Source organism: Parasteatoda tepidariorum, chromosome 3 (assembly GCF_982258835.1).
Source record: "Parasteatoda tepidariorum strain Cologne lab strain chromosome 3, Ptep-v5.0, whole genome shotgun sequence".
NCBI classification, from domain to species: domain Eukaryota; kingdom Metazoa; phylum Arthropoda; class Arachnida; order Araneae; family Theridiidae; genus Parasteatoda; species Parasteatoda tepidariorum.
The window spans coordinates 71,533,562-71,599,324 of NC_141757.1; the positions used below are offsets into that span (position 1 = coordinate 71,533,562).

General features: G+C 27.1%; 3 protein-coding genes across 6 annotated transcripts; 2 read left to right on the forward strand and 1 right to left on the reverse strand.

Moving 5' to 3' along the window:
- The first annotated feature begins 1,188 nt into the window (after positions 1-1,188).
- LOC107441853 (uncharacterized) lies at positions 1,189-11,649 on the forward strand. The gene is made up of 5 exons (XM_087159520.1): positions 1,189-1,947; positions 6,680-6,875; positions 8,425-8,553; positions 10,210-10,275; positions 11,472-11,649. Exons 1-4 carry the CDS (start codon positions 1,340-1,342, stop codon positions 10,234-10,236), a joined length of 960 nt encoding a protein of 319 aa, XP_087015646.1. The 5' UTR covers positions 1,189-1,339; the 3' UTR covers positions 10,237-10,275; positions 11,472-11,649.
- A 3,850-nt stretch (positions 11,650-15,499) lies between these two features.
- LOC107451534 (N-acetylgalactosamine-6-sulfatase) lies at positions 15,500-33,561 on the forward strand. Its single transcript, XM_087159521.1, has 14 exons — positions 15,500-15,871; positions 17,712-17,835; positions 17,912-17,986; positions 20,008-20,107; positions 22,086-22,226; positions 22,687-22,753; positions 23,640-23,767; positions 24,477-24,613; positions 25,822-25,925; positions 27,484-27,620; positions 29,036-29,138; positions 31,411-31,532; positions 32,520-32,637; positions 33,402-33,561. Exons 1-14 carry the CDS (start codon positions 15,773-15,775, stop codon positions 33,486-33,488), a joined length of 1,542 nt encoding a protein of 513 aa, XP_087015647.1. The 5' UTR covers positions 15,500-15,772; the 3' UTR covers positions 33,489-33,561.
- Positions 33,562-40,282: 6,721 nt separating this feature from the next.
- Positions 40,283-53,463, reverse strand: LOC107445020 (uncharacterized). Of its 4 annotated transcripts, none has more exons than XM_016059332.5 (6): positions 53,314-53,463; positions 51,585-51,808; positions 47,888-48,032; positions 47,130-47,249; positions 46,370-46,567; positions 40,283-41,297 (listed from the first exon to the last, which is right to left on the reverse strand). In XM_016059332.5, the coding sequence occupies exons 1-6, from the start codon at positions 53,417-53,419 to the stop codon at positions 41,167-41,169; spliced, it is 924 nt and encodes a 307-aa protein (XP_015914818.1). In that variant the 5' UTR covers positions 53,420-53,463; the 3' UTR covers positions 40,283-41,166. The 4 variants fall into 4 exon arrangements, with proteins under 4 accessions (XP_015914818.1, XP_015914817.1, XP_015914816.1 ...); XM_016059331.5 differs by having other exon boundaries at positions 40,283-41,300; XM_016059330.5 differs by having other exon boundaries at positions 46,362-46,567.
- Between the last annotated feature and the right edge of the window lie 12,300 nt (positions 53,464-65,763).

Sequence of the window (65,763 nt, forward strand, 5' to 3'; positions counted from 1 at the left end):
ATTAAATCTCTCATTGAAGTCTTTGTTGTTCACCAGTTTTGCCGCAATTAATGCTTTTAGCGTGCCTTCATCAACTTAAACTGGCTTGGTGCATTTTCAAGCCTTAACACGTTGAGCGCCACGCTAATTTTGCATGTCTTGCCTTCCCACGGTTTACGCTACGTGGACGCTACAGTGCTGACGTTTATAACTCAGCAAAGATACCAAATGTATAAAAATCTCAATTTTGAATTTTTTGTCTCTTACGTTGATATTTCGTTACTTAGAGAAGTCGTATACTTAAAATTCGATTTATTAGAACTAATGAACAAATAATTAGGAAAAATGAACGAAGGTAATTATACTTCCACTGACACCTGTTTCATAAAACTACCTTCAGCGTGTCGTCGGCTGAATCACCAAATTAAGTTATTGGGCTCAAACTTTTAAAAAAGCAGTGCATATTTAAGGATTGACCTAATGTTTTACGATAATGAAAGATAAATACATAAAAAGGAAAATAATTTTTAAATAAATTTAGTTTTGTATTTTAATGATGTAAACAAAGTTGCATATATATATCCTGATACCTATTGAAATATTTCAGTAATTTATAGTAATTATTTCCAAAATTTAAATTTTTTCTTATCTTAAAATTGTCTTCAAGCATTTTGATTGTTTTAAATGAATAAATAGTATCCTTTCCTATGGGTAGATACTTTTTCTTTCTTATTCACCTTTCGCAAAATAGAAAAAAATACTATTTTTATGCAACATTAATTTATTTACTTAATCATTTGCAATGGATTATATTTTTATAAAAATTTAAAAATGAGGTTTTTAATTAAAGCAAGAACAACCTAGTCTCATTTCAAATATTCAGTATTAAATTTTATATCTTTTATAAAAATATTGCAGTTAGTATTTTCGCGTTAGTGAACTAACAATGGTTTTATGAAGCTATTTTCTATACTTATTTTTAAAGTCACAATTCAGTTTCTCTCGCCAATAACAGCCAAGACATATTTTAATCACTTAGCATTTTTTAAAACATAGATATAAATTGTTCTTAAATTTGTTGTCCCAAAATGTATTATTTTAAAACACTTCCAATAAGATAAGCCAAGAAAGCGATAAATATTTGGTGTAGAGGAGATGAAGATACGACAAAGAAACAAGGGAATATTTTTTAAGGAACGAAAAAAAAAAGAACATAGTTGAAAGAGGAGGCGGAAAATTCTTGGTGTTCCTTTGAAGTAGATTATCGAGCCAAGACCTTCCTCTCGACAGACACGAAAATCTTTCCTCTTCGGTTCTATTCTCATTCGCGACAACCAAAAAGAAAACACATCGATTCGAAATGGCTCCTCGAGGTTCCAGCAATTGGCGAAGACCTTACACCTCCATCTACAATGACAATTATCGATATGGCACAGGATTGTACTCGGATACCCTAACCGATATTGAAAAACGATATTCCGATTCCCTTTCAAAAACCCAGCTACGATCGGACAGGAGGGACTTGAATTTTTCAACGTTTGCCGACTCAACTTTGACCGGGTCTCCATCTCCCGGAGCTGCTATCCGAGAAGCTTCTCTAGAAAGGCCTTCAATGTCGCGGCAAAAGTCCGTTCCGTCGCCCTCCTTGAATGAACTTACAAGAAGTTCTACATTTGAATCAAGATTAAATGCGACATTAAGTTCCTCGTACGAACTAGACGATGAAGTTCAAGAAGCCATTAACAGCCGAAGAGAAAAACGCCTGCAGAAAATGATGTCCAAGAATTCTGCAGAAGATTCACCACTTCCTCCCAGACCAAAGAGTTTGTATGATGATGCAGCCTTCTGGACCTTGCCGAAAGCGACTGAAGATCTTAGCATGGATTTGGATACGAAAAACAAGAGGAAACTTGGTGGTGGATCAACTACTACAAATGGACCCCGAGCATCACAATGGCGGGAAAAGAGGTGAGGTACTGTTAATTCTTTCATATCTTTATTATTTGGTGGAAAAGAACAAAAAAAAGCATATAAAACTCTATGACTTTATAAAATAAATAAATAAAATAAAAAAGATTTTAAAAAAATTATAGCCATTGAAAATAATGCACTCTCGATGTTATCTACTATTTTTCCTCCATTGACCAAATTAAGTCTTTTATGAATGGTATAAATATAAAAATACATGTTATAATGATTGTTGCATAATGATACATTTTGTTTATAAAGTAACTTTTAAGAAAAACAGGCTTTGTGAAAGCATACCATGAAAGAGTATAAACAGTAAAAAGAATGATAAATCATAACTAATTCTCAACTATTTACTTTCATATTCTCTGTAGTCAATAATTCCGTTTTTACATGTTTTTTTAATTACAAACAATTACTTACTTATACTTATTCATTTTTGAATTGTTCGTGAAATTAAAGCTGCTACACAGCTCCCGTCTTTTCAAATATTACAGTACAAAAAATACATTGTTGATTAGTACAAATAATCCATGTTGTTAAAAAATCATTTCATGCATATCACAAATTAATGAGTAGAATATAAATATGATTAAAGTTAAGTATATATTTTTTCTTCACAATACCGCAGTATACGAAGTAATAAACTCTCACTTAAAATTGTCGAACAAATCATAAAGTTATTTTTACTCCCGATGTTGGATGCAAAATTAATGGAAACGTCTTTACAAACAGCATCTACTTAAATATTATGTTGACATGCATATTTTGCATGCTTTTGATAGAAAATGGAATAAATGAAGAAGCGAAAGTGTATTGAAATAAATGCAACCTTAAAAATAAATAAATAAATAATAATGTTTGGGAATTCAAATGAATTAATCAGTATGTAAGTTCAAGTGAATAAATTTAAAAAATAGTGAAATGAAAATTAGAATTGCTTTTGTTTCAGTATTATATTCCATAACAAATATTTCAAAATTTAGAAGAAATAAAAAATCATTTTAGATTTATTGCATTGAACCTTACTAAAATTGATAGATTAATTTGTAGGATTTAAAAAAAAATCCTCGATATTAATCTTTTAATAATTACAATTGTTCAGACTTTCCATTAAGTTCCTTTTCCTATTTTAAAAGTTATACATTTATTTTGTCAAAAATAAAACAAATTTAAAACTTTAACTTACCTTTAAAAAAGTAAGATTTCTAGTATTATTTTCTATTGAGATAAACTTTCATTTTGCGTTGATTAAATAAAATATCAAGCATTTTAATAAAGCTTCATTTATTCATTCATTTATTTATTTATTTATTTATTTATTTATTTATGTTTATCTTATTTATTTAGAACCACAACTTTTTTTAAAAAAAATTTTTTTTACTTGTTTTGTCGCTTTATTCGGTAGGACATAAAAGTAATAAGCCGCTTGCTTTCACCCTTTTTTATTAATTAAAATAGGTATGGCCCTCTTTTTTCGATCTTTTCGGTCTCATTTAGGGTTACGCTCTAAATTTTGAGTTTCTGTTGTGATAACCTAGGTTCGAATATAACGTTAGCTGAATGATTCGTGTATTACTGCCAACTTGCATCGATTATAAAGCTGATGCAAAACATCCTTACTAATCGATGGATCATGGGTAAGAGTTCTATTACCATCAATCTAACCAGGGAGAGTTTTCGAGGTTTTCCTTTCCATATGAAGCAAATGTTTAGTTTTATTGAAGAAGTTTTCTGTAGAGACACAGGTGTTCCTTAGTCTTCGGCATCGATTTCCAAGTTATAAAGTTTTAAGTTGAATACTAAGATTCCTTCATCCGCTAAATAAAATGTGTTGTTCAACGCTCATTAAGAAATAATTTGCCATTTTTTTTAAATATGATGTGAATACAACAAATTATTATTATTTATTTAGTTTATTGATAAATATACAATATTTGCTTTTATTAAATTACATAACGTACACTTCATAAAACTTTATTTATTTATATACCTTTTTTAAACTATTTAATAATATTTTAGGTGTGCCCTTTATAAAAATCTGATACACAGGTTTTTTTTAAAAAAAAAAAAGAAGATATGAATACACAAGTGCTAAAAAAATATGCTGTAGTATTTATTTACGTCTCACTAAAGCTAAACAATGGGCTATATGTTCGACGGTCTGGGAAATTAAAATAACCCTGAGGTTGATCCGAAAACATGCCATCACAATTTTGATCCTCTGCAGAGGGAAGGTACCCCCGCTTTGAAATATGTACAAATAACTAATTAATAATGAAAGTGATATCTTATTATTAATTTATTTTCGTTGTCCCAAAAAGTAAACTATTATCTTTAATTTATTCGTAAATAGACCAAAAACTAATTTTAAAAAAATCCAGGCGGAATAATGATTTACTTTATTTTACGATTCTTCTATTTGTTACAATTTAAAAAGCAAAAATATTTCTCTATTTTTTTTTTAAATAACTAAGAGCTCTGTTTGCTTTTCATATGAGTTTACGGTTTTATTAATGTAACTGTTACAATTAGAAAAAAGAACTCAAATTTTATATTATCATGTTTCTTTTTTTTTCAGATTTCTGTTATTTTTACACCAAAAAAAAAATAACTATTCGAAGTATTTTGTAATTGACAGTTTTTTTTCCCTGCATTTCAAAAAATAATGTTATCTCTGGTATCTACATTTGGCTTCTGTTCAAAATTTCTGAAAATATGTCATCATAAAAACTTAGCTCATCTGTTATTTATTTGTGCCGGCTGCTGTGACCTTCTGGCGGTAGCTTAAATTTAAATACACGCTGCTAAAAATAACATTTATTATTCAAATCTAGGATTAAACATTTGAACAGGACAATAAAATACTTTCGATATTTGCACTATATATACAGCTTATAGTCTTAAGACAAATAATCAATAGTCTTAAGAAAAGTCTTATAGTCTTAAGAAAAATTTTTAAAGCATTTTTCTCAAATTAGTTTTAAAAAATTAATGTCGTTAAGCGGAAAATTAGCCAAATTAATCTCAAATAAGTATATTTGAGATCACAAATCGTGATGGCAAAGTCCTTGAAGCACTGAGTTGTAACTGTATAGAACTGGACCTCAATTTCTGATAGTGACTTGAAGCCTACCCAGCTTTAGATTGTTTGTTTGGGAAGAAAAGTATACATGAAAAGTATGTAAAACTAATAAAAACAATATTAAGTAAAAAATATTTGAAATTTAATATGATTGCTTACAATTAATAAAGATTTAATATGGTTTAGTTTTTCTGTTGCGAAAATGCATAAAAAATACTATTTGTTCCTACTAGTTGATACATTGAAAAAGTAAATCAGATGATCGCCTAAGGCAGCTAGTTAAGAATAAATAAACTGTATTTTTCCGAATAATATCACACTTACTCTGGTCGGGGACGTTCTATTTCTGCGCCAGTTCAAATTTTATTAAATATACAATTTTCTCCAGAAAAAAAGAATCAAAATTCATAAAATCTAAAAATCAAGATAACTAGCTATAAATCTATCAAGATAAAAAAATTAAGATATCAAGCTCTTTGTTTAAAAATGCATTCCCTTAAATAATATTAATTATATTACCAATTACAGTATGATCTTTTGCATTAATTAATTATAGTTAAATTCAGTATTTTTTTTGGTAAGCTTAGCTCATAAAATAAATTGACACTATATTTTAATTTTAAATTTCTTTAAAATTAAATATAATTATAATTACACAGAAAAAATTCTGAAAATTATGTTCTATTTGCAAAATTTTCTTTTATTAAAAATAATTCTCTACTTTTTTTTCGCTGGTTAGAAAATTTAATTCCTTAAAATCCACTAATTTCTGACTTTACATAAAGCTTTTTAATTTTGAACAAAGGTAGCTATTCTTAAATATCATTAAATATCCACTGAGCAATCACTTTATTACTACCATCTCCGTAATATGTCGTTTTCTACCTTTTAACTTTAATCCAGCCGACGTCTACTCATATGTTATTCATATACCACAAGCGACCATGATAGGTCGTTTGTGGTATATGAATAGGACTTTCCAGTGTTAAAAGACAAAATGATTATGAATGAAGCTGCCGGATAGTTCCTTTAACTTCAACTACGTAACCAAATGAATTGAGGTCTAGGAATTGTGAGGGCCAACGCAATGAAGAGGAATTTTCCTCGTGTTCCTCAAACCATATAATCCTTCACAATATTAACAGCATATCAGAATTTTAGCTCTTGTATCACCCCACGCCTAAGTTCATCTAATCATAAAACTCCAACTTCAACTTCTCAAGGAATTCACTTACACTGCCACTGTCTTAAGAGCTCAGCTTTCTTTTTTACACTACGCGAGGCCACTAAAACCAATACTGTGACCCAATAGATCATTTGCATGAAACTGTCAGGTGGTCATAAAATGACTACTCAGTGCACAAGTTTCAGATATAGTTTTAAACAATAATTTATTTATTTTTTAATAATTTGTCAGCATTCACCATTTTAAATCTAAGAACTTGAAGATAAATAGTACAGAAATAAACTTGCAGCTAACTAAAACTTACGATTAAATAAGTGAAATTTTTCCCGAATAATGAATAATTTTGTTAGAAGATATAAAATTTCTCTCTTTCACTAATACTATTTTTTATTTCTTTTTAATTGTTTTAATAGTAATTATTCTTCCGAATTTATAAGCAAACATGTGATTCTGTTTTACAGCCGTGTACTACAAGATCAGGTTGAGAGCCTTGACAGGAAACTATCAGATTGCAGTGGTAAACTGACATCCGAATTATCTTCTTTAAAGTCAAAGTACAGCAATGAAATAACCGGACTTCACAAATCAATTGACGTGACTTCAGACCAAACAAGCGACTTGCAAAAGCTTTGCAAGAGACAAGCACTTCAGTTGCTGGTAAGTGGTAACATCCAATACCATCCAATTGTACCACAGACTGTTTCAAACTGTATAAAAATAGCATCGTATTTTATTAAGTGTTTATACAATAAAATGCAGTTTTTTTTTTCATAGCACTCACGCATTCACTTTATATTCCTTCTAATTGATATTGTTACAAACATATACTTCCAAAGAAACAGGGTTTGAGAAAAGCTATTTTTTTATGAGTTTTACTTTTAAAAAAACTCGGGTTTTATCAGGCTTTAATGAAAAAACCTGGCTTTTCCAGGTTTTTGCAGAAATGTTTTAATTTTTTTCCCTGCAACCTTAATGAGATTATAGGATTTGCTTCAAACATATAATATTCATTAAGATTAACTGAACTACATGAAGTTGTCATGTAGCTGTACTTGACAGTTTCTTACCCAGGTTCTACGTGACAACTACAATGAGCAGTCATGTATACTGTTCTGCTATACTGTTCTATAATGCTATACTGTTCTACATGACAGTTTCTTACCCAGGTTCTTCGTTCTTCATGACTACTACATGTAACTGTACTGTACTACGTGAAAATTTCTTACTCAGGTTTACATGACTACTACATGTCATAGTCCTGTAGCATACTGTGCAACATGATAATTTCTTACCCAAGAAATAGTAAATAGTTTATAATTAAGAATAGTAAAAGTTTCATAATGTTACTTGTATTTTACTTTTTAAAAATCACTGCTGAAGGAAATTTTATAAATAAATCTACGTAAAAACTCTTAATTAATTGTGATAGTCACACATTTTTACTCTCTCTAAAAACAAGCAGGAAATTAAATATTTTACTATCAGCTTCTTTTCTTTTTATTCTTACTTTCAACCATGCTACTTACATCTATTATTAAGAGTCAAAAATAGTATTACCTTAGTTTAATTTTTTTATCGTAAATTTTATTTTAGTTTAGCACAAAATGCTAAGTTTTATTATTGAAAAGAGAAATTCAAATCGAAAAAATTACATAATAAGTTGCTGCAATTTCAGAAACTAGTGGCACTGTTAATTTATTCCCTAAAAAATTAATCTAATGTTTTCAATAGAACGTTTAATTAAAACTTTTAATTATCATAAAGTTTATTAATAAATATTCAAAATATTTTTCTTCCCAGTTTGAATGCCCTATAGAATTTATTTTCTTCTCTTTATTCTCAAATTTAATATACATTCTTGAAATATAAATAAGTAGTTATGATTCATTACGGTAAATTAATAAATAACTGTGAAAGTCTACGGTACTGAGTACATTTTTTTTCCATACCAAGGACAGAGAGTAATACTATTATCGATATGGGATTCCATCCCAGGCATTTTAAGTTGCAATTTTAATATCACTTCCAAAAATTAAACACTAGTACAAATAAAATGTAAATGTTATATAATATATTTTATGAAAGTAATAAAATATAAGTATTTTCAAATTTATAAATTAGTCGTTTAACTATAAAAGAAATAATATTTTTTAAAGTCATATCCAATATGTTTAAAACTTAATAAGTTGTTTGTATCACATTCTAGGAATTGCAATCAGCTTATGATGACTCCCAAAGAAACATTCAAGATGCTTTAGAGGAAATGAATCTTTGGAGAAACAGAAGTAAATCTTTGAAAAAAGACATGGACAAATTACGTGAAGAAGTAGAACTGGTAATTATTATTTTTTTACAATGTTTTGGTTTTATTAAAAATGTTTATTTTCAATTCCAGTACTTCTATTTCAAACTTAAATTAACCATATAAATGCCAGTTCTTTAAATTTTTCGTTAAAAATTTTTGAATGTAATCAAAACTCCAATTTGTGAAGAAAGTGACAAAGATAAGTTACAATATTAAAAACATCATGATAATGATAACAATTATTTTTCTTTAAATTTTTATTTTTATTTATAATTAAAATTCGTGTTTATTTTCTCCTGTTTGCAAATACTACAATTTGATTATAAAATTTTAATCATACTTTCACAATTATAATCATAATCATAAGCTCTTGCAATGCACAAAAACTAATTTAAAATTAATAAATTTGTAACTACTTTTTACAGAACTATAAAAACAAATGTTTATTTTTTGGGGGGGGAGGACTTATTATTGCTTTAAACCCTTCAATGCTTGTCAACTCTTAGCAGTGATTCGTTTGTAATATTCTCTACCATTTTCAAACAATGTTTTCAGTTTATCACTGATTGCGTAAATTGAAATGATGCAACCACTACTGAGGAAGGCTGATTAGAAAGCATCAAAACATTCATTTTCGAAAGAAAAAAAACAGAGATTAATTTTTGGAAATACCTCCAAGTTTCAATGGGGATTCAATTTGGCTCTGATGTTTTTCATCCCGTTTTCCTCACTAGTGATTCGACAGATTTTGATATCATTTTTGTCATTTGCAATTCCTAATGCTTTTAGTTTTCAATCCCTGATGTGCATACGATGTTTAGGTTATTTTTGATTCCAAAAATATACATTAAGGGTATCCATTTCTATACTATCTGTAAGCCTAAAATGTACTGAATGCAAAATTTTGATTCACTACTAAGTGGAGAAAAAGAAATCGAATTATAGTTTGTTTTTTCTTACATTACCTTCGTCCTTAATTTTTCTTGATGAGAATGATTGCATGGGCACCAAAAGAAAAACATAACTGGAAGAGGGGAAAAAATGTTTTTTTTTTCCTTCCTTTAACTACTCATACTCATGTAAACCACAGTGATCCGACTATTTTTGAAACTTACAAGTTATGCAACTGAATTTGAAGTGTCATTCCCGAAATCACAATGAATTTCGGCAGATATTAAATAATGTTTAGAATTTAAAAAAAGTATGAAAGAAATTTAGTACTATTTTACTTTAATTATGGAAATATATGTTGTTGTTTTTTTGCTTTTTTTCAAAAATAGATATTTGAATACTAACTATATCCCTTAAATTTTGAAAATTTAAAGTTAAATTATTCTCACGGAGCTCAGATTTAGTGTGAATACTAAATGTTTTGAAGTAAGATTTATGTATTATTATCGAATGAATTTGAATCGAAAAAATCACGCTGTCCCGTGGATCATAAAAACAGGAACATTTTATAAATAATTTACTATGTGCACTTTTTATGACAAACATCTCCAAAATTATGCCGGGGTAAAGAAAAAATTTTTTAACATTATTATTTTATACAGAAAAATCTGAATATTATTTTTTTAAAAATAGTGTATTTAGAGGGTGATACTTGAAATACTTAAAAATTAAGGTAATACTTATCATATATTAATTATGAATCATATCTTTTTAATATATGTTATATCTTTTCAGGCTGTACACAGAACCAGTAAAGAATGAAAAAAATATTTTTTTGCTAAATACCTATTAAGATATTTGGTAAGAAATCTAAAATTTTACTATATTCTTTGGTACAAAAATATATCTATATATTATTTGTATTTAATGTATTTTTTTTAACACAAAATGTTTTTAAAGAGATTGTTATAATGAAACAAACTTAAATACTATGGTTAAACGTATAAGTTTCGAGATGTAAAATTGTCGTTTTAACTTTGATATTCAGTAATTCGTGTAATGAATTTAATTATAATTTTAATCTTCACCAAATTGCAAAAATGAAAGAGAGAGGTACCTGTACACGGCGTGCTTACATGGAAATATCAAGCGGAAAAATCAGTTTGTTAATTTTTTTAATTTATTTGTTTAAAGTATTTATTTAAAGTATTATTAAAGTATCATTAAAGTGTTTATTTAAAGTATTGTTAACAAAAACTTTACTTGTTTATAAATAAGTAGAGTAGCAGAACTTATCAATCCTATCTATATTAGGTGATATCGGTAATCGCATAACAAAATTGGAAAGGTATTATTTTAGATCTTTCTGTGTATTTAGGGTTAAAAGTCCAAATCCTTTAAAGGAAGCACAAAAATATAATAAATAAAGCTTTAATTCATAATTATTTTAAATTCAACCCTTTGCACTCGTATGACTACTTTATAAAAAAGCTTTATTATCGTTCCTGCCATGTGCTGATTGTACTCAGTATTAAGCAATATTGTTCACTTAAGTCAATAGGCTTTGGAGATACATAAAATTTAAAATAATATTTTAAAAACTGCGCTAAAGTATAATAGCTCTTTTCCTTTTCTTTTTTAAAAAAAAGGACTTTTTTCTTCTTTATCCTGTCTATTATGTTCATCAAAGAATAATTAATTTCGACAAGTAGAACGATTGCAAAGAGTTAATAAAATAAATAAATTTCGAATATTACAGGCAATTAAAAAATACCTCTTAAAAAAGTTAGAGTTTCACAGACTTGTGGTAAAATAATAATTTTTATACAATTTAATAAGAAAAAATTTAAAAAGTAATAAGAAAAATAATTTTACATTTAATATGCTTGCATTTTTATTTCCCTACAGGGCTATTTATTTACTAACACTTATTTTCTTATAAATACTTTTCTTATTAATATATTTCTTACTAATATTTCGCTTTTTAAAAGCAATTTTATGATGAGTGGCTATTTTGTTTTGTAATTATTTGTAAAAATTTCTTCTTTTTTTTCCAGAAACTAACCAAAACAGAGAAACTATAAATCCTGCTAGATTATTCTCCCGAAGATTAAAGAAGGAAGATGCAAAATACTGTTAATGATATTTTGTCATTCATTAAGTGTCTGATAACACCTTTTTGAAAACATGAAAATTCTTTATCCACCGCATAATAAAAGATTCATTTGTTTTCTATTTTGACTGAAATGATAACACATGTACACTAAACATCCTTATAAAAAAAAAAAAAACAATGTGACTGGTACACACAAGTTAGATACAATACATAGACTGGGTGTTCCATTTTAAGCAATCTCTTAATATATATTTTTAGAATATTTGTTATCATATATGAAGTAACACATGCAATTAGCCGAGGAAAATAAGAAAAACGTAATAAAAAAACGGCGAATCTTTACCAAGGATGGTAAGTCTCAACTCATCAAAATCTGAGTGGTTACAAGATAAAACTAAGAAGAAGCGAAAGGTGATTTTTAGAGATATCATCCAGCAAATAAATGGATTTTGATATTTTTAATCCCACCTACAGTCTCTTTAACTAAAGAACTCCCCTCGCCAATTGTCTGCAAAACTGCCGTTGACATTGTTTATGTGATAAACTATTTCAAGTAGGGTCACGAGTTTTTACTCAGATCGGTGAGTGAATTAAAAATCGTTTTCCTCTTGTGTTCGAAATGCGATTTTACTTGCTTCCACAGCAGCGACGGCCTCAGACTCTGAGCCGGAGAAAGTTTTCTTTACTTCAGAATCGATTCGTTAGATTCGTTCTTGCTTTTGTTTTTCCTTGGCTAAAACTTATTTTTCGAATTGCTCGTGTGTTTTCGTTTCAATATTATTTTCTGATAATTGAATAATATATATATTTATTAAGGGCGGTGATCACTGAACTATTTATACATAGAATATAGTTGACAAGAATTACATTATTAATTCTCTCCAGCATCCTGATGCTACGCCCTACCGCACAAAATTGATAAACTCATTTCTGACTGCAAGAAAAAAAAATTTGTACGTCTAGGGGCATTAAAAAATATTTATATATACATAAAAACTAGATTATGCACTTGTTTATGTTGTACATATTTTTATTCTCAAAGAATTTTACAAAGAAAAATGATCATCAAGGAATAACATTTAATTAAAAATTAACATCTTCCTTTAGAGACAAGTTTTAAAAATATTTTTGTTCTTTTCTATTTTTTTTTTTTTACTCAATATAATTTAAAGTTTCGTTTCAATCATGTTAACATTTCTTATAAAAGCAAATCATTGACTTTAAAAGCTTTTAATAACATTGTCAGTTTTCGTTTTAGTTCCAATTTCAGTAAAAAGAAGGAAAAATATTAGTTGCTCATTTTAATTAAAGGAAATAAATGAAAATATTACTGTCGATTTTTGGAAAAGTATGAGCACCGTCACTCTTTATCACTTCAGATAATTTTACCCTGTCGGAAAAGGCATCATGAAAACATGGAAGTTTCATAAATAAGCTAAGATCACATTGACGAGTACAGTTAATATGAATATTTATGGATAAAAATACGAAACTGCACAACCATATAATTAATCTCTGTATATATATACATATAATGCATACATGTACATATATATATTTCGTGTTCTATGTTCCATCGGTATAAATGGTAGAGACGTTGTATCTCGTGACAAGATATTTTTCCCCCTGTTAAGGAACATTTTATCCTCTGAGCGTTAGGTTAGGTTTTGCCGTAATTTTAGTGACGGAATTGCAATACCAGCAGCCCAAAAACTAAGCGCTTGATGTTTTAAACATTCTAAACATAACTCCTTGTAGTTACAAACCTCAAAAATTATTAATTTGCTTTTCCACAATTTTAAGTTACATTAAAAATTTAGTATAAAGTTATGGGAAAAACTAAGAAAAATACTATGATTCATGAAAGGATCACAACTGCATCGTGTTATAAACCTAATATTACACATAATATAAATGTACCGACGCTAAATAAGTAAATAATTTGTTTGTGTTATTGTTATAATTTGTTTGTGTTAACATTACATTAAGCTTCTGCAAGTTTCTGTATCAAAATCAAAACATTTACAATGCAACATCCTTTTAAAAGAAGCATTGTCTGATAATATCAAAAAATGATTTTCTAAGAGAGAGAGAGAGAATCCGAAGATTGTATAAAAGCTACGACACCTTTATTCTTTTCAAGACTCAATAATCTAAAAAAGGGGGAAATCAATATTAAAACAATGGGATATGATTTACCTTAGATTTTAAAATTTTATGTTATTACTTAATTGATTAATTTATATTATTTGGTTAAAATAATTCATACTAAACTAAAATCAGTGACGCGACAGACCATCGGGGGACAAAGTCTACTGAGCCCATCCCAGTTTCCTTGACCTTGGGCTCTGCAGTGCAGGATATTTTCTGATTGGGTGGTCAGCCGAAAGTGAATCTTCCATTGTTAAATCTTCAAGCATACTTGGTACTCATTTCATTGACCCACTGACATGAAAGGCTGAGTCAACCCTGTCCGGTCCGTGAATGGAATCCAAGACCTGTGGCATGGAGATGCGAGGCGCTACCACTCAGCCAGCGGGCGTATCAAAATAGTTCATAAACTAAAGTAAATTGATTAAGCTTATGAGACCTTTTTCCTAAATTGACCGAACTCAACAATCGAAGAGGTTGAGATAGAGTGAAAAAAATTCTATATATGCTTTTTATCGTTTTTATTTGATTATCACAAATAAAGAATGATCGGGACATAATCTATTTGACAGTATCTATTGAAATATACAAAATACAAGGGCATCATCAAATCACAATTTGAGATGCAAGATGCACGGTATTTTAGATTCTCCATTCTTTTTTTTCTTCCATTATGTTCCTTTTGTATAAAATGGTAACAATATAATTCTGAAATCAGCATTTTTTGAAATAAAAGTTCAGCATTAAACACTTGTGTGTTTTTAAATTTTTGATAAATATCTTTACCTTTTCTTCTTAATTAGGTCAATTTTTTAGCATCATTCAAAGCAGTTTTCATTAGTGTAATCTATAATAATATTAAATTTTAAAAATTCTATAAAAAATTACAAAAGTGGGGCTTTATAGTATTATATCAAAAACACAAATCACACAATGTTATTGCTTTATTTTTGAGGGAGAATCTATGGAAGTTCTAAAAGATATGTTAATCACTACTTCTCCTAATTTAATAAATCTTCTCTGCAGAGGATCAAAATTGTGATGGCATGTCTTCGGATCATCCTCAGGGATTTTTCCCAGACCGTCGCCAATAGCCCATTGTGCAGCTCTAGTGCGATGTAAATGAACTACAACAACTACAACAACAACCTAATTTAATAAAGTAACCCTTTATTTTCAATATTTTTTAATTAGTATACTTCTGTCAAATGACACTCTGTCATCAAAAGTAAGTTAAGTACAATAAAACATCAAAAAGCGTGACTCAAAAATTCATCCTTAAATTCAAAGATAAAAATTAATAAAGTGGCTAGGTAATGGAATCAATTTTTATGATTATTTTGTTTAATATGCTTTTAAAGCAAATTTAAAGAGAAAAATTGTTTCAGAATCTGAAATTTTATCATTAATTTTTTTTTTTTAAAATTCTTTTAGGAATTTCACATCGTTTTATGGTATCAACAGATAAAATAAAATAAAAACTTCTCAATACCTTTCTTTTAGACCTGTCTAATAGTTTTCGCAATTCACCACAAGATGGCAACCACATCATTCATCACTCCTGTTGTATCTTAGAGATCATTCTCACTGTATCCAATTCACACATCTCTGGACATCCCTTTTAAACTCAATCGACTGAGAAATGGACGAAATTATGAATTATGATTTTCACACGTTAAGAAATTGCATCCGTATGAGAACTCTGATTAACCAATATACTCTGATTAGTGAAGTTTTCACAGATAGGTGTTTTTTACCAATTAAGTTCTCATTAGCGCGCGAGAAAGTTACAGGCAATGAGAATGCTTCCTGAAACTCAGAAGTATCAGTTTTAATTTAGTTTAGTTTAAGCGTAAAATGTGAGCCGAAAGAAAAGCTTCAATCAGATATTACAAAAGTTTGCATATAAGTAAAAATCTAGAAAACAAGATAAAAACATCATGTGAATAGAATCTATGTCAAATTTCTTTTATCAAAATAAATGATTTGATTATGAGGAATATTCCAACTTCATGCTGTATTGTTTGCTCTACAAGAAAATTATAAAAATAATTTTATTTATTATTTTTCTTAAATGCTATTTAAAAAATCATGAAAATGAAACTTGAAATTTCAATAATAGCAATTTTGACTTCCGTTAGTTTTACTGAATGTAAACTTCCTAATATTATAATAATGTTAATGGATGATGTAAGTATATTTTATTTTATTATCTATAACACCAGATTAGGGCCAGTTTTCTTCTATTAGATTATACTCAAAACCTTGTCGAAAAATATTCCTACTTCATTTATTTATTTTTTTATATTTTGTTTCAAAGCTTTATTTGTGTTTCGTTAATAAGCGTGGATTATTAACATCACTTTAAATAAAAACAATTACATAAATTTTTAAAATATTTTTTAGCTGATCAAACTTAAAAATTATATATTGTTTACAAATGTTCATTTTTTCTTCCTTTTCTCTGTGATTAACTCTAATTAAGTAGTAAATAATTTGTGTAACTTGATTCTTTATTAACTGTGTTAAATTTAAATATTTGTGTTGTTTTGAAACAGCTTGATTTTCACCCAATACTTTATTTATCACTTTATTAAATTTATACAAATTTTATTGCAATTTGAATTGTAAGTTATATTCAGTTAACTCAAAAAAGAGAGAAAAGGAAAAAAAAACTTTTTTGATGCCTGGTTGGATAGTGAAAACTGATTAATTCTAAAAGGTTGTTACAAAAAGGTTGTTCTAAAGGTTATATTTATTTTAAAAATAAAGTTTGTGTATCACTTGATTTTGTATAAAAATTAAACAAAGGTTGTTTTTTTTTTATTAATTTCTGTTTAACAATTTTTCAGATTAAGAGTTTATAAACTTACTTTTTTGTAGTATAATAAAAATAATTTCTGAAGACAAAGTAAATAAGTTGTAACATGTAAAAACATTAAAATTCTTAATAAATTCTTAATAAAGGAGCAATTACAATTAGAAATATTTTCTTGTGAAGTGTTCATATGTGATATGATAAGACATTTAAATCAATATTAAATATGACATTAAGATATGATAAGACATTAAAGATATTTAAAATGCTCTTAATGTATTATTCAACCATTTTTTTAAATTTATTTTATTCTCTTCATTTATTTAAAAAAAAAATGAGAGGAAGAAAATATTTAATTTGATAGTTGTTATATACTTAATATCTTCCAGGACATTTTTAGAAGTGAATATTGGTAAAAGTTTAATCCATACCAAATAAAATGTCAAAATGGTTTTAGACTAAAATGCAAACAATATTTTTCAATGAGGATTTTATTCTGCAGTTTGTGTTTAGTTATTTAATAACTGGTGTAATTTTTAGGAATATAATAAAACTTTTTTCTAAAACCTCTAATTTAAAGAAACTTTGGCCTAGGTTGTCCATTATTTCTCATATCTATTATGGAATGCTTGTAATTTTCTAGTACATAACATTTAATTGTTGAATGATACTTTTTCTGACAGTAATGTTTTTTATACAATTTAAATCTCTTTATTTTTATATAGGAATGCCTATTTGTGAAATTTTTTATTTGAGTGTATAAATAATTTCTCATTTTGAATGTCAGTATATTGATAGCTCATTATCATGACAGAGAGAATTTAAAATCTTAAATGGTTGTTTTCCTCAACTGAACTGGTCAAGCTTATTTTATTTTATTTTTTTATTTGCCGCAGAAACTGATAAAAATTTCTGAATTTTATCACCACTTTTTAATTTTCTTAAATAATCTCAATAACATTCATAGTACAGTTCATCACTATTTCACAGGAAGAAATATGTACATGAATTGTCAGGCTTAAACATTCTTTTCATTGCCAAAATTTGCAGTTTTGCTGTTTTCAAGACAAGAGCTATGCTCTTTTATTGGGGAAATCCTGGCATCGCTTTTACTCAAAATTGAAACATGTGAATAGTTTTTTTTTTTTTAATAAATAAAAAGAAAATATATATTTTTCTGTAACTAATACTACTGATATTGATACTTTTTAGATGGGATGGGGTGATCTTGGAGTTTTTGGAGAACCAAGTAAAGAGACTCCAAACTTAGATCAAATGGCTCTTGAAGGTACTGTGTTGACTGACTTTTACACAGCTAATCCTCTATGCTCTCCATGTAAGATACAGTTTTATGATCTGTCAGAATATACTTAAAGAAAATGTCTATATCACTTATTTTCTTTTTATTAAAGCCCGTGCAGCTTTGCTAACAGGGAGACTTCCTATAAGAAATGGATTCTACACAGACAATGCTCATGCTAGAAATGGTAAATAAAAATTATTAATTGCTCTTATTTATTTATTTTTTCTTTGTTTTCAGATTAATACACTGGGGAACATATTTTTATTGCATTTATTCAAGTTCTTGATCTTACCTAATTTGGATGTGGCGATTTCAAGCCTCAAATTTTGTTCGAAAAGCTAGAGATTGTTTTGAAAGCTACAGGGTTTTTTGCAAAATGGTATTTTTGTTTTATTTTATTCTTTTCTGGATGTGTAACTTAATAAAGAACGTCTCTATCTATCTATCTATATATATATATGTAGTGCTCGTTCTCGTTCTTTCTCGTAAACTCTTGAGCCGTGGCTTTTCATTAATCATTATATTGCATTTCGTAGAATTTGCAATCATATTTTAATATTTTTAATATCCTTTTCTATAAGGATGATAACATAATGAATTTTCTATACTTTTATTGAATAAAGAATAAGGAATCTATTTACAATTTATATACAATTGGAGCAAAGCTCCGAGATGCATCTTTATCCTTCCATTTCTAAAATATAAGTGTACCCTTCTTTAACATAACATATGTTCATGTCATGTGATCTATATAACCCCAGATGTTAGAACTGGCGTCTGGAAGATCTTAAGACCAGATGGAGATGAACTAATATCTCAACATAGTCTTGATTTTAATGGGAATTTGGTTTCGTTACGATTTTTTATCGCGCGGTGTGGATTCATTTTATAAATAAAGATTTCATCGTTATTCAACGGAACTTACTATATACGCGAACGCGAAGGGCTAAGTTAAGCATGTGAAAGAGAAATTTAATGTTCTCTGAAACCAGATAAGCTTATTTGCAGATAGATATAATTATTTTTGAGTTTAGTCTCAAAAGATCCTTTTAATTTTATTAAGCTAGTATTTTAGATATTACATATATATATATATATACACACGTTTTTCTGCTCCTTTGAAAATAACACTAAAAACAAAAATATATGATCTTAACTTATTGTTTCATAAACTGAAATGTATTACTGCCTTCTTCAAACCATGCCCTATGTAATATCATAAAAGTGGGAATACTTATTAGTCACACAAGTGATTTTTTTAATTTTATATATATGTATAAGCGGCGTTGAACAGCCACCCCAATTTTGGGTTTATGACTACTAATGTTCAACTCCGTAGCCTTGTAATTTTGAACCAATCCAGAAGACAAGGAAACTCCTGGATCCCCATAGGAATGATTTGTTACGGGAACATGGAGGACTTTGTGATTAAACAGATTTAACGTACATCAGTCACTATTTACTACTCGAGGAGTCTTCATCTGATGGGGATCGAACCCACGACCTTTTGGACATGGGCCTTGTGCCCTACCAACCTGGCTATTCCGACCTTGCACGAGTGAATTAAAAAAAAATATATGTTTCCTGATGCTTGAGATTTTTTTAAACAAATCTTAGATATTTTCACATTGCTGACTTTAATTCTGCAAACAGTTTCTCACAATCTACAGTTTTTATGCCATTTAATAATATAGTAAAACTAGGTTGTTGTTTTTTAAACACAAATGAATTTTTAAAAAAAATTTAGTTTGGACTATATTATTAAATTGCATAAAAACTGTAGCTTGTGAAGAGAAACTGCTTGCAGACTTAAAATCAACAATGTGAAAATATTTTGGATTTGTTAAAAAAATTCCAAGCAACAGAAAACAAACAAAAATTGTTCTTCAGTGTATTCTGTCTACTTTTTATGGATTAACAATGCATTAATGAGAATTGAGTTATCTTTCCTTTGCATGTGATTGAAAAACTTTACATTTATATTCATTATTTTAGTGATATTTTTTGTCAGTGAATAAAATGTTTAAATGTATTATACTTATATAACCAATGATATTTTTGTCTATATATATTTTTCTTTCTTGAAATTAGTTTTTTATAAGAAAAGATGCATCTAAGAAAGTTCTAGTTTTTTAAAATTAGTTACCATTTTCATTTGAAACAATTATTATTTAATTTATTGTTATTGTATTTATTGTTTTATAGCTTACACTCCACAAGAAATAATGGGTGGTATCACTTCAGAAATATTGCTTCCAGAACTGTTAAAGAAATCTGGATATTACAATAAAATTGTTGGGAAATGGTAATTTTATAATATTAACTACTACAGATAGCTTCTAATATTTATGATTATTTTTTTAATTTTGATATCATTTTTACTGCTATTTTACTTTTATAATATTAAACTCACTTTACTTTAATAATATCACTGAAAGATGTTTTTAAGAAATAACTACAGCTTTTAATATAAATTCAATGCATCCCATATATTTTATGCTAGAAAGCCTTTTAACTTCTGCGAGTTGTGCGTAAGCAATCCACAGAAACATAGATGTTTTTTTAAGAATAATTGTTAAATAAAACAAGAATTTTTTTTAAATTTTTAGAAACAAAAATCATTTAAGAATAAAATTTTAGGTAAAAGTATTTTGCCCTGTTTTCTATATTTATCTTTATTTGTTTAAAATATTTTTAGTTGTATAAGAAGTTATTATCATCAAGTATGTAGTTATAAATCTAAAATATTTTTTCACAAATTTAGCATAATGTATGACATTTTATCAATTTATCTAACCATACTATGTTTGTTAGCATTTTGTTTTGCATATTTATGTCAATTTACTTTTCAAATTGCAAAATTGCATCATATTATATTTGTCCTTATTTCTTTTAATCTATTTTTATGACAAGTTTTTAAAGTTAAATGGTTGGATTTAATGTTATTGATAAAAAGATATAGCAATTGTGTTATTTGAATTTTTTGCAAATTTTTATATTTTTATTTGAGGATTTAATAATCAAAGTTATAAAATTGATTTTTTTAATAAAGAATCAGCACATTTTATGAGTTTTTATTTATTTATTGTTTTTAATTCATCTTATCTTGCCTTGTTAGCTCTTATTTGTATATATTTTATTATGGATTTTTATAATCAAATATTTATATCCACTGTTATAATCAAATGTTTATACTTATTGTAATAATAAAATATGTAAGTTGCTTTGTTATTTTCATTTAATATATTTACAGTTGATATGTTTTTGTATAATTGTTAGATACTTTTATAATCAAATGCTATTTTATTTTATTTTATAACTGTCATTGAACAGCCAACCCAAATTTTAGTTTATGATTACCAATGTTCAACTCCATAGTCTTGTAATTTTGAACTCAATCCAGAAGTAAGGGAGCTCCTGGCTCAGTACCCTTAGAGATATTGATTTGCTATGGGAATTTGAAGACTTTGTGACCATAACATATTTAACGTGCACCAGTTTACATTCAATACACAGGGATTCTTTGGCCGGCTGGATTCGAACTCCTGTTTGTACGAAATCGACTCCATCCCCTTATCAACCAGGCTCCAATCAAATACTATATATTCATCGAGCTAAAATGTTTAATTAAAGTCATATTTTATGAATTTTAATCTTCTTATTGAATATAAAATTTATGCACATCTGTCCTTATTTCTTTCGTACATTTTTATGTCATATGACAGGCTTTTATAATCTAGTATTTATTTTCATGTAATTAATGATAAATCATAAATATTGCAGTTATTTAAAAAAAAATTAACTGTAAGTATTGTTTTCAATAAATTTATTGGGATGTAAAAATATGTAGACTTAATACAAAACTTCTATTATGAAAAAAAATCTTTAAATCAAATGAAAATAATTTAAAACTTTTAATTTATTCAGGTGGTTTAAAAAACTTTGTTAATATACATGCAGATTTGCCAACTTCTCTGGATTTTATTTGGATATTTTTTGCAATTATTTAAGGCAGTTCAGAATATATGTCTTATAATTCAATTTGATCACTAATTCAAATTTATATATAAAAGGACTGAATAACAAGCTATAGCCTTTTTATGTGATGGAAAATTTTAAAAACAACAGTTAACTAATTTTTTATTTTACTACCACTGTTCTGGAAATCTGAAACTTCCAGATCGGCATCTCTATACTTACTATTTTGTCTTAAAAAACACTAATTTTGCTTAACATAGCATAGCATTATGACGATGCTTACAAAAATTGTTATCTCTATTTAGGCACTTGGGTCATCAATTAAAATACTTGCCGCTTCAACATGGATTTCATGAATGGTTTGGTTCAGCTAATTGCCATTTCGGACCTTATGGTAAAAATACTCCCAATATACCAGTATTTGAAAATAATTCAATGGTCGGAAGGTAAGCTATATATATTTTTTATAAATGTGAAATTTTTTTCTTAAATTGCATAAAAATATATTATCTGAAAATTATTTACATATTGCTAATTATTAAAAAATTATTTTGTGACTTATAGCTGTTATATTGTAACAAAGATAAAAATTAAATTGCAATAGTATAGTGGTTGAAACACTGAGTAGTCATTGTGTAAGACCTGGGTTCTATTCCTGGTAAAGGTTTTAAATTTATCATTCTTCAGTTTGATGGTAACAACTTATCTAAAAAGTGTAGGCAGCTGACCACATTGCCACCATCATGTTGTTGGTTTTGAAATTGTGAAATGGTTAATTTTTCTGACCCCTTTGGTCAACATCTAGTTGTTGGGAGAGTGTTTTACTAAATAATAATTTTGAATAATTGTTGATGTGAATCTGAACTAAATAAAAAATCTTATGACCTAATTTCACTTTTTTTTCAGGTACTATCAGGACTTTAAAATTAATAAAGGGACTGGGGAATCGAATTTCACTAGGATACTTATTCAAGTAATGTTTTTACACTGATTATTCAATGCAATTCTGTTATAGATCCATTTTGTGTAGTAGATTTGTTTTACTTGTATCCATGGTCCATGGGTTGTCATGAAAATGTACAGATTTACGATATAATTTTTTGATGATACAATTTTTCAAATACTCTATTTTTGCTCTCACATTCTTTTCGTTGAAACACTTTTAGAATTTTTGGTTGAAATTTTCAAGAATTACGAAATAAACTTTTTTTGAATCAATAAGAAAATTGTTATAATAAAACTTTGGATAAATATATTTAAAATCTTGAATAACATTATTTAAAATTAAAAGAAGGCACGGTCCTTACTCAATAATTATATAAATAAAATTATTTGATGTATAGTAATCAATCAAATTAAAAAAAAAATCATACAAAATTGTGTAAAAAATTTTAAAAGTACTTATAAACAAAAAAAAAGGACTCTACTTTTCTTTACCTTTTATTTAAAACAGTATTTTACAGCATCTTATGTATTCCTGTACTTTGTTTTCCATTTATAACTACCTGCATTTTTGTTATTTTCTAAAAATGTGTAGATTGTAAAGAGATTGACTAGAAATTATGTATTACTTTTAATAAAAAAAATAGTAGATTAGCTTCTCTTAAGTAAAAATACAAATATATTGGATACACCTAATACCAAATATATTTAAGTGTATGCAATATAGTTTTTGTAATTTTTTGTGAATTTTTTTTAAAAAAGATGTTTTTAAAGTTTTCTATTTTGAACTTATCATTATTGTAGTCATAAAGCTTAAAAAAATTTTTAAATGCACATTTTTCCTAATTGTGATACTTGAAGCATTATTGAAAAGAGTATAGTTTAGTTTTTAAAAAATTTATATTGTTTCATATTAGGAAGCAGTAAATTTCATTAAGAAAGCTGGTACATCCTCGAAACCATTCTTTTTATATTGGACCCCAGATTCAACTCATGCTCCCTGCTATGCTTCTAAAGAGTTCTTAGGAAAGAGTAGAAGAGGAGTGTGAGTTTATGTTACTTGTTCTTTTTTTTAAGAAAAAAATCAATTTAATTGTGAAGAAATACTTTATATTTTGAAAACAGATGACTTATTTGAAACAGATTTTCTCCATAAAAGAATTTTTTTCAGTAATGAATTTTTAGCAATAAGTGATAAAAAAAAATTTTTTTTTGATTTTTTATTCCTATTCTTTGATAGAATCTAACAATACTGATGCCAAAAAATTTTTTTATCTTTTTAGCTACTTATATATTTATCTAATTTCCATTTTAGCTACCAATGTATAAATTAAATTTATGTTACTTATAATTATTAGTTGCAATAAATTATATTTATTTACTTTACAATTGATAATAAATAACAGAATTTCAGTAATTAATGGAATGCTTTAACATTTACTCTTATTTTCAAATTCATTAAATTGTTGAAAGATAAGTGTTTTTCATGCTATTATACCTTTTATTGTGATGAATTTTTATTTCTCCATTTTTTTTTCTTTTTCTTTTTAGAGAAATGCAAACACTGAACTTCTATGAAATAAAATAAAAATTATATTTCATTCAACTTTTTTTTTACTTTTATTTTTATACCATTTAAATTGTGCCTTTTCTATTCCTTAAGTATTAATTTATAGCTCATTTTTTGATACAAACAAAATAATAACCCTTTTCCCCCTGGTTTTATAAATTTTAATGCATGTATGTCTTTAAAGATATGGAGATGCAGTGCAAGAATTGGATCATGGAGTTGGTCAAATTTTGGAAACTGTCCGCAATCTTAAAATTGAGAACAATACATTTGTCTTTTTTACTTCTGATAATGGAGCAGCTTTAGTCAGTCAAGTAATGGGTAGGTAAAATGTATGCTCTTTCGTTAATTATTACTATGGCATACATTCTATAGGGTATTTTAAACTTATAATTCAGAGTCACAATAGACTGAAAGAGGGCTCAGTTTGAATCTCAGAAATAACTGGTCGATTTGTATACCCATCAGAGGTCACACTATAGTGCTGTTGTAAAATATCCTCAGTGGTAGGTCGATCCGTGGTTAGAATCCCCTCGTCTCGAAGCTATTCAATGCCGGTTATAAAATAAAATAAAACTTATAATTTATGCTGTGATTTAGTTATTAATAACAAAAAGTCATTTTTACACAAATCAGACATATTTTGTCATCATTATCATGTAACCTTCCATGTTAGAAATAACTAAATTACTTATGAATCCCGTATTTTATTTTTCCTTTTGCTTTATTGCTGATCAATAACTCATAATTCCAAACTTTTTTTTGCAAAAAGAGTTTATCGTTTCATCAAACTGCTAAATTAAGCTTTTCTAAAAATATTAATCAATCATTTGCGTAGATTTAAGCCAAACAAATTGTGGCACAAAATAATTTTAAAAATTTAAAACAGCTTGGAATAATTTGATACTTTTAAAAAGTTTTTCAAAGGAGAACTAGCTAAGGAAAAATAGCATATACAGATTTTGTGTTTTTCTTTTTTTTTTAAAAAAATACAAAAATATCTCCTCCCTTCCTTCTTAATAGATTATCATAATAGAACTGTTGTTGCAGCTTAAGACAAAGTATTTATAGATTGTACCTTCTTTTTAATTAATGTTTCATAACGTTTTTACCTTCAGATACATAACAAAACTTCGACATTTCAGCATAAAAATTGCATCTTGATATTAGAGTAAATAGAAAATTGTTTTAAAATTTTCCTAAAATATTTACTTTATATCAGAAGTATACTTAAAATAAAGTTTTTTAATGCTCCTGCTCAATTTTTATTTTCTAAGCATCACGGGTATTCAGATTTTCTATGTAAGGATGTTTACTAAAATTTGTGTGAAAGTTACATTTGCAGATTTATTACATAATTAAAATAATATATAATAATACATATGTGTATCAAGACAAAGCACATTTTTTTAACCTCTGTAGTGTTAATAAAATATTATCTCATACTTAACAACCTACTCTAAAACAGCATTTTCTATTTTATTTTGTAATACTCCTTGTTAATTCTAAGTATTTATTAAATTATTTAGCTGGTAGTAATGGTCCATTTTTATGTGGAAAGCAAACAACATTTGAAGGAGGGATGAGAGAACCAGCCATTGCTTGGTGGCCTGGTACAATTCCAGCTGGTCAGGTAAGCCATATAGAAAAGCTTTCTATTAATCCATAAAGAAAAGAACTTCTATATCAATAACTATTACATCGAATTTATCTTTATTTTCTAATATACACCTCTCAGTTATTATAGCGTACAATATCATAAACTAATTTTCATTGTTAGAGGAGAAATTTGTCTGAAATGTCCTAGCTTCAAATTGTATCAAGTGATGCTAAAAAGTTGTGATTTCTGGTTTAAAAAGACTTAAATCAGTCAAAGAACTATTAAAATTTGTTATAAAATAATAGAAAATTTTGTAAGTTTAAAAACAAGTAAATTATTTTTAGCATGAAAACAATGCATTGCTCTATAAAAAAAGATATTTAGCACAAGTAAAAAAAATATATATAATTTTTACAAAATGTTTAGATTTGAAACCCTCTTGAGTTATCAACGAATCATTATAAATTATGCACAACCTTATACACGTAAGAATACTTAAAAATGACAAAAAAAAATTGCTTTTTTATTTAGTCAGTAAAACTTTGCCCCAGTATTTAGAAGCTTTTGTATAAAATGAATTCATAAAATGATAAATTTAAAAAATTTATTGTATAAATTGACTTTCAAATATGAATATGAAAAATTTATGAACAGAATAGTATCAGGGGCTATAGCACACAAAGTTAAACTATTTTGTATTTATCATTTTTTTTATCATTGTGGTAACTGTATTAAATTTTGAAAAAATTATAATTGATTTAAAAGATACTAGTATAATAATAATTACCATAGAAATACAGTTTTTTGAGCAACTTATTACAAAATTTTTTTTTTGGCACCTAATAAATGAGATGATTATGAAAGATAACTTATCTGGTGAAAAATATTTCTTGTAAAAATTTATGTTCAAATTACACAAATTTCCTTTATTTTATCAAAATAATACAAAATTGAATTTTTTCTGTTAACTCAATTTTTTTAGGTTACAAGGCTTTTTTATTTGTTCATTCTTTTATTTATTATAAAGTAGAGCAAACATTTTTATTTGTCTTCTATTTAAAAAAATTTTTTTAATATATTTGTAGAATCACTAACAAAATGTAAAATTTATATAATTTCTATCTTTTATAGAACTTAAATCCTTTAGTATAAAAAAAGTTTCATTTTAGAGTAACCTTAGCTTTTATTAGTTTTTTATTCTTTTATTTATTTTACATTTTTGCAAAAAAAAATTATTTGGCTTTTTAAAAAATGTTTTTAGCAAATATTCATAATAATTTTTAAAAATATGTACAGAATGTAGAATTGACATTCCCTTTATTTATCTCTATGTCATAATACTTTTTGTCAATACTCTTTGTAAATACTCTTTATCATAAAGTACAAAATTTAACCTTCAAATAAATTTTTTGTCTGTTTTCATAACTTTATTGTCTGTACTGATTATTGACATAATTGAAGTCAGCCTCTCGAATTATCAAAATTACATGTTAATATGTGAAAATCTTATCTTTAAACCAAAAATAGGTCTTCTGTCTTTATTTTTTTCATTTTTTGTGTGTATACTTTAGTTTAATTTTAACATAAATAGGTATCTCATCAGGCAAGTACAGTTATGGATCTTTTTACAACATCTTTGAAAATAGCATCGTTAGACATTCCTAAAGATAGAGTGGTTGATGGAATCGATTTGATGCCAGCTTTGGCTCAAGACAAAAACAAAGAAAGGTATAACTATATTCAGTGGGAACTTGTAAGAATTGTTAAAAAAGTTTAAAAGATTTGCAATGTAAATCATTTTAATTTCAAACATTTCATTTTTAAAAAAGTTTTTCGATATAATTACTTTTAGCATTTTTCACTAACGCATAGTTTTAAAGTCATTACTAAACTTTAGCTCTCTAAATAATTAACGAAATTAGGTAGTCAATATAGTTTCTTTCTTTATTTTTTAAAAATTTAAGTTTAATATTATTTGTTAATATTTAGTAAGACCTGATTTAGAAATTTAGGGGTCCTAGCCACATTACTAATTAATAAAAAGTAACAATTGTATCATTTAATTGGGGATTAAATTAAATTCATATTTACTTTTTTTAACAAACCTTTGTGTGCAAATTTACTTTTTTAAGTAAAAAAAACAACATGTAATTCACCTACAGAAAAAATTTATTATTCAGAATTCAATACATTCAATAAATATGCCAAATAATTTAACAGTCTTTTTTTTATGATAGCTGTGAAATTATTATTTTATAAAATCTCATTTAACAATATTTAACAGTTTAAAACATTTTGTGGGTGGTAAAGTAAAGTGGGTCATACCTAGATGTTTTTTTTTTTCTTCTTTTTTTTCCAATGCCCACCTATGTTAACATCCGTCAATTCAGGCATATACAGGGCGATTTTGTTGACCTCTCTTACAGAGGCACCATATTATGTGGGCCAACGTCGCTCCCACAGTAAGGACAGATAGTACAGAGAAGGAAAGAACATCCATGCCTTGCCCGGAATTCCGACCCAGAACCTTTCTGATGCAAGGGCAGTTCCCTGCCCCCTACACAGACCGGTCGGCTTATACTAAAATATAATATTTTTTTAAAAATTCCCACATTTTTTTTTACTACACTTGGTTAGAACATGCATAAAATGAGATTCAATTATGCCTAGATGTTAAACTTAATATACAATTAAAACAAACAGTTTTACATTAAAACTAATTTTATGTCAGTTAGTAGTTATTATAAAAGTGATGTTCAAACCACACTGCTGTGTAAAGCAGTCACTAAAGATCGCCTGTGCAAAGCAATGTGAAGCTCTCTTATAATAAAATAACAAATACAGTTTATATGAGCAAATGTTGTATAGCAATATAGAGTGTTATATAGCTAGATACTGAAGGAAACATACATTATGACCTTTCAGTTTTTAAAATATCAAGAAGTTATAATACTTAAAGGCCCTTGTTCAAATCTTTTTATTAAACATTAGACTAATGCAATCATTGGTATGGTTAAAAAGACTTGTATTAAAATATTTTAATCTGTTTAAAGGAATATTTCTCTATTATTTGATTCAGTTTAATGCAGATTAATTGATAATGCGTAGGTAATATTTGATTTTAAAACAAGCTTTGTTTTTAGACCAATCTTTTATTATCGAGGAAATGAATTAATGGCTGTAAGGTATGGTTTATACAAAAGCCACTTTTGGTGTTGGACTAACTCTTATGAAGAATTCAAACAGGTATAAATGCCTAAATTGTTCCTTTTAAAATTAAAACATATTTTTAAAGCTTAGACAAGAGAGGATCTAGAAATGGCAAAAGACATACCATGATTGAGATACAGAATTATAAAAATATGAGTATATATTTATCCCACTTTTTACTGGAGAAGAAAACATTATTTTCATATTGAACTACAAATAGTCTGGATCCTAATCTAATCTCATGCACTTGTTTCATCTTTTAAAGAAAACCTATAAAATAAAATATACTAATGCTGTTATCAGTTGCTATGATATTTTAATATGTTCAAATCTTGACCCAAATCAACTTTAAATGTCTTAAAAATTCGACTTGTGCATTCATTAATTAAATTGCATTCATTTATTTTTATACAACTTAATTAATAAGTTGTTGATAAATAAAACCCGATATCTGAAGCTGCAAAACTTATATAATGCTTGTGAAGTTGTTTATATCTAATATTAAATTATCCTCAAACTGTGTTCAAAGCTAAAACTGTGTATAAAACTTTAGTGTTTTAAGTAACTGAACAAAACAAAATAATAACTGAAAAATCTAAATTTCAATAATTTTTTTGATATTTCAACAAATGTAATTTATGTTTAAAGCAGTTTGCTACTAGTATTGTGCTGATCCATAAAATTTACATAGTATTCAGCTGCCCTCAGCCTCGATAATGTTTCCTCTTCAATTATGTATATCAAATAGTGGAAAGAAAAAGATGAGTCTTGGCAGTTCATCTTAAGAAAGTGTCTTCTGTAAAAAATGTTCAGTCTTTACCCCAAAGTTATCCATTCAACCAATAAATAATGTATTGCAGAAAGGTATTGAACCTTTAAGTGAAGAACTTTTTTACGTTATGAAAACAATCGGGAAAATCCACACATAGTAAAGTGAATGCAGGAAAGTAAATGAGAAAAGTGGTGTATTCAAAATGCTCAGAAAAATGCACAAGAGAAATTTGTTATTTATGTCCAATAAATGTTTATTATCATAGGGCTAAGTTGTGCAAAACAGTTTCAAAATCACAACATAACAAATACATGTTATCAGTAAACTACTTTTGTCTAAATGTCATTATGTCTAATTGAATAAGTGTCACTTCATCTAGCTTGCTCCTTTTATCGTGAGTATTTAACAGTGTGTGCAGGTTTTATTAGATGCCCAGTGCAAACATCTTGATTAGATATTAAATGCCCTTTAAATGAGGAGTGTAATCTCTGCAATACCTTATATCATTTTAAAAAATGTCATTAAAATTATATAATTAAATTTATAAAAATCAAATCCCACATTTTATGTAAATGTAGGAGGAAATAAAAGTGTAGTGAAAATAAATTACTTTCACCAAATTAATATTCATAATATTTTTTATTTTAAACATAAAGAATATTTGTATTTTCTTAGTGTTATTTGGCTCTTTAACCAGCTTGAAATTTCTTAATTAAATTTGTTTTTTAATTATATTATTTCGTTAATAGAATTTTTTTTCCTTGATCCGAATATTTTCCTGGTAAAAAACTTAATTTTATTAACTAAATAATAGTAATATATTTAAAATTTTTGTGTCCTTAGTTTTATTAGATGTCCAAGTTTGGCTGGATGACTGGGGACATTTTCTCCTCTCTCTGCCCGTTACTCTTATTTAAATAATGCAGTTTTTATGCACTTTTGTGTTTTGTAATTTAACAAAAAACTTACGGGGAAGAAACTTTCTAGAAAAAAGATACAAATATTATTTAGAAAATTGTCTATATTGTTGAATTTTTGTGAGATTTGTAGGAAATGTTTAATTAATTGCCCAATACGGTTATATATTTACATAAAGTGAAAAAAATGTTGATACCTTCCGTCTTGCACAGATAAGTTATTTACTTTAAACACTCATACCTCATAAAATTCTGTCTGAAGTTAATATAGTTGTTGCGCTCTATTCCAAAATTCTCTGTAAACATAAAAAAAAGCACTTAAGTCAGTCTCTATAAATATAAATCACAATTTTAAGACAATATCTATGAATGTTGAACATAAGTACACTCTCTCATGAAAGTCAAAGATTGATTTCAACTTCCTGTAATACAAGATGATTAAAATTTATCTTTTTTCTTATAAATTTTTGCTGGTTTCCTAAGCAATTACACATTTTGTTTATACATAGCAAAATAGTGTGAGCAAAAGCATGTTCTTTAATTACTCAATTACAAAATACTAATTTAAAATTAATATGGTTTTCACAGTATTTCATTTTTATGTTTATATATTGTTCAGGGGATTGATTTCTGTCCTGGCATGGACTTAAAAGGTGTAACAAGTCATGAACAGCTTAATCATACTGCTCAACCAATATTATTTCATCTTGGGAGAGACCCTGGTGAAAAGTATCAAATAAGGTAATTAGTATTTAATTATTTTTCATAGCAAATATCTTGTTTTGGGAAAAAAATAGCTATTTAGGTGAAAATATTTCATACATATGCAGCTCAATATAATATATCTTTATTTAAATATATCAGAATTTATTTTCAAATGGATCAGAATTTACTTAAAGGAATATAGATTCTCATTCGGTCAAATTATGTATCAATAAAAAGTTTAATTTCTTGCTCTTATCGAACTGATAGGTTTTTAATCGCTTTCTGGTATATTTAAGTTGTTGTCCGAGAATTCTAGTGTCTCATTTACTCAAAATACTTGTTATCGAACAAGTATTTTGAGTAAATGAGCAAATCAAAACAACATACCTTTTGGCGTCATAGCTAGTATTCATTTTCTAGATAATTTTTCGAAATATGTCACAATCCTATCATGAACACTCAACTGATATACAGCACAACTGAATATAAACTTTAATGAGTTGTATGTGTACTATTTTACTGCAGTATGTTAGACTTTCAGTATGTTAGACTTAAAAAATTGATTATTTATACGATAGTTTCTTTATACAATAGACTAATTATTCTGTCAATTTATTATCTTGATAAATGATATTATATATTATCTTGTTATAAAATTAACAAAAAAATTAGATTATACTATATAAATTTTGATTTTACTCATTCAGCTTTAAAATAAAAATCCTTTTTCCCCCTTGTGGTTGCTATTAAAATAATATTTAAGTATTTAAACTTGTCTTTTTAGTTATTTTTATACTATTCCATCATTTTTTATGCTTACTCTTAATACTTCGATCATTTTTTTTTTCAAATGTCTAATTCAGATTTAAAAAATTATAGAATATTATAAACTGATATCAATTTAAATCTTTTAAAGATATTTTGAAGAAAAAAAATTTAAAAACCACATAGAAGTTTCAGAAAAAAAATGTGATTACATCATATTTTGAAACTAAATGTTTCACTTGAAATATTCCTTTTCAGTCCGAAATCAAGTGAATATAAGGCTGCTATGAATGAGATAATGAGAGAAGTTGAAATGCATAAAAAGACGATGATAAAGGGTACACCACAGTTAAATATGTGTGATCAAGCTGTAATGGTAGGTTATTTTTGACATTTTCATACAATTTTTCATTTATTAAAATTAATAATATATCGGGGCAACAAAAATCTATATAAAATCAAAATATGTGCTGAAAAATCTTTTGTAAATGCATTTTAATTGAAAAAAAAAAAATCTAATTATAAGCCTGACCTAAAAAAATTAAACATGACTACATGAACACTTATTTAAAGTATTAAATGTCACTTACAAGGTTGAAATTGTCTGTGAACTTTAAAAATTGAGAAGTATAAAAAATTTGTTTTATGAAAAAATTATACAATTATTACACTTCAAAACATCACCTTTACAAAATTAAACCTTTCATTTTCTATTCCTACAATAATACTTAGCTGATATTAAACTAAAAGAGAAATTTTAGCTTTATGCTTAATAGATATTTGATTTGTTCTTTAAAAACCCTAATTGTCACAAAAACAAAGAAAGCCTTTTCTCATGCTTTTATTTTTTTGGTTTCCCTAAATGTAATTAATTCAGGGATCTTTTTTTTTTTAAAAACTCCATGTTTAAAAACTGCATTCAATTTTTCCTTAGTTTTTATTTGCATTCTAAAATTATAAAATGTATCGAAATTTCCTTTAAAAAGAATAAATAAATAAAAAACCTAACATACTGGCAGAAGAAATATTTTATAAGGTCCTGAATTGAATGATGTAAAAACATTTTAATTTAACATACATAAACAACTAAGAAACTGAAAAAGATTTTTTGTATATAAGCATTAATATATTACCTTTCAGCATTGGTCCCCACCTGGATGTAAAATTCTTAATGATTGTTTGAAGCCTCCTGCATCAAAACCTTATAAATGTGATTGGCCTCACTAATATTGAGTTAGTATTTTTGTTTACAAACTTGTTTATATGTTTTATTTTTTAAATAAAATTTAAAAATGTGGAATTTTAGTTTCATTATAAATTGTACATATTTTGTTCATGTATAAAACTAGCATAAAAGAAAATACAGTGCAGAACCTCTTATCCGGAAATCAGAATACCAGATAACCGGAATGAAATTCGGAACCGTAAATTAATTTTCTTCCATTAAAAAAATTTTTTTTCTTGCAAGATTTTGAGCCCATTTTGTTATTTAGAGCGTACGGCATATCGAGTTGACGAAAGAACTGATTTAGAGGACGGATCAAAAGCCGTTTGTAGACGAATCTCACATAAGCACAAATAGCTTATATGTTATTAATGTTAATATAATAACATTAATAACATATATAAGCCTGTATATAATATTTATTTCATAATTTCCTTCCTTATTTAAACTTAAGTGTATTATTAACCATTTTTATTATTTCTAAAACTATTTCAAAATTATTTTTTAGTTTCGTTTTATAAACATTAAAAAACAGCATTTTGTAGCGATTCAGAAAACCGGAAAAATCAGCTATCCGGAATCGCGATGGTCCAGAACGTTCCGGATAATCGGTTCTCTACTGTACCATAATTACAAAATAGGAAATAAAAATAAAACATAAAAATGATTTTACAAGAATGTCTTTATAACAGTTAATTGATATTTACGGTTTATTTTGAAATATATGTTTTATAGGCATTTAATCCATTTCTAAAAATACTTATTTTTTAAATATTTCATTTCTTTTAAATTAAGTCTGTATGTGTATAAATATATTTCTGTATAGAACACATATATAAAGAGCATACATTTCAATTAGTATAATCTTTTCCCATTTATTGTACTCAGAGTTGCTATGATTTTACCAAAACCTGGAGAAAAAAAACTGGATTAAAAAAAACTGAGAAAACCAAAATAGGTTTTTTTTTTGAAATTGCATTTAATATATCAATTCTAGATAATAAGCTTATAATGGAATAAAACACTAACTCCATACATTGAGATATTAATATTTCCTTTACTTCTACATTCATTTGGGCTTTAAAACTTTTAATTAACCTTTTTAAAAATGTGTAATTAGAAATTGTAAATAATGTACTAAGGCCCAAAAAAATTGAGATACTACTTAACTATACAATTGAAACATGTATAACAAGATTTGTATTATTTTTTAGAATCACAATTAAATGAAATGGGAAAATTATTAATAAAAATTTTAAATACCATTTTCCCAGATCTGTGAGTCTTGTTACAAACAGTTTCAAATTATTCTTTTAAAACATAGCTAAATTAATACAGATAAATTTAATGTTGTAATGTAACAAGACTTACTCTAAAACTATATAGAATAAAAGAAAAGAAAAACCAATGTGTTGGGTTTTCTTTACAACCTTCAATTATTCAATCTTCCTTTTTACAAATTTCAATTATGCCTCCGACCAACAAACTGGGGAATTTATTTCTTCAACTATAACCTCACAAAGTTTACTCAGTTTTTATTTATAACTCACTCTTTAAATCGCTTTGGGTGAACCATATTAAACTCAGCCAAACACAGGAATATGTTTTTAAAAGTAAACTAGTAGGGTTGAAAGTCATATTTAAAAATTGAAGGACTTTTCAAGTCCATTAAACTTATTGTTTTTTCTATCTTTCCTGATTTTTGATGCCTCTCACACAAGAACTAAGCATACTGATTTAAAAATATGATTTCCTGTGCACAAATAATTAAGAATTACAAAATATTATTTTAAAATAGAGTTGGACCACTATTGAAATACAGCCTCATGTTATAGCAGGGTTTCCATGTGCACATAAAACTATTAAAAGTGGTGACTGATAAAAAGCAAAAATCGATTAAAAGATATAAAAATTACGAACTTTTTCTAGCATAACTTTTCAGTTTGCTACTGAAAGAGAATTCAAGGAATATTTTCACTTTAAATATACATGCTTTGCAATGTAAGTCATGGTGGTAATCACGATTGAATAACTAAATAAGTAAAAATGAATTAAGTTTCTATCGCTTCTGATATTTTTAGGTGTACATGGAACCCTATAATATTTTTTTTCTTTATAATTTAAAAATATATTATTCTTTTTAATAACAATTAAGCTGTGCAATTTCAGTGTTAAATATATACATTTAAATTGATATATGAAGTTATGTATCTAAAGAGCTATGAAGTTATGTATCAAAATAAGAGCAAATAACCATACATATACAAGTGGACACATGAAATCTTTATTTGGCCTCAACACACAAACATACAAAGGCTCATAAAAAATACAAAAAAGAAATGATATGCCTAGGTGAAGCCAAGTCGATAGAAATCTTGGCTACTTAGATGAAGCAGTTCTTGTGCATTCTACAAGAGTAGCTTACTTAGTAACACACAAATGCCTCAAAATGTGATGAAATTTAATACATCAAAACAAAGCTTAACTAGGGTCATATTCTCATGCAAACTCAGAGAATTTCACACACAAAGAAATGATTGCATTTAGTTATTCTAATCTACCTTATATCGTTTACAATCTTCGAAAATAGTTACAATAACTATTATGTTTTTTAAATATGTTGCAAAAAAATTTAACACACAAACTTTATTACTGACTATTTTGACTAGAAAGTGACAGTCAAGTTAATAAAGTAATACAAAGATCCGAATAAGTCCACTTTTCTATACTGAGATAATTTAAGTCTTTAACACCTACAATGCCATTTAATTTTAGAAAATCACTGCCACTGAAGATACATATTTTATCAGATACAGCAGTGATTACTAAGCAAACTTAGGACTTCTCTTTATTTTAATGAATGGTAATAAAATATATACTGTATGTAATAAAGCTTACCACTACAATTGAATTTCAACAAAATATTGACTTTAAAACAAATATTTACATTTTATAATTATATGTTGCTTTCTGATTATCTAATTTAATATATTTTTAAGATACTTAACCTAAAATTTACTACTCTGCACTTTTGTAGATTTACACTTTCAATAAGTTTTAGAAATATTTTATTTACAAAAAAATGATCACTCAAGCCAATAACAGCAGAAAAAATTTGAGTGATGCATGAATCTTAATTGTTGTATCAAATAAAATTTTTCTTTGTTTCAAAATAGATAAGAAATATTAAGTTTAAAATAAAGGCTTTTATACAAAATGTTTGGAAAAAAAACTAAAAAAAATTGCACAAGTTCATAATGCACTAATTGCATAAAGTAATTTGATAAGAAAAAAACAGTTGAATATCAAAAATGATAAAACAAAGAAATGTAATAATTACATTAATAGTCGTATTACAATGTCATTAAATAATTCACTTTAATCAATTTTTCTATTTATTTAGCAATAACTAAAATTAATTTGAATTATAATTATTAATAGTAAAAGAATATTTTTAAAGAACTCAGAATTTTTCATAATTTCAATTTCTAAAAAGCACTTAATCATCTAATAAAGAAAATAGAAAATCATTATAAATATTTCAGGAATAGCACAATATGTGTCAAGCTATTTATAAAAACAATTTTTACAAAATTTCTTAGAAAATAAGTAAATGATATGGCTTTTATCATATAAAGAAAATATTTCAGTCACATAAAAAGTATAGTTTTTATAATTGAAAAATAAAAATAAACAGGATATGTAAGCACTTTACCTTACTTTCATCAACTTTCAAAATATTATAAATGTAATAACAGATAGGCATACCACTCAAATAGGGCATTCTTAAATGCTCAATTATAATTAACTTATATTAAAAATTGTATAAAAATATGCAGCTCTTTTTTGACATCAAGTCACAATTAACTTTAAATAAACTAGTGTTCCCTTAGAGAAAAACTTGCATCTTAAAATAATTTGGAATAGTTTTCATACTTCTAAAAAAAATTTAACTACACCATTAAAAATTATTGTTAAAAAAGTGAAAAGAAAAAAAACATAAACTAACAATATATACACTGAATGTTAAGTTTCTGTTGATATTAGGAGCATGCAATTATAGTAGAATATTCAGTTTGATTTTAAAAAAAATTTGATTGTTCGTTATTTAGATAATTATTTCAATTTAACAGTTCTTAATTAAGAAGTTAACAGTGAGGCATATTCATTTCAAGTACTAACTTTATGTATTCTAAATGCAATGATATAAAACCTTAGAATTTTTGCACTGCCTCAAAATAATAAAAAAAATTATTGCAAGAAAGGATTACATATCATAGATAGGTTATGGAAAACAAACAGAACTTTCTTGACGTATGCAGATATATTACACTACTTCAACATGTAATTTAAACACTGGAACAGAATATAATAGAAATATTTTGATTTATATATGAAGTTGAAAATATAAAAATGTGCGAAAACTAATTTAAAATAAAAAGTTAAATTTGAAAGTGATGCTGAACTATTAAAAAATGAAATTTAGTTTATTTCTTTACTTGAAAGGTTAGTAAGATTTATCTTAACTTATTTTTAGAACTTTTTGTTTTCAAGAAAAAGCTGAAAAAAGAAAGTATTAAAAATGCCCGTCATACAGAATTTTAAAAATTTCTAGAGTGACAAGGGTGGATGGAATATAGAGCTTTATGGTACATGAGGCAAACTTAGCTATAGCCTGCTAACAGAAACAGTATAATGCTCTAAGTGATCTGATCAAGAGTTATATAGATTGCCTAGAATGATTAGGTCGAAGATTATGATTATAAGATTACATCAAATGCAAGAAACAGTATAATGCACTAGGTAATCTAATTAGAGTCTTATAAGATTACCTAGAATGATTAAGTTAAAGATAACGATTATAAGATAACATCAAATGCAAAAAGCAAAAAAGAAAAATTCACTCTAACTTAGGGTTATGGAACATGTGTTTAATAAAAGCAAACTCTGAAAAGTGGGATTTGACAAGTATTCTACTTAATAACCTTTGTTGCAATTAGTTACCTCAAATAAAATGATTTTTAAAAAAAGTAAACTTTTTTATTATAGCAAAAAATATTAAATTATAACACAGTTAAGATTAACGTTATTTTAAAATTTGATACCTCAAATTTGCTCTGTAATGAAAAAATTATTAAATTAGTTACACAACCAAGCTGAATATTCTATGTATTTGTTTACTCAAACCACCATTCAATGCATGTCTATACAGATCCACTATAAGATTAAATTTAAGATTAATATTTATTATTTTTCTAATTAATATTTAATTTCAGATTTAATTTCATTTTTTTTTTAAATTATTTTGTAAAACTATGTCACTTATAACATTTAAAAGTATATAAAGTAAAAAAATAAATAACATGTAATAGTAACAATTACATAAAGTAAATAAACGAGTAATGTAAATAAATGAGTATATAAAGTAATAAAAAAAATAATAACATATAATAGTAACAATTACATAAAGTAAATAAATAAATAACAGATAATTATAAGAAATACATAAAGTAAAAAAATAAATAAAAATATTTCAAAGTTTAATACTGCAAAAGCACATTTAAAATAATGTGATGAGTTCATTAATATCATTTCTGTGATTTTCAATATCTGTTTCTCAATATTAAAATAACTTAAAAAAATAGGTAATAAAATATAATTTAAAAATATTTAATAAAATGACTAGATTTTCCTTCAACTCTTGCTATCTTTCAAAATCACATGGAATGAACCAAACATTAAAAACAAATAAGCATTACAAATATTTGTCTCCAAAAAACAATATGAAACTTTTAAAATGCAATAATTCTGTGTCATTGTATAAATTGAAAATAGTTTGAACTACAAAATGTTAACTATTGATAATGTAAAGTTTGAAAAATATGAATATATGGCACAGTTTACCGCAATATTCTGGAAGGAAAAAAAATTAAACAATCTTTAGTCAAAGTTTATTTTATTAATAACTATAAAAATAGTTACAGTAAAAACCGTCTTAATTATCTTTAAATGTAGATGGATAAGCACCATCTCTCTGTTATGACTGGTATTATTAGAGTTTATTTCATTTGAAGCAGGAATGCCAACCTATAAAAGTTCCTGATCCATACAAAATATGATTGTTCATCATAAAGTACTGATCATTCATTCCATATTTAAATGTATAAAAGAAAAATGTAAGAAATTATCAAGATTCTGCCTCGATATCATTATTTAAAAGTATTTCTTACTATTGAAAAAATAAAAAATTTACAAATTTTTATAAAATATTCCATTTGGGATCTTTTTCCCCCCCTTGTAATCAACTCTTTAATCACAAAAATTTGATTGAGCATTTATTAATTCGTATAATGGAACATCATTAGGTCTATATTTATATTTTAAGTCAGCTTACCTTGCCAGATGTAACCATCTACATTATGTAAGACGGTTATTTTAGGACATGAAATATTATATAATTCTTATTTGCATAATTCTTATTTGCTAATTTTAAAATTGATCTACAATTAAATTGAAGCACAAAAGAAAAACATGGTTACCATTGACCTGACATCTTTAGCGAAGATAAAAATTGTTGATAGGTCACAAAGCCATTTGCCTAGTAGTTTGTTAAAATGAGAAATAATTTCTACATGTTAATGGTTTTAGTTTTCTGAATATTTGCTTACTGACTTCAGATTTTTTGTTCTTTAAACAAAACAAAATACTTTAGTCTATCAACAACGTGATAAAAAGTGAAAATGCATGTTCTTAATGTTCGAAATGAATGAATTACCAAATTATTTATTACCCAAAATTTATTTTATTCTTTTGTTCTAATTTTGAAAAGTCGAGACTTATTATTAAATATGATAACATATTTAATCAAATACAGAATGACAAAAAAAGCTATAAATAGTTATTTATACTTATAATTACAACCCCACTAGCTAAAAATAAAAGGAGTAACTTTTAGTGCCACATTACACACTGTTGCTTCGATTAACACTTCCAAATTAACTTCTAACTATAATTTCTAGAAAATTAAGAAAAATTTAATGAAGGTAATAAAAGGAAATGATAAAATAAAATTGTGAACTTTACAATGCTTTATACAGTTGGCATCCCTGCTCATCGACAACTTTATTTCATCCTAAAAAAAATTTCTATAATAGTGCAAGTGAAGAACAATAATAAATTAAAACACTAAATGATGAAACCTTAAATTAAGGAATGTGATTTCCTTCATAACTGTTCAACATGATTAGATGAACTAATATACATGCGTTAATAAAGGCAAATTTATTTTGAGAACACCACAGTTTTAGAGAACAGACCATGAGAGATTGTGCAATTCTTCAGACGGTATTGCTGTAAATGCAAACTAGCACATACACTTATAAAGGCAGTCTTTATATCTTTATATGGATTGAAACATAAAATGCTATAAAAATCTTATACTTTCTTTCTCTTTATGTATAGAAAACTGTATATACCAGTCTCCAAAGTAATAAAAATTAAAAGGGTAAATATCTTTAATTTTATCAAAGTAACAAATACTATATTTATTCATATAAATTTACTTAAAATCTATTTAATTTTAAGCTCTACAAATGAAAAATAATTAAAAAGATTAACATTAGATGGTTCAATCCAGTATCTGAGTATTGACAAAATTTCTTTTCTTACACAAACCAGTTTTCACTTTGTGGGGTAGTAGAGGCTTTCGTCGTGCATATTGTAGGTGAGCCCAGTCCCTGGAGAATATCCGCCTCCGGGGTAAGGTGGGGGCTTTTCTTCGTTTCTGTTTGGAGAGGTGGTATATCTGGGCACTGCTGGAAAAAAAAAAACATTAGAATCATAAAAGGAAAAGATAACTTCTCTATTTCGAATTTAAATAAAAGGATTCATATGAAATTTTCTATTTAAGGTTTCTTTTTTATAACTTTTAATTTTGATGGGAAAAAACTTAAATTGAAAGAAAATCAGAAAGTAAGGTTACTTATTTGATTCCATGAGATAAATTGCTACATTATTGATAAGTGATAGCGTTAATGGTGTCAAAGTTTTTAAATATTTATTCAGTTGTGAATACACATTTGAGATCTAGTTTCAATATCAGCCAAACTGAAAAGAGGTGAGATAAGTAATTCAATATTTATGATCTTGCAATTTCGGCTTTTTTTATCCATCATGAAAGTATGGAAAAACTGATATTTATTAAATAATGTGATTTTTCTATATTACCAAATCTCGAGGGAAACATTCATTTTATTTATATTTTAAAGTAATTGAGTAAAAACTGTCAAATTTTACACCAAAGATTCAAGAAAGTTTACATTTCCACCTTTTTTAAAAGTAAAAGAAATTTCAAATCCCTTCTTTATGTGTGATAAAAACTATGTTTTTATTTAAATTAATGATTTAAATTATTTGTAAAAATGAGACTATAAAAAAAAATTTTTATATATATATTAAATTTTTTTTATAAAAAAAAGTTGGACTAATCGGCTTCATAGTTAATTAGCAAAATTTTACCACTTTCGATTAACAATGACTAATTATTTATTTACCAAAAGAAAGAAGAAAGTGAGAAGTAATTTACTTCATAATTAGTTGGCAACATTTTAGCTCCTTTGAAACACTATGGTGTCAATAATATACTGAAAGAAAGTAAATGGAGTTTTTCAGATCTCTCATAATTAGCTTCAACCAAAACAGAAAACTTTTGTAAGTTTTCAAAGCCAAAATTTTTCTTCTATATGCAGAGCTCTTATAAAAAAATGCCTCAAAATTTACTTTCAGTTCATACTCTTAAACTAAATGTAGCAAGTATTTTTCACTTCAGAACATAATGATTAGAAACTGATTCAAGTTCTCCATAACCAACCTTAGTTGCAAGAAAAAGTTTCTTATATAATTTATTAAATTGTAAATTTATAACAATGTTTATTAAATGTTATATACAAAAGTTATGTTCAAGAATTTTTTTGCAGCTAAATTTATGAAAACTGTTTTTATTAATTCAAACTTATTTTATTATACAAAAGCTAAGAAAAAATCAAGCTAAATGTTTTTGTTTTTTTTTTTGCCTCCAAATAAAAATTTTGCATTTTCTGATTCTTTGATTTTAAGTATAAATTGAACATAGGAATATAAGTTTGAGTTCAGTTTTGTTTTCTCATCTAATTTTCAAAGTTTAAAATTTTTATTACTAATGCTAACATAAAAACACACAGTTAGATCAAAATTACAATTTAAAATAATGTAATCCAAAAAGCATGTTTGCTAAATAAAAATGGTCCTTTTTCTCAAATTATGACCATGTTAAATTTTGCATATTATTCACAAACCCATGATTCAAAACAAAAATTTGAGTTTATCTTACATTAAAACAAAAATGAAAGATCACAAGATCAAATACAAATAATATATAGAAGATTGGAAAGAAAAAAAAAGATTAATTATGGGTTTAAACTTTAAAGGACATGTTATATGATTGAGAAAATTAAATTTTGATCAAAGAGATGTTTTCATGTTCAATTCGAACTACCGTTGCCAAAAACTATCTTGCTTTACCAAATAAGGTACTGGATTTTGTTCCATAACGGCCATGGTCAGCATGCTGAGTTCTGATAAATCGACTTGAGGTTGTAATATTGAAAATGAACTCAAGTATTAAAAACTACTTTCAGTCAATTTATTTTCTATAGAGTACAAGTGATTAAAACACTTGTTAGCAGAAAAAATTTATAAACAAGAATACAAATAATGTTCTATTAAAGCACTGTTCAGATGAAGTAAATTAAATTGTTAATCTGATTAGAATGCTAACTAGGTAATACTTCAGTTGCAAACGTTTTAGGTACAACAGAAATTAACCTAAAATTTGTTTTAAAAAAACTTAATTTTAGCAGGAAAAAATTTTAATTTCTACAATTAGAAATCCTTTGAATTTTGAGTTATATTTTACCGCAATTTTTTGATTAACTATCACTATTTTCTTCAAATTATTGATAGAACTCGTTTCCAAGTAAATTTTAAATTATCCAAAAATATGTTTCCCGATCTATACTTTCATGCTCCAATTTCTATCTCCAATTTTCATGCATTTGTGTGAATTTTTAATTAGGAAAAATAAACACATTTTAAATCTAACATATTTAAGTTTCATTTTTTTTTCTCCATCTAGTTACATATTTCTAAAATTTTATACTAATTTAAATTATGGTTACATATTTTTCAAAGGGCACCATCAAAAAGTACTCTTTTTAGACTAATATTGTTTATAATAGAATAATATAATTTTATATAATAGAATAATACAATTTGTTTACTATGTTTACTAAACCTACACTTGTTTTCTTTTAAAGATAGCTTATTAAAGTAGAATTTCAAATTGTTCTAAGTCCCAAACAAGAGTATAAGTTTTAATGTCAGTTTCATTTGTTTAAATTTTAATATGAATTCTACCAAATGAAAAATTATAACACTTGACCTATTTAATGTTAATTAAAACTTTAATATTTCATGATATACTTCAATTGTAATTTTAAAAATTTATGGCAGCAAAATAAACAACAGATTTAATTTTTTTATGAAAATAAAAACTTGAAAAATATTGATTTTCTATTTTAACTTAATATTTTTAACATTATTTAACAGCTAACAATAAATATTTTTTGTATTACTATTAAAGTCAAATTTACCATCTTTAAATTATTGAAAAAAATTGAAGTATACTTTTAAACCTCGATACCTTGTAGGAGAAAATAAAAAGTTTAAATAACTAGAATTCAAGTCATCAAAAATGAGGAGTAAAATAAAGAAAAAAGTTTTTTTTACATACTTTTCTAAAAAGTTATCTAATTTGTATTAATACAGAAACTATTAAAGAAAATTAATTTAAAAAAAGATCTATGATCAAAGAACAATGTGGTGAAGAATATGATATTTTATCAATTACACTTTTTAAATAGACAACATAGATTTGAATGTGTTCTCTGATATATTTGGCTGACTTTCTATGTATTGTCTTAAAGTACACACAGTAGATAATACTTCTTAGTTAGCGAAATTCTTTGGTAAATCAAACATTTCTACATCTTTTAATTCTATTCTATTCTTTAATCTATTCTATATAATTATTTCTAATTCTTTCTACATCTATCCTCCCACTAACCACATATAGCAACAGGGTTGTCAACGGCAACAAAGTCATTTAACTTTATATTACCAAGTTGCACGAGTTCCTTTGAGTAATTCCAGTCATTTTCTGTAGGTTCACAGCTATTAATTAATGGAGCACTTTCATGGTTTTTTAGAAAAATAGCATTTTTAAATCCCTTAATTATGGTAGAAGATACATTACACCTAGCTCTTTCAAACGCGTTTCCAACTTATTAATAATTTGTTTCACTTCAATATGTGTATTCAGTTTTGGTTTGTAAGCCATTTCAAACAAATGACTTGCAAAAGATCTGTCCATCTCAAACTAAAGATGATTTCTGAATTTTTCAAGAATGATACGAGACAGCTAGAATGAGAGGACGCACATGGTATCTCTTGTTGCAGTAGTCTAAAATATCCAATCGGAACTATAATGTGACTTTCTATCTATCAACACCAGTTGACAATACATGATTACTTTAACATCACCTATGGAACTATTTAGTTGTTGATATTTCATTTGTGGGTTCCATATTATGATTCTTCAATTCTCAGCTTCCCATTTCGATCAATTTAAAAAAATATTTGCCAATGTAAAATTAATTGTTTATTTTATAACCGTTGTTGAACAGCCGACCCAATTTCATGGGTTTACGACTACTTACGTTCAACTCCGTAGCCTTGTAATTTTGAACCAATCCAGAAGACAAGGAAACTCCTGGATCAGTACCCCCAGAGGTATTGATTTGTTGTGGGAACATGGAGGACTTTGAGACTCGACAGATTTAACGTGCATCAGTCACCATTTACTACACGGGGAGTCTTCGGCCGGCAAGAATCGAACCCACGACCTCTTGGATATGGGCCCAGCGCCCTACCGACCAGGCTATCCTGGCCCCCTATGTAAAATTAGACATGATTTAAGGAGATAAAAAGTTATGCACATTTTTAATAATTTTTTAACAATTTGATAAATAAAGGGTTAAATATTCAGTTAGCCTATACTAGAGGGAACCTTGGGGACCCTCTCAACCTTGGGGAATAAATATCAATAGAAAGTATGGGTGGTAAGTGGTCAATACATATGGATTGCAACTGCCTGAAGACTGATAAGAAAACTAACAAGAGTTTTTAAGACCACTCTTTGATGATCAATTGAAATTTAGTTTCCAATGTGTGTTTACAATCCTTGCATCCCTTCATTTTAAAATTTATGTAGGGTTTTTCCTCGTAAATTTTTGAATAGTTCTTCTATTTTTAAAAAATTTAAATTTTTTGGGAGAAAAAATATTTTTTATGCCTGTAAAAAAAATTGTCAAATCAAGGGAAAAGCAAAAAAATGTCAAATCAAGGTTTTTTTTTCAACATTGAGTGTATAGAAAATTTAAAGGAAAAAAATTTTTTCTTTGAGTTATCGAAAAATTTATGAAATTGAGCTTCAAGCAAGGTTTAACTGTATAGATAAAAAATGAAGTATAATTAGCTTTTTATAAAATACACACATACATTGACAATTTATAATATTAGAAAATGCTTAAATCACAATAGCTAATATAAAGGGACTAGAAAGAAAAAAAAACAATGCACTATGCTGTCTTGACAAATACCAGCCATGCACTAAGTAATGCTAAGGATTACCTTAAAAACAAACCATTTATGTTCAAACATAACAAGACTGATCTAGCCATCTAAAACGACACATTTAGAAAAGACAAAATTGGCATTACACGCTTACTAGGATAAGGCTGTCCTGATACTACAGGATGTGTAGAAGCATTCTGAGATTCAATCATATGTCCTTGCACTCGAACTCTACGGCATAGAACTAGAGCGATGCTTGCAACAAGAATGCCAAATACTAGTATTAGAATTATTACAAATGCAGTAAATACACCAGCAGCCATTCCTAAAATTCCTGTGTTGGCAGAATCATCTAAAAAGTGAATAAGACAAAGAAATCTTTAGAATTTAAAATCAATTTTGAAAAAAAGTGAAAAAATGTCTCCTAGCAATAATTAAGTTTTTAGCATTCAAATAGGTTTTTACTTTGCATGCTCTATTTTACCCTTGAATAAAAAGAGGAGAAATAGATTATGTATTAGATAGTTGTGTAAGAAAACAGGTTGAATTATAAGATATTTCAGATTAAATTTTCCCTAGGAAATCAATTTTTTCATTACAAGATAGAAAATTTAGGATAAAAATTTAAGTTTAAAAAGACAGTAATAAAAATTACTCCAACTAAATTTAACTAAATATGATTCTCAAAAAATAATATTCAGAAAAAAAATTTGTAGTTAATAATATAATTTAAAATAAATGGAACTCATTTTGTACCACTGACTTTGAAAGGGTTAAAAAAATTTACTTTTAAATTAAACCTTAGTTTTTTTTTAAAGTCTTTTAAAATATAAATAACCGTCATTCATTGCTTAATCAGAGAAATGCATAACAAGAAAGCATTTTTGAAAATTTCTGTATAAAAATATACTAACCAACACAGGAGGCATGACTAGTTTCATCGCTATTATCTCCACAATGATTAACTCCATCACACGTCAAATCAGGTGTTATACAGAAACCATTCATGCATAAAAAGTCTCGACAACCAACAGCTTAATTGAAGAAAAAAATGCATTACTTAATACAACCATTAATTTACAAACTAAAAATGAAAACACTGCATTTAAATAGTGTACTGAATCAAGGTGGTTACTATCAAAAAAATATATATACATATAAATTCCTTGACTTTTCAAGACTGATTTCATAGAATTTTCCTTACTTTTGTAATCAATAATATAAATTTTACAATTCATTTTTCAGCTTACATACCAGTATGTAACTAAAAAATTCATTGTATGTATATTTATATACATACATATCGATGTATGTACATAAAATGAAAAATGGATTCTTTTACACTACTCATAATTGATTTTCATAACATTAATTTTCATTATATTGGACATAAAACTTGCTGTTCCAAGCGTTTTGTTAGAATTTTTAAAAATTGAACTAGAATCAATAAAACTCCTACTTCAATAACCATCAACCACATTTAATAATTATTAATACACATTAATAATAAATTTCTTAAAAACTTGTAAATTTTGGTCTATAAATTGTTATAAAATCAATTTATAATTATATTAGTTATTATTATTATTATTTAAAACAACCACACAATTTTGTTTATTCACTATGGAACATTAAATTAAAATTTTATGAAACACTATGAAAAGATGCTTACGAGAATCTTTAAAAGTGGTAATGACAAGTTTAAAACCATTCCCAGCTTGAGTCCACTTGTCAGTTTCATATTTAAGAGTTACATAATTACTTTGTGTAAAGATGGTCCCTACATCAGCTCTAGTACTTCTGCATGACAAATCTGCCTATTGATAAAGAATAAATCAATAATCACTTTTGGTAATTGCAATTTTTATCACAAAAATATTATTTCTTCATAATTAGTTTAAAACTTCTTCCAATTTACCAGAAATGTTAACAAAATCTTGAAAATTAGATTATGTTTCAAATGCACTAAGATCTACCATCTAAAAATATTAAAGATCTGTTTATGGAAATTTGATAAATATATTGCAGTTATAAGAATTAGATAAGTTTTTTTTGAGGAGGGGGGGTTAAAATTCACTATTCATAAAACAGTAAATAAAAATAAAACTACATACCAAAAACTAAAAAAATTTTTAGATTTCAATTAATTCTTTAAAAAAAATATGCTCAAACAATTTGTTTTCATTATTTTAGAAAAAAATTTTTGCGTAGACATCAACTTTTTTCAAAGTTTAAAAAAAAAAAAAAAAATTTCAATAAACTAAAAAACCTGTTTATTTTTGCATAAACCAAGTTTTTTTTTATTTTTGTTTATTTTAAATAAAGGATTAAATAATAGCTTATGTTCTAAATTAAATCTTATCATGCTATAATAAAGTACAATCAGGAAATCACTATCACTATCAATTAATAATATCAACAATTAAAAATGTTTCCATACACGCTTAAATATTACTTTACTACAACTAAATATGCAAATGAAAATTTAACTTCAAAATATTATAATGAGTTCCCCTTTCTTTCCCAGTTTATATGAATATGTAATACTTTAACATTATTTAATGTCCTTAATTAGGTACAGTAGAACCCAGATTATCTGACGCCCAATCATACAGTTATACAATTCCTTTTTTGACAAATAACAAAGACACGTGTTATGTTATCATTACAACTAATGTTATATTCGTTCATTTTTGAACCTTGTGTCATTAAACCCCAAATCACATCTATTTAAATTTAGTTCAACACAATTATTGCTATACTAGTTGTTCATTTCCTCACAAAATCGAAATAAAAAATGTCCACTGATTATCTGACTGTTTTAATTTTCCAGTCCCATGAGTGACAGATAATGAAAATTCTACAGTATTCAACTTACAGCAGTTGTATCAATTTAATTAATAAAATGATCTTGCCTTGATTTTTTTTTCTATTGAATAAATGCAAATTTTAACTTTTACCTTAAGGAAGCCTGAAGAATATAAGGTAATATATTTTAATTAAAAAATATTTAAAAATAATGTAATGATGAAAGAAATGATTAATTTATGTCAAATGATGAGCAGCATACATTATAATTTACATACATACAGTGAAACCTCTAGGAAGAGACCATTCTCCGTTCCACAATAAAATGGTTGTTAATGGAGGTTGGTCGTTCTAAGAGGTTACCCTATATTGACTTCAAACTTGTTATGGAAGGTACACGATTTTCCGTAAACGATTTTATTTTTAGGCAGTATCATTTTCTTGGTACGGAAATGCCACTTCTATTGACGTCATGAAAAGACAGATCTATTAATAAAATTTAGGATCTACAAAAATTATCCCAACAGATATAATGTGTAAAAACAAATTTAACATACAATTTCATATCATAGAAATTAGTTTGTTTTAAAAGATAAGAGGTTTTTTTTAGATGCTTGATTTTTATAAAAAAAAATCAAAAAAAACTTTTTTTCTAATTTAACTTTCAACTTTAAAAGTAAATCATTGATATCAGCGTCTTTTGTGAACTCTGACAGCAACATGAAGTAGTATAATCAAAAAGCTCTCAAAATTAAAGCCTCACACAAATATTTTGAATACATTTCAATCTACTTTAAAATGTATTCAATCAGTTTTGGCTTGATATTTTTTTTTTTGTCTCCTTATTTGACATTTTCTGCATTCTGTGCAGATGTTGCCCCTGTTAGGTGGTTGCTACATAGAGTTAGTCTTTCCTGGAGGTTTCACTGTATATATATATATATATATATATATATATATATATATATATATATATATATATATATATATATATATTGTCATCAGCTCACACTATTATATCTGAAAAAATTGCATTAATATAGCCAAAGCAAAATATATATCAATATAGTGTGAGGAGCACCAATAAAATTGAAACGAAAATAGAACTTTTTAAGCAAAAAATGTAAAATAAAACAAGAAATGCAAAATAAAATAAAACAAGCAAGCAAAAACGGAGCATTAAAATCAATATATAATATATAAAGCGAGTAGTGAATTAAAAAAAAAAATAATACATTTAAAATACTTTCTCAATGATGTCAATAAATTTTGTTTAAAGATATCGAATAGATTATCTTTACTTTTAGGTGTACTAACAGAAAGAAAATGGTTTGTTTATTACTTTAAAAACTTTATTTTTAATAAGGAAAATTTAAATACCAGTAACAATTTAACAAATTTTTCAAAAGTCCAATTAAGCAACTACAAAAATATTTTGTAATTACCCCCATAACCAAAGCTAACAATAATTATAGAATCTTCTGTAAAAAATTCTATGTCAAACTTTTAAATAAGGAGTTAAATTACAGAAAAAATTTTAAGCCTAGTAATTTAACTAATAATATTGACATTAAAAAAATTTTAGCCTTATATAATAGGTTAAAAATTAAAACTAGTAATATATACAATTTCTATACTTAATAATCAGTTCAAAATTTCATAAAATTTCTAAATCACTTGAGAGTCTTGCCTAACTAAACTTGGCACCATTTTCTCTAATTACTTAAATAAAATTATTGAAAATAGTAAAGGTTTTTCTTGGATCATTATTAATATTCAACCTATTTTAGAATTTATTAAACAAAATAAAATTCTATTGCGACTTTTTATTTAAAACGCTCTTTTAATAGCATTCCCCTCTCTAAGCTAAAAGATGTTCTTTTGAGTTATTACTGTGATTTTAAAAATTTCCTTAATGCGATTTTGATTATTGGGAAATTCTATTTGATTTTTGTCTATTTAATATTATCTTTACAATGAAAAACACATTTTTGTTCAAACTGATGGAATGCCACAAGGCTCTAATTATTTTTCACTCTAAGCTAACTATAAATTTAACCTTTTACTAATAACTAGTGACCCTTTTTAATTTAGAAAAATTTTAACTGTACTTACTTTAATGCATACTGTATATATATGAGTGGGGTGGCTGTAAATAATTCTTAGACAGTTATCATAGTTTAAAAATGTGTATTTCAGAAAATTGATGAGAAAAGTTTAACATCCTCAAGTTTCACTATGTGGTTTACAACCTGTCTTAAAATTTAACTTATTCTACAAATTTATGAAGTTACCATCTACACATTAAGAAATAATTCGGAACAAAACCTAGAATATTTTATTATCTTCATATAAACTAGTTTTATTAGGATGCTCTTCAGTGTTAAAATTGTTTTAGATGGCAGAAAATTCTAATTATAAACGAAAAAGCATTCGAGTTGAATGGGTAAGAAACTATTAGCACAATTAAGAAAGATATCTAATTAAAAGAATCATAGTCTACATTAGACATTTTATTATTTGTTTTAAGTATTACATATTAAAAATTGTAGCAAATTTACCTTATGATTTCCAAAAGCATGTGCTCCATCATAAATAAAGAGATGATCATTACAGTCCAAAGCTAATCTCTCAAATCTTAGCATAAATCGCTGAAGTATAGTATCTGTTTGAAAGGTTAAAACGCATTGCAAATTATCTTCACCTTCAGATGTTAGTACTGTGCCATCTATTTTCTTATACATTTGTAGATTACGCTCTTTTGTGCATAAAGTAGATATATGATCTATAAATAATACATAAAAAGGTTTTAAAGCAATATTCTCAACAAAAAAAATAATAATAATAGCGGTAGATGCTTTAAAACTGGAGCCACTGAAATATGCTCAGAATTGCTAAAAATGCAGTCAATTGTTAAGAAATGAAAAAAGATAAACATCAGTGATTAGCCCATTCTAAAACTTTTTTTCTGTGTGTCATAGATTTATTAGCAAGTTAAATGAATCATAATGTAATAAATTTTTTCAGATATTGTAAAACATTATATAAAATTTTTTCACTGCAATAAAAACTCTTATCAAAAATTTAAATCAGGAAATAGTGAATCCGATTGGAGCAACTTAGGCAGATTAATCGAATTGGATGCAGTAAAAAAGGTATCAAATTAATCTACGTATTCAATCAATATTGTAATATTTATGTTTTTTTTACACAACTTTAAAGAGTAAATAAAATTATTTAATCAAATAAAAAAAAACATATTGTCATGCTAAAGTATTAGCATTACAAACTTGTTTAAATAACAAGTTTAAGCAATTTGATGCATGCTCTTAAGACTCATTTTACACATAGATTAATAAATATGAAAATACAAATATTTCATTTTATAGTTTTCTACCAGAACAACCAAAGTCATCTGATTCACTACATCCAAGTTCGTTTAAAAATTATTTTTTAACATATGACCGAAGTGTTATTGAAAATGGTTATTTCAATAGTACATAATTTGAAGAAAAAAAAATTTTTGAATATGAAGGATTTCAAAAATTCTCAATTGATTACTGTTTCAGATTCCCTAGAAATTATTTTTAAAAAAATCTGGATGCTTGTTCATAAAAACACCCACTTTATTAAACACACTTCTGAGATCAGATAATATAAATTGAGATTTTATATATTTATCTCAATTATTTATTAGGAAAACTTATGATTATTATAACTAATGAATTTTTACGAAAATGTTAAAAATGTTTTTTTCTACGAATAAAATTTTTACAACAGTGATTTCAAGCTTTTACTTCGAAGTTCTTTAACTACTATGTGGTAATTAGTCAATACAAATTTTAATGCTTTAAGTTGTAACAAAATTTGGGTTTACATTTATTTGTATTTTCTCACAGTTATGTACTTAAAAAGAGATTTTGAGACACCATGTACGCCTCCTAAAATTTACTATACAAGAATGCGGCCCTACTTCACAGTAACGCCCACCATCTTATAATTTGCACTTTTAAGTTTTACCCATATTTACTTTTATCATTGCATTTTAAAACGTCGCAAACAAATTACGACAAGACAAAATTAAATTTTATAAAAATTTAATAATGTAAAATATTAAAATGCTGAAGTTAATTAATTAACGCAAAAATTGTTATCTTTGAAATTATAACCCGAACGTCGAAAACGAAACTAATCATACAAACCGAACACTATTTAAAATAAAGAATTATTTTTATGGATTCAAATAAGAAAAAAAAGCTTTTTTAATTAAAATCAAATATTAAAACGTACAATACTTATTTTTATCTGCGTATGTACCATTTCGACAGAGTAACAAATTAAGTAAAAGACATTGTAATACTACAAAACACCAGTGATCTCTTTGTACGCTCGCCATTTTGACAAACTGAAGTGATGTGATGCCATATTACGCCAAATAAATAAGCAATAACTGTCTATCTACCTAAATTGATTGTTTTAAATTTCATCTTCATCGTTATCGGTTAAATTTGTTTTTAAGAACTGTTTACACTGCATGCAATTTACGTAACTCTGATTGCCACCGTAAGAAAAGGAAAACTTGATTAATTCTTGTTGTTGTTAATTTACGTCGCACTGGAGCTGCACAGTGGGCTATTGGCGACGGTCTGGGAAACATCCCGGAGGATGATCCGAAGACATGCCATCACAATTTTGATCCTCTGTGGAGGGGATGGCACCCCCACTTCGGTAGCCCTACGACCTGCGCGTGAAGTCGAGCACTTTACGGTAGCACAGTTTAACGAGGACCAATACCGCACACCCTCGGTCCCTACGCAGGCTGATCCAAGTGGTCACCCACCAGCACACTGACTGTAGCCAGTGATGCTTGACTTCGGTGATCTGCTGGGAACCGTACCTTAACGATCAGTCCACTGCGGGACGGCGTATAGTCAGTTTCTCTCTTGATTTTAAATAAATTAAAAACTTTTAAGTTAGGAAACTACATGGAACTGACATCTACTACAACAAAGTTAGGAAAGAGAATGTCCTGGAAATATTAAAGAATTGTTTGACAGTTAAATACGATACACAGATAGCAAAATAAGGTTTATTTTCACTCAGCAAAAATCTCAGCAGGCGATGATGATTCAAATATGACATGAGGCGGGTTGAAATGCGATTGGAGGTGCGATTGTTCTTGTCTTCCAGTGGCACCATCTATGTCCAATAATTAGACTTCTAACACACCCATACGTCGCAGTCATTTATAGGGTGGGCTGATCCTTACATCCATTCATTCATCCATAGATCATAACTTTGACCTGAACCAGAGAACGATCAATCTCCAATCCAGTATCGCCCCCTTTCCCAATCCAGTATCCCCAGAGGTATAATTAATTATTTTTTCATGGGAATTTGGAGGAGTTTGTGACCCATCAGATCTAACGTGTACCAGTCACCATTTGTCACACAGGAAGTCTTCGGCTAATTGGATTCAAACTCCAGTTCTCACGAACGTGAGTTCAGCGCCCTAACAACCTGGCTATCCCGCCCCCTCGTTCGTTCTCTAATTATTAGCTGCTTTTGAGGGGGGCATTTGGTGGACACATTTAATGTTTTGTTTTTTAAAATTTTTTGGTTCAATGGAGAACTTTGATATTAATATCAAAGCAAAAAATGGATGTTAAAATTTCTAGAAACATATACATATGCTAAAAAATATTTATAAAATTGCTTTGAAATTTCTTTATTTTGTACTTCTCTTCTATATAGTTATCACAGATAGCGCTATAATTGATGATAATGCAATTATGATATGAAGTGGGTTAAAAAATTCTATATAGTCTGCATTTAATTTAATGTATAACATTGTCCGTTTCTTTGATAGGCATTGCTCTTCGTTCTCTAATTATTTTTAATAACTTCGTTTGAGGGGGTTATTTCGAGGACATTTCAATTATTTTTAATTCTTTGGTTCAAAATAGAGCTTTGTTATTAATATCAGTCAAAAGATATATGTTAAAATTTCTAAAAGCATAAACATATGATAAAAATATTTGTAAAACATTTTTAAAAAAATTTATATTTTGTCCTTGTCTTCTATATAATTAGCACAGGATGCACCATGAAATGCATATTATACCCTATTTTTAGTCTAGAATAGGCGAATTAAAAGGCATTTACAAAGCATTAAGTCCATGGACGATTTTTACCCCCAACGATTTCTTCTTAATAGTATATGTGATATCTTACATTTAGAGCAAAGTTGTCGATAGCAGTAAGGGAAACGAGTAGCCAAGAAGTGTTGAGTTTGTCATGATGGATTTTAAAAGAAAACCTCGAAGCCATGAGTTAAATTGGACTAGCTGGTCACCACTGGTAGCGAAACTTTTGATGGTTTACAGAAGTGGTTCCCAACAGTGTAGAAGTTGGCTGACATTTATCGCCCCCTTTTCCTTTTTGATTGAAAAAAGCCATACATTGCTTCAAGTGAACAGCAATAAATTTGAATATATACTAAATTATACCTGATTTTGAATAATGAAGCAATTTTATCCAGTTACTTCAGAAAATTAAAAATAAGAAAATGTGTATCCCTTTCACTTTTTTTAAAGAGTTATATTTAAAGTGAAATAATTAAAACGAGAGTAATTTTTTTTTGGTATAATGTTTTCTGGAAAAAATTGAAAACGTTAACAACTGAAATGTAAGAAAAAAGCTGAAAATTTGAAAACTCAATTGTTTATTTTTACCTCTACAATGACTACCTTGTGCTTGGAGGATTTCAGTTAAAGCTTGAATATCAGGCTTTTTGTTCGTCAGATTTAAGCATAGGTCTCCTTTGAAGTAAATGTCCAACCTACATCTTTGTTATGTGAGAAGCTGAACGACCAAACTAAATTTTTTTTCTTCTAAATATGTTGACAAGAAGAGTTTTGAATAATAAATTGATAAAAAGATTTGAAGAAAAGAAATAACATAAAAAGATTAGTTGAAGCTTGCTATTTTTATTAATCAATCAAAAGTGACACGTTGAGATAATAAGCACTTTTTAAATTCTTTTTAAGCTACCATATGTTGTACTAAGCATTCTATAATAACAAATGCCCTACGATACCATACGAACATGTAAGAGATAAAAATTAAATCCACTCTCACATGAACAATATGAATTTATTATACTTACATCTTTCCTCAATTTTTGACTGCATTACTTGAAATTTTACTTAACGCTTGAAATTCTATTCTTCTTCTAAAGGCCGATTAGCTGATCTCCGGGGGTGGCTAATCTGCAGTATACCTAGCAAACCGTGCAAACCTAACTCCGAAATACGGGATTTTGTCTCATAATGATTCTGCTTCGTGTTTTAATAAATAAGGGAAAATAAGTAAGCAATTTTCCGTTTAGTTTTTAAATTGGTTTGATAAAGACGCATTTTTTACAGAGTCCACTTTTGTAAGCATGCATATAAAATTTCGAGCTATATCCATTTTCGTAAACATGCATTTCAAATTGCGAGCTATTTCCATTTACGTAAACAGTAAACACTCATTTTGAGCTGTGTGCATAAGGGGTCCAAACTATTGGGACCATATTTCCCAGATTACGGATACCCTCTATATTTTAAGGGACAGTTTCAGATTTAAAATTTCTCTCATTATCAATCACGTAAATAACACCCCCGTACTGCTTACGGAGCGAGGGGGGGGGCCCACGATCCAGAAATAATTCACCATAAATAGGAGTGCACAACCTGCTTGACTCCCGCCCCGCGGCAGCATCTAAACATAATAATAATAGAAATTATTCTAATTTTTTTAGGGAAAAAAAATTATCAAAATTTTGAATTGCGCACTTCAGTTTTAGACGATTCAAATCTAAATCAATGTAGTTTTTTGATCGCTTTTTTCGGTGGTAATCACTAAGAATTTCTACTGTTTTAAAAATCCAAATAATTTTAATACGACAAAATTATGATGCGTGAATTTTAATTTTAGTAATCACTTTACTCCTGCATTTCAATGTGCGCCGATTTCATGGAACATCTAAGAGATTTTTTTTTTTCCTTCAACAGTTACTGTGTAACTGTTACACAGTTATTGCTTCGCTTTTCCACGGGGTTTCGAAAATCCTGCTATCTTCAATCCGATGTTATACCGACTTGCGATTCAAGCTATTTAATCATCACCTTTGAAATGCTTTATTTGTGCCGATTCCATCTTTAATCCATGTTAAATTTCATTTTTTTCCCCTTAAATTTTGATATTTTTAATACAATATTATTACAAAACGTGAAATTTGAACCTGAGTTCTTAAACTGCTCACTGTTTTTCAACTTCGTTTCTAATTTTTGGTAGAATAAAAAAGAGTTTAGAAAACGGTTTCAAGAATTAACATTTATAAAATTTCTCCTAATTCACTAAATAGATATGCCCTATTGATAAAACTGTGCTGAACGCATTACAGCTCATACATAAAACGCAATGATAGTATACACATAAATCAAATATTAAACACATTATAGCTCAAAATAAGATTCCAATTAAATGATGAATTTAATTTTCAGCTATAATGCGTTTGTTTGATTTTAAATCATTTTAAATCATTTTAAATCATTTTAAACCCAATACAATATCTTTAATTAAAATAATTAATTTGCATTTATATTGCTCAATAAAATATTTACTCATTTTTTTTTCTTTAAATCCAGAACATTTCAGCCAATTTATTTTAAAATATTCTTTCGTGTTACATGATATGAAACCATGACTTTTTCCCCATATCTTTTTTTATTTCCTTTTATGTAACTATTTTTTGATCAAAAGTAAATATTTTTATATTGAAAAGAATCAGTCTGGTATTCTTCAGTTTTCAATAAATTTTAGTATTTAAAAGAATTTAATTTTATGCAAATATACTGCTAAGTTGACTGATAAAGAAAAAAATAAAAAATAAAAATTACAAGAATGAAGATAATTTTAAAAGAAAATTAAATATTTAAGGGAATTTAAGTGCATGCAAATATATTACTAAGTTGACTGATAAAAGGAATTGTGTCTAAAACATAATGTTTACATAAAAAGTATCATAATTGCCGCCAACATGCCTAAATACTTGGGCACGCGGTACTTCATTGAAAAGGTTGTGCACCCCCATATATTGTACCTTAAAATAATTTTTTTTACATAAATTATTTTTAAATTCACCTGACGAATAAAAATATTTTAAACTAAACTTTGAATATGATTATTGCAAGATAATGAGTTATTTTCACATATTTTCAAGATTAATTTTATGTCAATGATAAGTTGGTAAGTGTATGCTATGTTCCAATTTAGTATTCTTTCTAAATTGTACCTTTCCATTGCAATTATTAATTCCTGATTAATCAATATTGAAATAATTGAGATCAAAATGTATACATTAATATAAATTAAAATAAAATGAAAGATTATAAATACCTTAATGTTTTTTCATTGTGTTGTTATTTCATATCATAACTTTTAAAATTTAAGGCAAGATAAGGCACATTTTTAACTCTAACAGGGGGCGCACCTAGGTCTATGTACGCCACTGCTTATTACTATCTTAAATTCAAAACTCAAATGGACTTTTATGAATACAATGTGTTGCGTATAAGGAAAATAAAAACGATATTTTGAAAATATTAAAATTTTTAAAATAAAACTTCAAATAAATAGGACTTTACAGGTATTTGCCTTAAATTAATGATGTACTATGTCATTGTAATAAAATATTTTATTACGTCTAAGGTTTGGGATCGTGACAACAAAGCTTTTATGTCAATGTATCTAAAATATATTGTGTTGTCATTCCCTGGGAAGGATAGCTACGAAGTCTTTTTCTTTTTATACCGCCAGATGGCGTTCTTTTTAAATTTGTATGTGTTTGTCTGTTTTTTTGTTAATAAACTTTTACTTTCTGTCTGAATCTCGATCCACGGACTACAGTTGGCAGCACGGCTGTGGTTTTGAAAATTATGACGCAGTAAAAAGTTTCACTTAGTTTCGCCGTGATTTACATCGTTTAGATTCCAAAATCAAAATGAGCAGGGATCTGCCGAGTATCCCACTGCTGAACAGTGAGAACTTTTATCAGTGGAGTATTAAAGTCAAGGCTTTGCTGACACTTAAGAAAATTGCTAATGTGCTAACTGAAGAAGCCCCCGTTGATCCAAAGTTGCGAGAACAATGGACACTAAGCAATGATGACGCAGTTGCATACATACAACTATCGCTTTCTGATGACCAAAGTCTTCAGTTCGCAAACGAAACTAATGCTAAAATCCTATGGGAAAAAATTCAAAGCACATTTACTGGTAAAACAGAAGATCGAAAAATCGATGCAAGTAACGAAATAAAAAATCTTGAAATGAAGGAAAATGAAAATGTGTCAGACTATATTGCAAGATCACGAGGACTTAAAACGAAATGTTCATCACTTGGACTGGAAATTTCTGAAAGAGAACTTGTTTATTACACTGTTAGAGGTTTACGAGGACAGTTTACAAAAATAAAAGAAATCCTGAAAACCCAACGTGAAAAACAAATGGATGAAGTTTTAGAAATACTGCGGGAGGAAGAGAACAACTTATCAAAATTAAAAAATGAAATTCCTAGACGAACAGAAGCATTCCAAGTAAAACATAAAAATGAAAATAGAAGCAGGAAGAAATGTTTCATCTGCCATAAAACAAATCACCTAGCTAAAGACTGCTATTTCCGAAACAAGAACGAGGGAAATCAGAACCAAACATCTCAAGAAAAAAGAACATTTTCGAACTATAAATCGGGCATGAACAAAATCAAAAACAATAACGCTCATTGTGCATTTGAAAATCAAGATAAACATTCTAGTGAAAATTTTGCACTTACCGCAGAACAAGAACAACACCAAATAAATTCAAGTGCTACCGGTAAAAACAAAACTGTTTTCATTTTGGATTCTGGTGCTACTTCACACATGGTAAAAGATTTAAACTTTTTTGAAAACTTAAATCATGTTAATGGAATAATACAATTAGCAGGTAAGAAATCAAATTTAATTTCTAAAGGAATTGGCATTGTAAAAGCTACAACAACAGTTGATAATTGCAGTAAAAATCTAACAATATACGATGTAATATATGTACCAGATTTACGAAACAATTTAATTTCAGTATCTAAATTAATTGATAAAGGTTATAAAATTGAATCTAATGGTAATGATATTTTGATTTTAACTAATGATAATCGCAGTGTTTTAAAAGCCGTAAAAGTAAACAATCGTTTTGAAATTTTAATGGAACCGTGTAGTAACATTTCACCTAAAACATTTGATTTTAACGATGTAAATAATTATGAGTTACAATGTAATGAAGTAAGTAATTTGGATACTTATAATATTTGGCATAAAAGACTATGTCATTTAAATCCACAATACATGGTTAAAATGCAAAATGTTATTGGCATAAATTTTAAAGATTTTGAAAATTATCATTGTGAATCTTGTGATATAAGTAAAGTAACTCATAAGAGTCATCCATCAGTTAATATTGCACAAAGTAATTCTGTATTAGAGTTAATTCATGCGGACCTTGCAGGCCCTATAAATTGTGATTCATTAGGAAATTCAAAATATTTTTTAGTACTAGTGGATGATTTTTCTGGGATGTACTTTTCTTATTTTTTGAAACATAAAAATGAAGTATTTGAAATGTTTTGTATGTTTAAAGAAAGGTATGAAAATTTAATGAATAAGAAAATCAAAAGATTCAGAACAGATAACGGTCTAGAATTTGTTAATAACGAGATTGATAGTTTTCTAGAAAAATATGGGATCATACATGAAAAAACAGTACCGTATAATCCTTCGTCAAATGGACGTGCTGAGCGAGCCATAAGAGTATTAGTAGAAAGGGCTAGAACATTATTGTATGAAAGTGAATTACCATTAAAATTTTGGGCTGAAGCAATAAATTTTAGCACACACATTTCTAATCTTACACCGCGTAAAAATAAACAGAATCTTCCGATTGAAATATGGTCAGGAAAAGAACCTAAACTTAACTACTTAAAAGTATTTGGATGCGTCGTTTATTTTCATATACCTAAACAATTCCGAAATAAATTTGATGTTCCGGGAAAACGTGGGATTTTCGTCGGTTATTCTAGAGAAAGGCGCGCTTATAGAATATATGATGTCGATAAAAATATTGTAATTGAAGAGCGATCTGTTAAATTTAACGAATCACTAAGAGGAAGTAAATTTCTAACAAACAAAAATGAATGTAGTATATGGAACATTGAGGATTTGACCCAGTTTAATATGCCTCTACCACAGATCGAAACTGAAACCCAAAACTCCCCTCCAACTGAATCAAGCAGTGAACATTCTTTTTCTCATAAATCGTCCCAAGAAAGTGCTGATTCACAAAATGAAAATAATCAAAATACTCCTGCATTAAGACGTTCTGAAAGAATTAAAAATAAAATATCCGCAAACGCGAACTTAGCCTTGAAAGGATCATCTATTCCTCAAAATTATGACCAGGCGATAAATAGTAATAAATATTCCGAGTGGAAAACCGCAATGGAAAATGAACTTCTTTCGATGGAGAAACATAAGGTTTTCGAATTAATTGAGAGGCCTAAGAAGGAAAAAATAATAAAAAGTAAATGGGTGTATACATTTAAAAATGACAATAATAACAAAATTTACAAAGCGCGACTGGTTGCAGCTGGATTTAATCAAATTAAAAATGTTGATTATTCTGAATCATATTCACCTGTGGTAAATATTGAATCATTTAGGTTATTAATTGCTTTAGCAGCAAAATTGGATTTATTTGTTAAATTTTTTGACATTAAAACTGCATATTTATATGGTGATATTGATGAAACTCTGTATATGGAACTACCTCCAGGCTTTGAAGATAAATATGGTAAAAATAAAGTGTGTAAATTAAATAAAAGTATTTATGGTCTACCTCAATCTGGTAGAAATTGGCATATAAAGTTAAAAAATGAACTTAAAAAGATTGGTCTCACTCAACTTGCATCTGACAATTGCGTATTTACTAAAATTAATGATAATGATTTTTTCGCAATTTGTGTATACGTAGATGATTTGGCAATATTTTCTAATAATTCGAAATTATACAAAGAAATTATTTCAAAACTTAATCAAACATTTGAATTAAAAGAAACAACTAATGATTCAAAATTTTTAGGCATTGAGATTTCACAAAAAGAAAACGGAATTGGTCTATCTCAAACTCATTACATTGAAACTTTAATGAAAAAATATGGTTTGGAAAAATGTAAGAAAACAAATATTCCCATAACTAAAGGTGAAGATAGATGTTTTAATCCTACTGATGATTTAGTAGATCAGACTGATTATCAGGAAATCGTCGGTGAACTTTTATATTTAGCAAATAGAACCCGACCAGATATTGCTTTTGTAACTAGTTATTTATCACAATTTAATAAACGTCCTGAAAAAAGGCATTATGTTTTGGCCAAAAGAGTTTTGAAATATTTGAACGGTTCAAAAGATAGAGTCTTGTTTTATAGTAAAGAATTTGGTTTTTTAAGCTGTAGTGCGGATGCAAGTTGGGGCAATGCAGAAGGAGGAAAATCTTTTTCAGGTTGTGTAATTATGATAGGTAATTCTCTTATAACATGGAAAAGTAGAAAACAAAGATGTGTAGGACTTTCAACATGTGAAGCTGAATTATTTGCTGCAGCTGACACAGCTCGAGAACTTACTTGGATAATAAATATGTTAAATGAACTGAACTGTAAAAAATTTATTGATGCTCCTGTTACTATGTTTTCTGATAGCCAAGCAGCTATTGACTGGTTGAATAATGGTAAATCTTCTAACAAAACCAGGCATGTAAACCTTAAATTTCATTTTGTAAGGGATATGATTGAAGATAAAATTTTAAAAACTGTTTATAAGTATACTAATGATAATATTTCTGATTTTTTAACTAAAGCTGTAACTTTTGAGAAGCTAATTTTTTCTTTGGAAAAAATAAGTTTAATTTGAAATTTATGTTAAGAAAATTAATATTTTTTATGTGTATATTGTTATATGTGTTAAAAAGTAAAATCCTTCTCGCAGGGGGAGATTGTTGTCATTCCCTGGGAAGGATAGCTACGAAGTCTTTTTCTTTTTATACCGCCAGATGGCGTTCTTTTTAAATTTGTATGTGTTTGTCTGTTTTTTTGTTAATAAACTTTTACTTTCTGTCTGAATCTCGATCCACGGACTACATATTGTTTTCTGAAAATTTTACCAAAATGACTTTTTAACACATAATACATAATTGGCACATTATTAACATGTAATACAGAAATTTAATTTTTAGAAAATGAATTTTTACTTAAAAACCATTGAAATGTAAAACTTTATTTGCTTAGTTCATTAATTCCCCCCTCCTCCCAAAAAAAAATTTAAAATATAATAAAAATAGTTTCCTTGCATAACATTTTAACAATAAATTTTTCAAAATCTGTTTTCCTATTTGAACACTGAAAGAGTGTCCGATTATACATAAAATTTGAAACCAGAAAAGTCTTGCGGTCATTTATATCCAAGTCTTACATCATTTTTATCTCTATAAGGGATGTTTTGTAATAATCGCTCTTAATATACAATGTTACATTCCTTATGAAAATGAAACATGAACATTATGCTATCGAAAATGTAACAAATAATTTAAGAAAAAGACGAGAGGAAAAACATTAAAACCAGTTTAATTGCCTGATGACACTTGGTTATATTAATCCTCATATCCTTTGTTTTCGTCGGTAATCAAACAAATTTTGTTGCTTTTAGTATTTTGTCCATTCTTCGAAAGTAGTGATTTGGTAGTTTATGCTAGATTTTTTGTTCCTTCCTAGCTTAAATGTTAATTTGCGATTACCATATGTATACTTTTTTGATTTCACTTTTGACAAGGACTTTAAAAATATGTATTATATATTACTAGTTTGTAGGTTCAACCCAACCAAACATCCATTACCTGTAAACAGTCCCTAACCTAATATTTCTAGCGTTAATATAGTGTATAATTTTTAATTTATTATTGATACATTTTTTTTCAAAATTTATTTTTTTAAACAATATAAGAAATTAAAAATGTTCGTAATCTTTAAACCCTTCTGGTTCATGATCCACGGCTCACGCAGGGGCGACGGGATGGGAGGTCTCTCGGGCATTCCAAAGATTTTTACTATTCGGCAAATATTGTCTAGCCATTCGGCAAACTTACAAAATTTCATTTTTTTTAATTGCTTTCTTTTTTCTTTCTTTTTTTTAAATTTTTTTTTTAAGAAACACAAATGGAATTATGACACGTTTATTTGACTTTTTAAAATAGCTATGAAAAAAGTATGCTTAATGTATATTTTAAGGTAGCCATTTCACAATTTTGTCATTGTCCTGCCATTGCCTTATTTCCGAATACATGCAAGCCGGTATCATCCGAAATAGAGATATACAAATTAGCTTATGATAATAACTTTTTGTATCATCCATAAAGGAAATTTGGGAACAAAGAATTTTTCAAACTGTGAATACGCTATAGTTGAAACAGCTGTCAGTTTAATTCGTTCTGAGAGCAAAATTCAAAAGCAGAAAATATTCAATACCTTATACTAGTACTAAAAATAATTACTACATATTCTCCTCCTGCTATTGTATTTCTTTACCTTTATTTAATGCATGCGTGGCTCTCGCGATTTCCCGAATTAATGTTGTTGAATTGCAAAAGGTTGAAGATCTCTAGATTAATATACTCATTTGTAGATTTTATCCTACACCAATCATACTTAATTTCTAAACTGCTTTCATAAATTTCTTTAGCACCACATTATTGGTTGTCAGATAGTTTATACAGATGGTTAAATTGATTAGGTATACATTTAAAATCGAACATTTAAAACATTTACATTAAAATAAACATTTTAAATCAAATTTATTAAACACTGAATAAAATATCAAAGTAATAAATTTTGCTAACACTTAAAATATAAATGTAAAATCTTCCGGGAAAAATAGGAAAAATTGACAACTGTGTTATTTATAACTTATAGCTTCATCACCAAGAAGATTTTTTTAGAGACGGTTTTGATGTCCATTTATCAAACTATGTAAAAACAATTGTTGGCCCTAATTTATAATTCGATCGAAATATGAATTCGATGGCAAAATGAAAATTTTTCTCCTCCCAAAAATATGAGTTCGCGGAGCCCCTGGGCCCACAGTATCATATATGGAACGTGCCTTTATAATTTTAGCGGCACCAGATCACATTTCCGTGATCTCAATACGGTGCTCTCGTATTACATCGCGTAGTAGTACGTATATATACTCTTTAGTACGAATAAATTCGGAACATTTGGACACGGGGAAGCGCTTTCTTTCGCTGTCCGCCAGCCCTGAAGTAGTTAAAAAAAAATAAATTTTTTTAAAGATAATTACTATCGAAATAGTCTTTGGATGAAAAAAAAAAAAAAGAAAAAAGAAAAAAAACAGTGGTGTGCAGGGTTGTATGGATGTTTGGGTCGATAGAGCGAACTACTCAATTAGATTCCTCCAGTAAACACTGGAGTGGGGAGCTTTGAAATGATATTTCTTTAAAAAAATAAATAAATAAAAATAATTAATGTTTCAAATTAATTTTTATGTAAATGTATGCTAAAGTCTTTTATGCTATTTTTAATTTTACTAACTTTATTTTA

Coding starts and splice junctions, on each gene's coding strand:
- LOC107445020 (XM_016059330.5), bottom strand. CDS start 53,419: ATGGCGAGCGTACAAAGAGATCACTGGTGTTTTGTAGTATTACAATGT. Junction 51,809..53,313: donor CGCAGATAAAAATAAGTATT/GTACGTTTTAAT, acceptor TATTATTTATAG/ATCATATATCTACTTTATGC. Junction 41,298..46,361: donor AGCCTTATCCTAGTAAGCGT/GTAATGCCAATT, acceptor TTTTTCCAGCAG/TGCCCAGATATACCACCTCT.
- LOC107451534 (XM_087159521.1), top strand. CDS start 15,773: ATGAAAATGAAACTTGAAATTTCAATAATAGCAATTTTGACTTCCGTT. Junction 17,987..20,007: donor CAATGCTCATGCTAGAAATG/GTAAATAAAAAT, acceptor ATTGTTTTATAG/CTTACACTCCACAAGAAATA. Junction 23,768..24,476: donor GGAAAGAGTAGAAGAGGAGT/GTGAGTTTATGT, acceptor ATGTCTTTAAAG/ATATGGAGATGCAGTGCAAG.
- LOC107441853 (XM_087159520.1), top strand. CDS start 1,340: ATGGCTCCTCGAGGTTCCAGCAATTGGCGAAGACCTTACACCTCCATC. Junction 6,876..8,424: donor GACAAGCACTTCAGTTGCTG/GTAAGTGGTAAC, acceptor ATCACATTCTAG/GAATTGCAATCAGCTTATGA. Junction 8,554..10,209: donor TACGTGAAGAAGTAGAACTG/GTAATTATTATT, acceptor ATATCTTTTCAG/GCTGTACACAGAACCAGTAA.